General features: G+C 39.1%; 5 protein-coding genes across 9 annotated transcripts; all 5 read right to left on the bottom strand.

Annotated features, from left to right (window-relative positions):
* Positions 1 to 303: 303 nt before the first annotated feature.
* On the bottom strand, positions 304 to 2,504 carry LOC121951674 (high affinity immunoglobulin epsilon receptor subunit gamma-like). 4 transcript variants are annotated; one of them, XM_042498102.1, is made up of 5 exons: positions 2,268 to 2,504; positions 2,001 to 2,092; positions 1,282 to 1,320; positions 708 to 816; positions 304 to 576 (listed from the first exon to the last, which is right to left on the bottom strand). In XM_042498102.1, the coding sequence occupies exons 1-4, from the start codon at positions 2,320 to 2,322 to the stop codon at positions 721 to 723; spliced, it is 282 nt and encodes a 93-aa protein (XP_042354036.1). In that variant the 5' UTR covers positions 2,323 to 2,504; the 3' UTR covers positions 304 to 576; positions 708 to 720. The 4 variants fall into 4 exon arrangements, with proteins under 4 accessions (XP_042354036.1, XP_042354037.1, XP_042354034.1 ...); XM_042498103.1 differs by having other exon boundaries at positions 790 to 816; positions 2,268 to 2,501; XM_042498100.1 differs by having other exon boundaries at positions 708 to 819; positions 2,268 to 2,493.
* Positions 2,505 to 6,483: 3,979 nt separating this feature from the next.
* On the bottom strand, positions 6,484 to 26,060 carry LOC121951702 (vang-like protein 2). 2 transcript variants are annotated; one of them, XM_042498143.1, is made up of 8 exons: positions 25,977 to 26,060; positions 13,657 to 14,030; positions 12,311 to 12,434; positions 10,455 to 11,062; positions 9,132 to 9,265; positions 8,133 to 8,268; positions 7,783 to 8,026; positions 6,484 to 6,992 (listed from the first exon to the last, which is right to left on the bottom strand). In XM_042498143.1, the coding sequence occupies exons 2-8, from the start codon at positions 13,725 to 13,727 to the stop codon at positions 6,732 to 6,734; spliced, it is 1,578 nt and encodes a 525-aa protein (XP_042354077.1). In that variant the 5' UTR covers positions 13,728 to 14,030; positions 25,977 to 26,060; the 3' UTR covers positions 6,484 to 6,731. The 2 variants fall into 2 exon arrangements, with proteins under 2 accessions (XP_042354077.1, XP_042354076.1); XM_042498142.1 differs by lacking the exon at positions 25,977 to 26,060 and adding an exon at positions 25,365 to 25,518.
* Positions 26,061 to 29,756: 3,696 nt separating this feature from the next.
* ncstn (nicastrin) lies at positions 29,757 to 43,418 on the bottom strand. Its single transcript, XM_042498493.1, has 17 exons — positions 43,316 to 43,418; positions 41,417 to 41,518; positions 40,803 to 40,926; positions 40,271 to 40,392; positions 38,541 to 38,686; positions 37,398 to 37,542; positions 36,459 to 36,571; positions 35,658 to 35,810; positions 35,446 to 35,550; positions 34,317 to 34,394; positions 33,314 to 33,483; positions 33,104 to 33,206; positions 32,507 to 32,605; positions 31,511 to 31,598; positions 31,160 to 31,323; positions 30,536 to 30,748; positions 29,757 to 30,405 (listed from the first exon to the last, which is right to left on the bottom strand). The coding sequence occupies exons 1-17, from the start codon at positions 43,371 to 43,373 to the stop codon at positions 30,283 to 30,285; spliced, it is 2,106 nt and encodes a 701-aa protein (XP_042354427.1). The 5' UTR covers positions 43,374 to 43,418; the 3' UTR covers positions 29,757 to 30,282.
* Positions 43,419 to 43,808: 390 nt separating this feature from the next.
* copa (COPI coat complex subunit alpha) lies at positions 43,809 to 56,851 on the bottom strand. Its single transcript, XM_042498492.1, has 30 exons — positions 56,656 to 56,851; positions 56,150 to 56,263; positions 55,983 to 56,056; positions 55,631 to 55,711; positions 55,386 to 55,462; positions 55,020 to 55,129; positions 53,235 to 53,344; positions 52,290 to 52,389; positions 51,497 to 51,715; positions 51,054 to 51,204; positions 50,867 to 50,933; positions 50,681 to 50,756; positions 50,455 to 50,537; positions 50,093 to 50,318; positions 49,465 to 49,603; positions 48,716 to 48,878; positions 48,377 to 48,523; positions 47,961 to 48,150; positions 47,762 to 47,857; positions 47,333 to 47,421; positions 46,873 to 46,996; positions 46,607 to 46,696; positions 46,375 to 46,478; positions 46,052 to 46,195; positions 45,775 to 45,915; positions 45,481 to 45,663; positions 45,197 to 45,307; positions 44,909 to 45,070; positions 44,601 to 44,795; positions 43,809 to 44,208 (listed from the first exon to the last, which is right to left on the bottom strand). The coding sequence occupies exons 1-30, from the start codon at positions 56,693 to 56,695 to the stop codon at positions 44,149 to 44,151; spliced, it is 3,666 nt and encodes a 1,221-aa protein (XP_042354426.1). The 5' UTR covers positions 56,696 to 56,851; the 3' UTR covers positions 43,809 to 44,148.
* Positions 56,852 to 59,481: 2,630 nt separating this feature from the next.
* On the bottom strand, positions 59,482 to 66,389 carry pex19 (peroxisomal biogenesis factor 19). Its single transcript, XM_042497736.1, has 8 exons — positions 66,310 to 66,389; positions 64,653 to 64,741; positions 62,760 to 62,922; positions 62,578 to 62,663; positions 62,314 to 62,487; positions 62,064 to 62,231; positions 61,668 to 61,712; positions 59,482 to 60,982 (listed from the first exon to the last, which is right to left on the bottom strand). The coding sequence occupies exons 1-8, from the start codon at positions 66,371 to 66,373 to the stop codon at positions 60,896 to 60,898; spliced, it is 876 nt and encodes a 291-aa protein (XP_042353670.1). The 5' UTR covers positions 66,374 to 66,389; the 3' UTR covers positions 59,482 to 60,895.
* Between the last annotated feature and the right edge of the window lie 3,932 nt (positions 66,390 to 70,321).

Raw genomic sequence — 70,321 nt, 5'->3', positions numbered from 1 at the left:
TCTCAGATGTTTTTGGACTTTTGAATAGACAATGAAAGATGTGAAGTTTTCATAGGCATTTGATTATTAAAATAAATACTATCAGATGTATTGTTGATAAAAAAAGAATCATAGCTACATGGCTATTTCTTAGGATTGTACATAAAGTGAAGTAAAAGTCCTTAAATTGTTAAAAAAAAAAAAAAAAAGGGAACAAATGACCCGAAACAAAAGCTAAATTTAAACTTCTCTTTTCTTCCTATCTTGGGTAAAACCAGCTGTGGATCACCGAGTGGCGTGCAGTGAAAACACTCTGACAAAGCCTTAACTTGTAAACTGTTTTATTAATTTAGTTTTAACATTACATACATGCAAGGGTTAGAAATATAAGTAGTAATATTTACAAAAAGAACAAAAAAAGAAACGTCATGTAAAGCAAAACACACACTTTTAATATACAGTATAAAGCTTTGAGAGATTTGACACTGTGTTTTTGAGCTCAGCATCCTCTCTGCACCAAATCCTCTTCCATCAGACGATTGGCTTTTTGTCCATTCTGATGGTCTCATAGGTGTCACTGCTGTGAGAGGTCAGACCCTGCAGGACACACAGACGACAGAGTGAGAAGCAAAGATACATTTCTGCAAAACAATGTCATTTCCTGCACCGAGTCTATTTTTTCTTTTCTGACAGCCAGGTAGATGAATTTAAAAGCAAAAGTCCTTTACCATCCACTGTGCTTTAAGTGGTCACTTTTCCTTCATCTGCCTTTTTAATTGTCTTTTTAATCATTAGAGAGAGAAGTCTCACCGCATAGATGCCTCCCTCAGCGGGCTTCTTCTGTGGGACAGAAACAGTTCAAAGGAATTATCAAATGTCGCTGCGGTAACATTTCTTCATAAACACACAGAGCACTGCTGACTGTTAGATGTGTGAAATATTGAGTTCCTCCTTCTAATAAGTGTCTTTAAAGCCAAATGTGTGCAAATTATTTCCATTCTAAGCTTATAAAATCAAGAATTAAGTGTCATTTTGCATTTCTTAAGCAGGAAGTAGGATCTGACACATTTTGTTTTGTGTGACGAAACATGGGTGGAAACTTTGAGTGTGTACAGTGTATAAATAATGTAGGCTGGTGGTCAGCTCAAGCTTACAGGAAATGATAGACTGAGGTTCGCTTAAGCAGAACTATTGTTTACGAGGGCAAAAACCAAAGCATTAAAAAAAGACATGTTCCCAGCATATTTTCAAAAAATCAAAACCATTATAAGTTTAGATAGTAATATAGAACTTAAATATTACCTCAGGGGGATTGGATGGTGTTTTGTTGGCTGAACTCATCTGTGTAAAACAAACCAGAAAGCACACATGATTGAGTGATTCACAGAATATTCACTAGAAGGTGTAAATTAGACTCCAAAGTGAGAATTAACTGGTAAAAGTACTGAACTACTCAAGACGATATGGAGAGATTACATCTAAAATAAGCAGATGATTGATAAAAGATGTCAGATGCATTGTCGCAATGAGCATAAAATGGGGCTGGGCAGTATATAGATATTGCAGCAATATGGTGATACGTGGCATTTTGGATGTTGTAATATCGCAAGTGTTGTTTTCTCCCATTTTTGAAGGCTAAATACTGTAAAGTTGTGTAATTTCCAGGCTGTTCTAGCAGTTCTGTTATTTGCCTTTACTCACTTAGTCATTACATCCACAGTACTGATGATTATTTATCACATCTCATTATGAATTTAGTAAAAGCACCAATAGTCAACCCTATAATAATGTCACAATATTGCTATCATGGTATTTGAGCAAAAATATTGTGATATTTAATTTTCTCCACATTGTCCAGCTTTAGCAGTAAAGTAAAAAATATAAATAAGGACATAAGAAGACATAATAATCTATATTTTTAGAAGTTGGTGGAAGAGTTCTATGACATTCCTACACAAAATAAAGAGTGGTTTGTGTGTGTGTGTGTGCGTGTGTGTGTGTGTTGTTCCTGTTTGTCTTACCCTCAGTCTGCAGTATAAGACAGTGAGAATGACGCCGTAAAGGATGAGAACCCCATCCAGGATGTAACACACAGTCATGTCTTCAAGGGCCTCTGCACACAGAAAACATATTTACCGTTGTAATCATAATACCGTCTTCATCTTTCACCATCATCACCTCCAGTAGAACTGTGTCCTGATATCACTTCATCCGCCAACTGCTGAACCTATTTTTTTAAGAGCTACGGGAATCTTGGAAATCCCCCCATGACATTTACTAATCCTCACCGATGCAAGTGAAATTGGGCATCAGAAAGGCAGCAATAAGCAAAGCTTGTGCCATCGTACCAGCTGAGCTGCAGATGAGATGGTCTGTTTTTGATGCTTCCTTGTCAGCTGTCAGCAAGATCTCTTAAAAAAAGAAGCCCTGTGAAGTGAGCTCTTTGAGCAGCCGAGACAGGAAGTCCGGGGCTCTCTGTCCGTTTTTTTAAGCTGTTAAACCACACGCCTACCACACTGCCACCCTCTCTGACAAAAGTTCCTCTAATACTCTGAAAAACATTTAGCCTTTCTTTGGTGAAAATTACGCAAATACAGTGACGCAGTGCTTTCAACATGATTCACTGGACCAAACACATTTAAGCAGAAATAAGACTATGTGGAATTAAGTCTTAAAACCACACACACACACAAAAAATATTGATGGTCATTTTGATCACACTGTTGTGAGACTTAAAGGGACAGTTCACCCCAAAAATCAAAATTACTTTTTTTGTTTTGGTGTGAGTTGCTGAGTGTTGGATACATATATAATATATATATATATATATATATATATATATATATATACATATAAAGAAAGAAAGGAAGAAAAAGGAAAAACCCAACATCTCTTTCTAAATCATGATTCATCATGATCAAAAATGACTTACTATTACTCAAGATAACCCAAAGACCTTGTTGTTAGCAGTTACGTGTAGGAAGATTTCCCTTTACTAAACTACACCTGCCAATCATATCAACATGCAGGAGAAAGCATGCACTGACTTAAATGGGCAAGCGGCTCATGCTTGTGTCAGAGAGATGTAAACGTTAATGTGACCCTCCTCCACTAAGCTCAGGGTGTGCCACACATTCATTTTTTTTTTTTGACGGTGTGCCACGATTAAAACATCTGCTGCCATGTTTTGAGCTTCTATTTTTGGAGCTGGACTGTCCATTAGAGGTGCTGCTGGAATACAACTTCTGTTCAATAATTCATTGAACCACACTCTCGCTGCATTCACAGACCTAGAAAAACATCTGAATTTAGAAAGGGGACACAGAATGATAACAGAGGCACATACTCAAGATTGAAAAAGAAATTGCCGCACAGCTACTGTCAATTAAAGGTTCAGTTTCTATAGGAAACACTGGATCTGTGACATTAACTAGCTAAAAAGATAACTTTACCTCCATCAACCTCCCATGATCCAAATTACGCAACAAAAAGAGAAATAAGGAATAAATGGTTTAATAATGGAAAAAGGTCTAACACACTATACAAGCTACAGTTACCAAAGTGAGGAAAATACAAGACAAATCTACAAATTTTTTACAAGCCACTTGTTTTTCAAAAGTAAAAACATTCGGAAAAATTGCATCGTCATAACTTAGGCACCTTCAAAATGATAGAAAACAAGTTATTATAAAACAATTTCGAGTCCCAAATAACTCTAGCATGCAGTTTGAAAAAACAAACATCTGCACTGGATGAAATGTCATACACTAAGACCTGTTATTTGGATATTTGCTTAGAAATGTAAAGGGCTTTTTGAACTTTGAAAGAAAAAACAGTCAGTCATGTTGTGGCTCAACAAACTGAAGGTAGATACAGATCGGCTCGTCTCAACATTAGGTGAGTTTCAGCTTTACAGTAAGTTCCGGGACCTGGAGGAGGAGAAGGAGTCAGTGCGAGGACAGATGTGTCCCACATCCTCTGCACCTGGAGAGTAAGGCTGTCGGATGGAGGCGGTGTTTTGCTGTGCTTATTTCAGCTTGTGGCACAAGGCGAGGCGGTGATACGCTACTACTGCAGAGGAGCTGCAGAGAGGAGTTACAATCACACGTCTGGTTTGGAATTTTTGTTGAAATGCATTAAAAAAAAAAAAAAAAAAATCAGCTTGTAGTTTTACTAAAGCTTCCTGTTCAGCACTGAATTCCTTTTGTGTGCATTGTTAAAAGTCTATAAGATACTATTTACACCTGTTAATAACACGGATCTGAATATGGATATCTGATCACAGAACGTTGACTCAATTCTGCATTAGGATTGGATAAAATATGCAAACTGACAAGGCAGAGCTCAGGTACTGTCAACAAACAGGGTGCCTTTAAAAACAAAAACAAAACAAAAAAAACCCACAAAAACCCCCCAAATCTCATCTAAAGGTCAAATTTAGTTGTCTTTCCAAAGCTTTCAACATCTCATGGCATGACTATGACTAAGAAAGAGATTGTAGAGAATTTTTTCTGATCAACATTTCATTTTATCAATATATGCCCAACGATTATCTCTCATAATATTATTTTGTTTTGTTTTGATACATTTTACCTTGTCTACTTCATGAAATACTTTATCAACTGTTTGTCTGTGTGTATCACTTTTTGTTTTCATTTTGATAAAATATTTTGATATCAGACTTTAAAGGCCTGTCTCCTTCTCGATGAAGGTTGATTAACTGGAAAAACACCAAAGGCAATGATGGAAATAAGTCCATGAGTATTTAGATGTATCATTGTAAATTCAGATATGTTGTATTACTATAAATGCACCACATTAAATATCGTCAGAAACCCAAAACCCACGGTTTCTCAGCATGGAGATAAATCTTATCACAAGTCTTTGATGGCTTCCTTTTCTGCCTCCAAAACCCAAAACTTAGTCACATGATAACAACTAAACCATCACAACTGAGCAACTCTATCCACTGAGGCTCGAGATTTGTTCATCTAAATCACAATATGGCCAAGTGCAATATCCCAATTACTGTCGCTGCAATGTTTCATGAAGCTAAGATGTGTCGCAACATACCATTTTAAATATTAAAAGCATTGTGCTGTTGTAGAGACACTTGTTTGGGACAGCCTCCAACAAAACTCACATCAGTGAAAATCAAAATGTACCATTCACTCTAAAATTGCATCTCGTATCGCAATATCTGTCCAAATAATTGGAATATGGTGTTTTTGCATGCTGTGCAGCCCTGGCTGAGAGTTTTAGAAACAAAAAGCAAGTTGGACTTTGGGTTGAGAATACTGTTTCAAAGTCTATTTTTGCTTCAAGGAGAGCGTGATTGCCTATCGATTTTTTGTCTGGCAGCTTGAGAGCCCCGGAATTGGAGGTACTTTTAGTGACCTTTTAACTTGATGGGTCTCTTTTTTAAAAAAAATTTAAACGTAAAATTGCCACGTCCTCCAGATATGGTCATATATTGATATAGTGGTTCTTTGTCCTTCAGCATTTACACATTGCTTTAAAGGATGTTTTTTGTTTTTTATAATTCTCAATAACTATTAACCATTATGGACACATCAGTTAGTCAGACTGTTGCAGTGGGTGGTGTGCTCCTTCCGTTCATGAATATGGCCACTGTGTTTAATGCCAATTTAATCTGACACACACTTCCTGAGGTCATAAATACTCACTATCGGGAATTAGTCAGGAGCTTAAAATATAGGCCTGATGGCCAGTAAATGCATCATTTACTCCTTTTTTGTCCTGGTGGTAATGGTTTTTAAAAGAATGTATTTAAAGACAAGGAAGAGAATTTAGAAAGTATTGAAACACATTCTAGCAGACTGCTGGTTTTATGGTCTTTTCATGGGATTTGTTGACAATAAAAATTCAGAACACCACCAGGCTGATGCTTTAACATCCTTATCCAGGAAAGACATGCAGGTACAGATTCCTTGATAACAACAGGTATAAATGGGGTCTTTGTGTAGTCTTCTTTTAAAATGAATAGTTAAAAATACCAGTGTAGAATGAAACAAAACCTGCATATTTGGACAATCATGAATATACAGAGTTTGGAGTAGCTTTGGAATGTACTTCCATGTTTGTTTGTTTTTTACAGTCAGATAAAAAGACATGTTGGGCCTTAGGCCACAGAAAAGCCATGTGTTAATTCAAAGCACATAATGCTACATTCTGTATATATATATATATAAAAAAAACACCTTTTCAATATAAAACAGTCCTCGTCATCTTAAACAAAACAATTCACTGAACCAAAAGACAGTGGTACACCAGCGTTGCAGTCAGAGCTGAGCTCCGGTTTTTAAGACACAAGGAAGAGGAAGTGACAAATGTGATGTAATCTCCCTCCTCTGGTGTTTGTGTGTTGAGTAAGCACAGTAAAATAGTCCAGTGGTTACAGCGACAGAAGAGGCAAAAAGAGAAAAAGTCCCCTTACGTAAAAAGTTTATGTTTACAGCTTGTTGTAAAAGACTTTACAACACAGCAAAAGAAAAAGTCAAGGCATCATTAATTCCAGGTTTAACAATCGTTGAGCTGATCACAGTTAGATATTAGAGCATCTGTGATGATCATTAATCAGGAGGATTCTCCTTCTTTGTCACAGACAGAAAATGATTGGATGGGAGTGGACCACATGGCCTCCACATGTCCCGCCACATCAGTGATCCAGCAGGAGCCAGCATGAGGAGAGGACAGTGTGGGAATAAAGGAAAATCAACGTGGAGATGCCTTCACACCGAAGTCTCCGACTGCAGCCTCATGACAAACTTGTGGCTCTTTGGGTCGATGAACTCCTCCCCGAGCCGCAGGAAGGGGAGCGGCGTCACCGTGACCACCAGGGAAAAGTCAAGGCGGCGCAGCGAGAAGACCAGACCCTGACGTAGGGCTGAGGTCACCGGCTCCTCGCTCACTAGAGTCCACTGGCGCCCTCTGCCGTTCTGCTGCTGGTATTGCATGGTGGGACCGGGGGTGAGGTAACGCTCCAGGAAGGCCTGACGGGGAAGATGTAGGAGGTCCATTATCATGGAAAAGCTTCCTGCAGTTACATCTGAAACAGCTCGATCTGGTCTCTCTGTGATCTCAAACTGTGTTTTCTCTTCTAGCTGCTAATGTTTCGGGATGTATGACACTCGACACGTGCTTGACTAAGTTTTGGACTGTTCTTAGTTATTGTTAGACAGCTCTTGTGGTGATTTAAGGCACCATTTAGTTGTCTTTAGAATGTTTTTTTTACATGATTGTACAAGAAATGGTATTCAGATATTTTCAAAAGCATTTCTGTTTGTTTTTGCTGCACATATTATCTGTCTCATGTTAATCGTAGGGCTGCATAGAATATACTTTCTTTTTTTGAAATTAATGCCAATCTAAATGATGAACATATTGTGATAGACTGCGACTCAGGTATTTTTTTTTAATTATTTGAACGAAAGTATCAGTAGAAAACTGCACTTTAAAATGTGACTTCTTTTCTTTTATCAGTGCTTGTGGGTTTTAGTTCAATGTTCTATTTGTTCAATAAAAAAGTGCAGGAGTTAAAAAACAACAACACATCTTTAACTTTTTCTTTTCCCAAGTATTTTGTTGGGAAAATTCCCTAATTCCCTTGTATCTAACTGTGCTTCTCAAAATAAAAAGTAAAATATTAAGACATCTAAAAGATAATAAAATAATACCACGATAAGTCTTAAAACCCTGCATTTACAAAACAGTTTGCATAAATATAGAACGTAAACTTCTCAAGTTAAGGTTTTCTTAGCCACAGTGATCACGGTCTCGTACCTTAGGCGTCATGTTGTGTGTGATGCAGAACTGCAGGTGTGTGAGGATGCTCTCCATGCTGTGGAAGGCCTGCTGCCGGGTAGTTCTCAGGTATTTCTGCATGGCTCGGGCCATCGGGGCGAAGATGGCTTGAGCTGCCTCCCGAGGATCCATTACCTCCCTCGGATGTTTGGGGGATGAGGCCACTTCATCTTCGTGGAGACGTTTGATGTGTGTGAAGGCCTCTTCCACCGCCACGACCAACCTGGAGGATGAAGAAAAAGCATCATCATTAGAAATGGTCAGCTATGGGTTCTTTCCTGGCCTGTATTGCACATCAGGTGGTTTTAAGTAAGGAATATCCATCAGACCTAGCCTTGCGTTTGCGGACCCTGCGGTCCATCTCAGCCTCCTCGTAGTAGAATTCATTGTGAGAGTTGTCTCTCCTCCGGGCAGCAGCTGCTATCATGGCCCGGGACTGGCCTGTGGAGTTATTGGCGGGGTTTTCTACAAGACAACATACACGGGGGAGGGAGAGTGAGCAGATTGCCTTTCAGTAAATAAGCTGATGTTCACATTCAAGCAAGAGAACGAGTAAAATAATGTTCACGTTCCAGCTAGGTGCTGGACAAGAGATAATACAAGAGAAGAAAAAAAGTCTACACACTGGATTATGCTCCCATGAATATATAATATAATTATCACCGAGGTGATGTTTCGAGCTACATGTTCTTCATCAGACAAGTTAACAATGCAGACACACACCTTCAAATACTTACCACACCAGTTCACCTGGCAGGTCACCTTGTACCCAGTAAGCTCACAATCACAAATACATGTGTATATACACATTCACAGATAAATATAAACATCTACATATATACACATAGCCCCTGTGTACAGTACCAGAAAATCACTAGCAAAAGTTATGTGAATAGCACTAGTTTCAGAAAACCTACTATACAGTACATAGAGTCAACCAGAGCAAATTGAATGTCATGTGAAAACATTCGTTTGTCAAATTTAAATACATCTTAAGTCTGTTAGAACAACCTGTCAGGTGATCTGCCAGGGGACGTTATGTCAGTATTTGAAGGTGTGTGTCTGCATTGTGAGCTCGTCTGATGAAGAATATGTAGCTTGAAACACCACCTTGGTGGCAATTATGTTAAATATTCATGGGAGCATTGCCTCATGTGCGGACTTCTCCAGAAGAAGAAAATAACAAGTGACCTTCGGTTGCTTTAAGATTTTTTAGTAGATGTCATTGAATGTGTCATCTGGTTCTGCCCAACAGATGACAATGGAGACAAAAGCCAGAGTCATGGATTACATAACAGGAGTCAGAGCCATGATGAGGCTGTATTTACCATCCAGGGAGTAAACCTTGAAGCCGGTCATCTTCTTTGACAGGATGGACTTGGGCAGGTTGAGCAGGGCCGGGTTGTAGACAGAGAAGTCGCTGTAATAACGGTCCAACACCCAGACAGCTGCCCGCTGGATACTAAAACACAGAATGTTGATCAACAGTGTCACAATAGTACAGGTCTGACATCAGCTGCTGACTGCATGAGGACAGGATATAAACTGTATACATATATGACAACAGCATCTACACAGGGAGTGAATTCAATTATTTTTTGTTCAGATGTCATAAAGCAAAGACAAATGCTTAAACAGTGTGTTTTTATTATGCTTGCAGCTCAGTTACTTTTGTTGAATCCTTAACATGACAGCAAACAGGAGAGCGACATAATTATCCCACTGACAGCGTCAATTATTACTGAAGGAGTTCTTCAGGGTTCGATTCTCTGTCCTCTATATTTTTTTTTATTTGTTTAAAAATTCATTAATTCATATTTTTTTTGTCCATTTTAAGCAGCAGAAAGCATCACCTGACCCTTTATCAGCTGATAAAGCAATCGTGGGTAACATGCTGGAAATCGTGTGTCCTGGCCCAAGAGTCCAGTGTGATCACGGTTATTAATTAATTTATTTTACTTATCATGCACTTGGTGAAAGCAGTTTTAAAACCTAATACACACCTATATTTACAATATTACAACTTAAACTATTTATTACTGTATCAGCGCCACTGCTCCAGAAGTGAATCGACCCTTAAAGATCCAAGCTTACTGTATGTCAACTGCTTTTGCAGATTTCATTTTTTAAAATTTGGGAATTTGCACTGCTAAGACAAACAATTAATGGCCACAATTTAGGTTCAAGACTCTCATTACTTTCACATTATCTTGCTCATATTTACGTTTTAATTCAAATTGTCAGCAAGCAAATCTGAGGCCAAGTATTCCAGTATAGATTAACTATTAACACTGCACTGAGGATCAGAAAAGTTAATGGAGCCCAATCAGCTAATTGAAACGATAAGATGCAGCTAAAAGCTCAGAAAAGCTCATAAGTGATTTTGCTATATATGATTGTATCCTGTTTCTACAAACAAAAACTTCTGCCATCAGATTAGTTTTATAGATATCATAATCGCACTAAAACTCCTAACACATGGACTTCTGGTATCATACTGTGAAGACATACTTTTAAGTAGTGTAGCCTGATCCTATTTTGTCCAAAAAAACAGATATCTAACATCTTTAAATTAATTCTGCTTTCACCTATGTTCAGTAAAACAAAATTCATAACTCATAATAATAATAACTCATAACTGTCTCACTGACCTGAGGTGGCCCACGTTGTAGAACTTGCTGGCTCCATCTGTGCTCCGGACCACCTTGAGGCAAAAGGCCGGCTGCAAGTGTCGCACTTCCAGCAGCACCAGAGCCAGGTACTGTATGAAAAGCAGCGCGTCCACCAGCGAGGCAGCGTACTGCACAATCCCCCTGTAGTCCCTCTCCCTGGGCTCCAGCACCCGCACGCCGTAGAACAACCAGTATGACGCCACAAACAGGAACACCAGCACCATCAGCAGGCAACGGAAGACAAAGAAGCGCGGGAGCGTGGCACGAGGAGGGCGGAGGAACAGCGCCCAGGAGGAGATTAGCAGGACGAGTAGCTTAAAGGCCAGAGAGACGTACAGGCCTTCGCAGGGCGTGCCACAGGGCTCAAGGGCATCACGCCACAAGACCTGCGGGAGGATGAGGAAGGCTAAAGGCGTGACCAGGGCAAAGAAGCTCAGGCAGCCTCCCAGAGCTGGGCCAATGAAGCGCTTGCACTCCAGCGGAGTCGACTCCTCCAAATCTTTGGTGACGCGGGTCAGGTCCTCGTTGGAGATGCTGTGTTCTGAGGTGCCGGTGACGACCGTAGTGGTCTCGCCCCAGTTATCATCCTGTCAGACAGAGGTAAAGATAGAAAGATTCACATGTGTTTGGGGTTTATTTGAACTCTGAAGAACCTAGAATAGTGCTAAAAGCAAGAGACGAGGGTCCAAACGTTTATATTTAGAAATGAGAATGAACAAAATACTAAATTCCTGAGCTTTTCTGCAAGTTTTATTACATTAACAATTTAGCAATTCATCAAAAAACCAGTGAGATTCTACTCTGCAGAAACTTCAGATGTTTATGTGAAAGCGTGCTTAGAAGGTTAATTAAATGCAAATATAGAAGTATATAGTTCAAACATTATAATCCAACTTTTCTGAAAAGAAATCTTAGACACATATTAGATAAGTCTCTAAACTCAGTCACGAATCCAGAAAAGTCAAATCAGTATCTCATGGTTAGAAAGATGGTTTTTTTCCCGTAACATCAGGTTGTCTCCTCAGTAGAAAGACACAAATACATTTGAAACTGGTGCTACATAACCAGAGGAAAAAAGGAAAAGGGCTGTGGCATTCATTATTGTTGAAGTAGAAAACCTACAACTACCAGAATGCACTGTGCTGTAACAAACCAATAAACTCTCCAGCTAGAGGGTGACATAATGCAAACTCTTCTGTTTTACACTATGGCAGCCTGCTGGTAACAAATTATCTTGAATGACAGTTAACAGAAAGCTAAAACATGTTTCTGAATACATTTTAGCAACGCAGTAACAGAATCTTGGTTTATATTTGATCATCGCGGCTTAATTTTCCGGTTTAATCTCAGTTTTTCTCAGCCTCTATTTTTACTGTGCAGAAGCGGTATGGCGCCCACTTCCTGTTCACAAACTCTCAATATTACAGCTAAACACAGCATTAAAATATGTCTTTGAAAACATTTTTGGGAAGAAATATGCAGTGCAGTAACACAATATTGATTTCTGTTTAATCACAGCCTTGTTTTACAATTTGATCTCTGTATCCATGTGGCCATTTGTGGACCAGCACTTGAACCAGAAAGAGCGACAGCTTGGTTACATACAAATACATCTTTACTAGATAAAGAATCTAGGAGTGAGCAAACATCATCAGTCCCTTTTAATGAAAACATGTCTTTAAACGTAACATAATACGTCCTCAGTATTTTAAGACTCACACCACCAGACAGCACCTGCTCTTTCCCAACTGATGGGAGGTCATCATGTAGCGATAGATTAATTAGCTGGGCTTTTAGAATGGACAATATTTGGTAGAAAAAGCAGCGTGACTGACCCTTTCATCTCCACGGGTCGACTCTGCATCCAGCAGCGGCTCTCCAGGAGTCTGGATGGTGACCGATTTGTCTCCACGACTGCTACTGTCTCGGCTCTTAGAGCGGTGACGATCCCTCCGATCCCTGAAAGGCAAACACACGATGACACGGTGTTACTGGACATGTAGCAGTGCTTACTTTCTTTTAATCTGCCGCGGTAAATGTTTTGGTGGAGCGTGTTCGGGGTGTGCCATAGCACTTACCCAGCTTTAAAATATTTACTGAAGTTGTTTTTCTCAGATTCCCAAAACAGATTTACTCATCACTCACACCAATTTAAACAACATGGATTTTTGCTCTTTCAGATTTAGCCTGAATTTAGTTTCCAACCTGTGAAAGCCAAAGATTTCCAAAATGACAATTTCTCATGAGCTAAGAAAATGGCCCTGTTTCGGCTTGGTAGCAATGCAGTTTTCAGCAAAAAACCAACTCGTTTCTAAATTGTCAATTTCACAGGACAGTTGTTACAAACCAAGGAATACTTCATCCTTCGGTTTATCTAAAAGATTTAGAGATACATCACTTTCCTCAGAAATTTAGTGTGTTTCATTTTTTGCATTTATTTAGAAATATTGTCAGTGTGGTGGTAGCCTCCATAGTAGCCATTTCACTGAAGTGAGACCATTTCATTGAAAGCTGCAAAAAAGCTGCAACAAAATTACCTGAAAATGGGTTTAATAGCTTGTGAGAGGCATCTGAAGGCAGCACAAGAAAAATGTTGTCCAACTACCTTTTTGTAGGATTAAAGGGATTTTCCCAATTTTTTATCAATCGACAAGTAGTCAAAAATGGTAACATTAAGCATAAAATCAGTACAACAAATGGCACCTGTGCAAAAACTGTTATAATAAATTATTAGACATAACTGAGCATCATAATGTTCTTAGCCACTATGCACTAGGCGCTGAACCAACACAGTGTTTATGACTATTGATGACTAGAACAACTCGACACACGGTGCTGAGCCGCATCTCACATTAATCTTCAGACTCCCCGCCTTCAGCTGATGTACACCACTTTTATGTGGCATATACTGTTGCTCTGCTTTCTCTTCCACTTAAAATCCCTGTCGCCCTTCAAAAAGACAAAAATAGTTCTATGGTGGGTCTCACAGGGTTAACTTTCCAACAGTAAGAACACAGAGGACATCCAGCTAAAAAGGCGGCGACACCAGGAATTGATGGTAGAATAAACATTTTAGAAGTTGAAACAAACATAAAAAGTACTAAAATAACTTAAAGTGGTTGTTGGAAAACTGTCAGTCAGAGAAAGACGATGTCATCGGTGTGACCTGTGTGAAGCCCACCTGTGCTTGCGGGAGCTTCGGGAGTGTGAGGACTTGTATGAGTAGCCCGAGTACTGCGACTCGTTGTCCATGTCTCGGGTCGGTGGTGAGCGGGCTTTACGAGCCCCGACTCCTCCTCCTCCCCCCGTGCCGCGCTGCTCGCCGACTCCTCCCAGCTGGCTCTTGCGCTCGGAGATGGACTTAGTGGTGAGAGCCAGGGGCAGCTTGAGCAGGTCAACCTTACTCCTGAGGGAATCTATCTTGGAGGCCGATGAGGAGGGTGCAGGAGAAGGGAGGTGGGAGAGCGGGGGAGGCTACAAAGAGGAGGAGAAGAGGGGTGGGAGAGGATGGTGGGTAGGAGAGTCGCAGCAGGGGAGAGCTGAGGTGTCTGTAATCTGAAAGAGAGGCACAGAGAGAGTGATGGTTCAAACTTTGAGACACTGTGACTTATTTTACATCAGTAAATGCTGTGGGTCACATGGTGGTGTGTTACTGACTCATTTTGAAAGTCTCTGAGCTCATTAGTCATAACTCAGACATGTTTAGAGAATAAACATCACAAAAAATCCAGATGAGGGTTCATTTTTCTTGAGCCTTCTTTGGTGAGCTTCCTGCCTCGTGTTTCCAACAGCTATCACACCAAACCATCTAGACGGATGCACTTAAAGCTCTCTTGGGCCTATCCTGAACTTCCTTTTTCTATGGGCTTGATATAATCTACAAGATAAACATCATGTGGAAATGCTGTCTTCTTAAATGGCACACATAGCATATTTTAAAAAAAAGTTAAAAGATACACTATGCACAATGGTTTTCCTGAAAAAAATGTATAGACTCATACAGAACTGGCTTCCCACATATTAGTTTATTTGTGGCAGCCCGCCACGATTAAAACATCTCCTGCCACATATTTATTAGATATTTTTGAAACTACGGCGCTCATTAAGAGCATGATCAGAATCAATACTGTTCGGTTATTGATTGCACTGCGGAGTGCAGAGCGTACTGAGCAAAGACGGAGCAGCAGAACACCAGATCTGATCTAGAAGTTCTGCAGCAGACGCTCCTCTCATCCATCGATCTGATCAGCTCTGAAGGGATCAACAGATCATTTATCCACCAGCAACTTAATTTCTGTGGAATCCAGAACTAAACTTATTATTAAGCAAATTACAGTTTCAGGGCCAAACCAATATAGTTTGTCAATATACTGGGCTGATTTCCCACTGAACGTCCAGTCGCATATTGTCATCTACTATTGATCGTTTAGAGTTTCCTCCTTGATGTTTTCAGCTTTGTTTTTTTTTAAGTGTGTGTGTTATAAGTGTGTAGTGGTGTTTTTTTTGTTTTTGTTTGAGTTTTATGTATTAAATGTATGCCACAGTTGTCAAAAACAACATTTTTTTACAGTTTATCATTAGTCTGGCTTAAATTTGGTTTGAAACGAACGTTTTTTGTTATTGACTGATTGATTGAAGTTCTAAGAACAGAAGGTGACATCTCAGTATTTCTTGTTTTGCCCAGCCAACAACACAAAAAAACAAATATATTCAATTTACAATAATATAATAACAATTATAATTATAATCCTCACATTAGAGGAGCAGGAACAAAATGTTTTTCCAAACATGGGCTAATTGTTTCAGCTCTGGTTTACATGTTATGTGTTGTCGAGGACATAAATGTTTCCAAAGTGTATAAAATAAAACTGTGAGGTAATCACTACAATATAAGAGAGTTCGGGTATAAAAAGTATCCAATAAAGAAACAATAGCCCAGAAAATAGTCCCTCAAAGACTATCAGGATGAGCATCAGGTTTCAGGAGGGCGTATCAGTCAAACAAGGGTTATCAGTCAGTTTAATTGTACAAATATTATGTAAAATAATCCTCTGAATTAAGACTCTGTGTGTGTGGTTGCTGTCTCATGTGGGAATCGAACCTCTCACCCCCGCACACAGACAACTGTGATCAACCCTCCGAGTGACACTAACACACATTAACCCACTTTAGTTTCAGCTCTGTGTTCTTACATCACTATGTCTTCCAGGTCTCGGCCGAGGTTAATCATCACACGACTGTATCTCCTCTCACCGAGAAGCCAGCTTTAGCCGCCGTTAGCTCGGACACAATGGCAGCCATATTGGATTACTGTGTTTTCACAAAACTTGTTTGCCCTCTCCCTCCCTCTCGCCGTCTCACATTCCCTCCCACACTCCCCTCATCCCCTGGGAAACAGGGCCTCTCCGCTGCCATGGCGATGAAAGAGGGTGTTCAGCTGGAGGGGGATTGGAGGTTGACAGTTGCCATGGAAACCTGACCTTACCTTACGCCGCCCTCTGCCACTCTGTTCTCTACACTGGCGAAAAAAATCGCCAAAATAAAAGTGTTGGCATGACGGATGTTGGACTGTCATATGCTGGTTAATTGATAAAGAGCGGGTGACGCTCGCTGGCTTTGACTGGACCTCTGTGGGAAATGGAGAGGGACGTTAGCTGCCATCACTGTCTTACGAGGCCCTGGTTTAACTTAATGTGTTTTTTTCTGCTTCATCAACACCATTGTGTTAAAAATCCACTTCCCTTCAAGCCAAATACTGTGTGAATCTGTCTGAAGGATTTCTGAGTTTGTCCTCATTATACTCCTTTTTTTGTTCCTTTCATTCATATTTTGTCTAAGGAGGAAGCACTCCACATCCAGCACCAATAAACCCACTAAGTCTTCCCAGACTAGATGCTTTTGGATCCTTGCAGCCATGTGCAAAACCTCAACATGCCTATTCCAAACCACAAAACTCAAATGACTAACAGCCTCTTCCTGGTGTATATTCTCAAGCTTTTATCTTAGGTAATGGCAGAGGAATGAGCATCCTATACACAGAGTCGTGCTGTGCTTTTATGCCTATAAAGTGCAGTAAACTATTTTGTGCTGACCACATGACGTATCTCTGCAACAGGAACTCTGAATGTCATGCAAAACGAACAAATTCTTATTTTGGATTTTGTACAGTTGCATTACACTGAAAAAGGACTTAAAAAAACACCAAGATCTGTCCTTCAGATAGTCGCTGCAGATTTGTATGAAGAAGCAGATTTCAGTGAAGTAAAGTAAACAATACGCTGAGGGAGAGTACTCGCAGACAAACCACATATTTTTAGACCGGCAATAAACTAAATCTAAACAGTGTTTTTATCTAATGGCTGTGGACGTTTAGCCTTCCCAGACTAAGAAACGTTGGCCAAAATAACAATCTGAATTCATCGCTTGGCCTAAATGTTTAGCCCGCCACCTCATAAAAATAGCAATTAAACAATTACAGTAATACTGTCCATACTTTAAAAACCAGTTACACTGCAAGATGAGTCACTCCAAAACTCAGATGACAGCAGCTGATCTACTGCAGTCTCCATCATGTGAAATAAGGCAACAACAGAGTGTTATGGCGACCTGGTGGGTCACAGGCCCATTCTGAATAAACTGCAAGTGACTTGCAAATGCATTGAGTTTGTAATAAACACACTTTATTTTGAAGTGCAGTGAATTTTCCAGCACAGAGCTTGTATTTTAAAGTGCTGATTCTGTTTTTATTTTTATATATTCTGTTTTCTGTTTTTGCAATATGTTTTATTTCTTTGTGTTCTAAGCCAATGTGTTGTCTACATTTTGTTTATTAAAATAACCATGTGGTTCATTACTTAATGAGCGGACCTTGAACTAATGACAAAAGAGAAATTTGGACCCATGGATGGACCAGTCTGGAACCACTGCTGTATGACATGCTGACTTGCACATATCTGTTGGTATGTCACCAATTTTTTTTTTTTAGAAGTTTTTACAAACACAAACATGTCAAATGTCTATATCATTAGCTATAACAATCATAGCCTTCGAGGCCCATATACATGAAAAATAGCTTACAAAGAGCAATTAAAAAGGACTATGAACAGATATTTATATCCTCAGAAGTGACTGCTGAAGGTGGAAAACAAACATGTTGGGAAAACCAAATACTGTGGTGATAACTAAAGGTTATTGTGAGAGCAGCGATAAAAGAAAAGGTCAGTTGAATCAAAAGGGCTAATTTTTTATATCATGAAATATGTTGTCGTGTTACATTTTGTTCTGAGGTGGATGGACGCTTCAGGAATGTCAAAAATGTAAATGGGGAGCATGAAACTGTCAGTGTGTTTTGGTGCAATGTGCCTGTTAGATTATCTGCAACTGAAAATTTTTTTGCCCTGCACAGGTTAAAAAAAAAAAAAAAAAAAAGGTGAAGGTTACCACCAAAGCAAAGAGGATTCATTGTTTCATAGACCAAATGATTGATTGATTAATCAAAAAAAACCTTTGGCAGATTATTTTGAAAAGAATTGTTGGTTTCAGTCCTAATTATCACATGATCAAGTTATTATATTATGATTAGTAAATACAATATTTTTCAAATATAAAGTCGAAGAAGAAAAGTGCAAGTTCTGAAATTGCTTGTCACAATATAAATATATGGTACTAAATTACAACCCACTTCTGCATATACAGTGAATATGACAGCTCTGTCAATGGTATAATGTGTTGAATTATGATTATTTAGTCAAAACAATCATATCTTGTGGCTGCACTGTGTTCTTGACTTGAGGGTACTGTAGATGAAAAAATGTGGGTCTCTGCAGGCTTATGGATATTTTCTTTCTTTATGAAGGCTGAATTTCAGTGAGAAAAAAAGAGGCTTCACATCAGACCTCTTTCGGTTTTGATTCTGAAGGACTGACATCAACTTTTAGCGTTGACCTTTCAGCTGAACAGAACACGACGTCACAACAGACGTTTGACCCGTTATACATATAATGAGACACATATGGTATGAAAAGCATATGAAAACTGGTCAAGATGATCTTTTAAAGTGGAGTCTACATGAAACCTCATGTCCTTCAAAAGAGACAAAAGCCTGAATAGAGCAAAGAAACTGGTTTGCAATTCTAGCCTTGCATAAAAGATTCTGGGCTTCCAGACTGGATTTTGGGCCGGTGTCACTGGTTGTTATAGCAGCTTTTCTCGGCTTAATTTTTTAAATCAATTTGAAACATGAGGACCTGCTCATTGATCATGGTTAATAGTACTAAGTCTATGAAATCAGTTGTATAAACACTTCTTTGTCCCTGGAGTAGTTTTCTCAAGTCTGGGACAATAACCCTGATGATGTCACAGTGATGTCATTGGGGTTATCTCAACTTTGGCTTGGAGAAAAATCTCTAACAGAAAGTCTTTGTTACGAACTGGATGTATGATTTTGAGACACGTGTGTTTGACAGGCAGGGAGGTTTCTTGTGAAAAACACTCCAGTTGCATCATGTGAAATATGGGATCTAATGTCTTTGGAGCTTGACCCTGCTTTGATTTGGACTTTTTGTGGTTGATGTTGTCCCATCTCTCACAAATCTGCAAACTTCATAAAAGTGAATTACTGATGGGCCCTTTAAAGGACAGTTTTGGAAATACACTTAATCCCTTTTTTTGTTTTTGTGACTGAGATGAGAACATTGATATCACTCTCATGTCTGTATGATGAATATGTTGCTGGAGCTAGCAGAAAATTAGCTTAGCTTAGCATAAACAGGGGTAAACAGTTAGCCTGCCTTTGTACAAAAACATCTACTAGCTCGTGTAAAGTTCACAGTTAACACATTTGATCGTATTTCAATTAGTAAACAAAACAATGTAAAAATGTCAGTGTGCCGCTTTAAAGGTCTAGTATGGCCGATTTATTGGCATCCAGCAGTGAGGTTGAAACACTGCAACCAACTGAAACTTCTACCGTGTGCCAAGCGTGTAGAAAAACTACAGTGGCCAATGTCATAAAAACACGAGTAAGTCTATTTAGAGCCATTGTTTAGTTTGTCCATTCTGGGCTACAGTAAACAACATGGCGGACTCTGTGGAAGAGGACCCACCCCCTATATATATATATATATATATATATATATATATATATATATATATATATATATATATATATATATATATATATATATATATATATATATATATATATATATATATATATATATATATATATATATATATATATATATGTGGCTCATTCTAAGGGGTAATAAAAACACAATAATTCTTAGTTTCAGGATTATTAACTAATGAAAATATACATATGAATATTATATTTAAATTAATCCAAAAAATCTGCCTGAATCCTACACACTGCACATCTAAGTCGGGATATGTGTCGGACTATTACTTGGCTGGGATCAGTTGTCAGGGATACAGCAGCTGAGAAATAGTCTTGTGCATAAGCCCACTGTAAAATGGCGAGCTGTTTGCAGACTTTGGGTTTTGTTCATATTAAACAAATGCAATAAAATGTGTTAATTAGTGAGTTTTTGGTGCTGTTGGTGCGCTTTCATTACCTTCTGATAGAGCCAGGGTATCCCTTTCCTCCTATTTCCAGTGTTTATGCTAAGCTAAGCTAACAAGCTGCCAGTTTTAGCTTCATATTTATGTATTTTACTCTTGGCAAGAAAGCGAATTAACATATTTCACAAAGTGTCCTTCAATAACCTGTTAATTTTACAAGATAAAACACAGCCACTGGATTCCTTCACTTGTGCATATGTTATCTGACATTTCTTCTTTCCGGGGTTACCCTTCATCCTTTATCGCTGAGCAGCACGCTGTAAAAGACTATTTACTGTAAAACAAATACAACTGCTGTTTGAGAAGAGCCCGCCTGTCTGTCTATTGTATGACAGTATACTTGATCTACAGGGGTGTGGTCCAGCGTTGAGATGGATTAAGTTTCCTATTCATCCTAGTGTCCTATGGTCTACTTAATGAGCTTCGCCAGGACACCTCTCATCGACTTCAGACAGCAGCCTCACAGTTAAATTAACTCTTGATCTGAAATCAAGCGAGAGCTACATAACCTGTTGTTATTTATGGCTTTTGATCCACTTCATCCGTACAGGTTCATCTATATTCACCCTGCTCTGTTACTGTTCCTGGACAGCCTTTGCTTTTTTTTGACACAAAACTCATTCATTTCTCACACACCTTGCCTCAAAGTCGGACTTCTAAAAAAAGAAAGTAACCCTTGTTCGCTCCCCTCTGGGCTGAATTAAAAGAGTTGCCAACAGCAGGCCTCTTCAGTAATCTGTGTAGGTGTGTGGTCTGAGATTAAACAGTAATGATGTTGGGCTTCGTGCCTACTAGACGTGCCACATTTGGGTGTATTTTTGGGCTTGGGCTAAAGGGAGTATAAAGCAATTTAATAGTTATCATTAACTGATAAGCAAAGATAAATGTTTTCTGTGCAAGCGGAGCTGATGCTACTAAATTACAGAGCACCAAGATCCATTTGAGAAAGAGCCGTGAAACCAGCATTTACATGAGGTCACGAGTCCAAAGTCCACCACACCACCTCAGACATGTCTGACTTACCTTCAATCAGACCAGGACGACAAAAGTATTCTCGCAAAAAACAATCTCATTTAAAATGATTAGTCTTTTCAATTATATGTTCTTCAAAATGATTTTTTAAATGTCTTTACATATAATATATAGCCGTTACCAGGTATGAAATTCTGGTGCTCCTTTTAGTTAAATTTCTTCTCGTCTACTCTAAAATAAGAAAATAGTCACAACTCCCTCGTTTAAGGGGTGTAAATCACAAGTGTCATTATTGCATGACATTTAATCAATTCTTTGGACAACAATACTATATTTGCTAATATCACATAGTCTGCCACAATATGATTTGATTCAATTTAGGGGCCTACGGTCGATATGAAACGATAACAGTAAATTTGTCTCTGCTCCTCGCCATTACCTGCCTGGTACGGCGGCTACCACTGTCTGTGTGTTTAGGAAGGAAGTGTGCTTGGGAGGAAATAGTGACAAAATTTCAGAATAAAAGTGTAAGTTAAAGATGAAGATATGTATTAATGCTTTAACTTTGCATCAATGATATTGAATTATTGATAATTGAATCCATATATATATATACTGATCCAAATCGATGTACAGTTACATCCCTACCTCACAGATATGTGTATTTATATATCATGAATAGTAAGAAGTTTAGTAGAGCGGAAAAGATAAACCACCCACAAAAACCCCAATATCCGAAACTGACACTGAATGCCTCATTTGACTCTTAGTCTTGTTTATTCGAGCATTAATCAGATATTTCTTGATTTAAATGAACATTTTTGTGCCTGTATTATTAAAGTAATGTTCTTATTTGGCCACTTGTAGTCCTGACAGAATTAAGGTGATGTATTTGAAAAAAAATGCTCTCGTTTGTTTCCTCTTTTCTTTTTCTTTTTTTAAATAAACAAGGGTTTTGTGGAAAAAGGTTGTTTTTTTTTTTTAACCTAAGGAATAAAAAAAATAAAACAAAAAAAAACAACATTGTTTTGGTGTCAGTAGTAAAACTTAGAGTTTTATCTAATTTGCCGCTCTGTTCTAGATAAATAGCATATATATTTTTCTCTGCCTTAGACTGAATCTTCATTTGGTGTTTTTAATGCCAGCATTTCAAATCGAATGCCCCCTTAGCATTATGTAAACCTCTTTTAAGTGCTTTTGTTTCATAAGTATGCCACATAAATTAGCTTAACTTGCCTTGAAAAGGTGAAGATGTTGATATGAAAAGTAAAGTTCATGCTACTCAATAAATCGCTCAAACTGACTTATAAAAGCAGCAAAAATATATCAGGAATTTTACAGTAAACTAAAGTTCACGTCACACTGCGTTCAAAACGAGCAGATGTAGGATTTTACAGCATCTATTTTCCCAAAGGCAAAAAGAAATCAAGCTGTCATCAAACATTTAAAGCTGCTGGCGCAGAGACAGCAGCTGTCAGGGTGGAGGAGCAATCTGGGCCATCTCTGAAATGACCAGCTCCATTCAACAGCCATTTGAGGCCTGATATACCAACTGTGAAAATAAGCGTGCACACACCCAGGGTCCAGCAGGGGAAGAGGCTCATCACTGTACCAGGCCACACACACACACACACACACACACACACACACACACACAAACGGCTGACCACCACCCACTGCAGCCTGCGACGACATCAGTAAAAACAGCAAAAAACAAGACAACTGCTACTGTCAGCCTTCGTGCACACATGGCCAGCAAACCGGAGCAGGTGTGTGCATGCGCGTGTGTATGTGTGTGTGTGTGTGTGCGTGTGTGTACAAATCTAACAGGATATGGTTGAACCAACAGGCCCTGTCCTCTGCTCAGCGCTGTGATTCAAAGAGATCCCAGCACACAATCTGTCTTCATATCCAAACAAAGTATTGAGGAAACAGGAAGTGGCTCAATGAGCTGAGATGAGATAGATGTGGTTCAGATCCAGGACTCTGGTCCATTAGACAGAGCGGGCGTATATATTTCATAACAAATCCAGTTAGACAAACATGTTTAAGGGTCAGTTCACCCAAACCATAAACAATATTACCCCTATAGTTGTGTCTGGTCATGGAGTTTCAGTTTTATCTCTCCAGTTTTTTAGACATCTGCTGCTGAGACTGTATATGAAATATATATATTATATATAAATAATCTATAGATCTAACATACTACAGTTTTGTAATCATTGCAAACAGCTCACCGTCAGTACCACTGCTGAAAACCTGACTTAATTTACTTGGTTAGTTGAATGATGGAAACTTAAGTGGCAGCAGTTCACTGATTAATCATTTTTCATATTTGTCAGTTTCTAGCAGGGACTGGACGATATACAATTTTATTGTTATGACCATGAAAAACACTCACAATAAGTTAACTGGATAATTGTTTATATCATGTCCTGCAACACTCAAAGAGACTGCTGGGTAGAGCTGCAATAATTAACCAATTAGCTGTCTGCTATTAAATTAACCGCCAACTAATTTAATAACTGAGTAATCGGTTTGAGCAATTTTTAGAGTAAAAAAGATCAAATTTCTAATCCCGGCTCCGTAAATGTGAATATATTCTGGTTTCTGTACTCCTCTATGACAGTTAAAGGAATCTTTTTTGCTGTGGACAAAGTAAGTTGTTTAAGGGTGTCATCTTACTGACATCCTTAACATTTTATAAACTAAACAACTAATCGAGAAAATAATTAACAGTTTGGTGAAAATAATTATTGGTTGCAGCTAAACTGCAGGGCACCACACAATATAAGAGACTACAAAAACAGGATGCACACGCACCAACCTAAAAAAAAAAAAAAAATCAGATCTTAATTGAGCATTGGCCTATTTTATATATTGAAAGAAATAATGCCATTTAAAATAGTTAAAAAAACCTGACTTTTTTCCCATTGATTGTTTTTCTTCTTTTTTAATTGATTGTTTTTCATATGAAAAATAAAAGATTCGTGTCCTCTCTGTGATGCAATAAAAATATGTTTTTTTAACCAAATGTAAAGTGAAGTGACTCCAATATGTTTATGTTAGATTTTAAGCATATTTTAATGATTATCTGGATAATATAATGAATTGCAAAAAATGTGGCCATGGTAACCGTGACACTATATTAGTAATATTGCCCAAAGCCTCATTTCTAGATTGTCAAATGTGATGATCTGCTTTTCTCTGAGTCATATCATGGTAAATAAAATATTACGCCCTGGGACAAATATATGGCGCCGTCAACAGTGTTATACACAGGATGTCATTACAGGCATCAGTGACTAGAATGCCTTCTACCTTCCTGCTTCCTGCTTATAATGTACATTTGAATTCATATTTTCTGCTATTACTTAAGTCAGACATTAAATAATTGTCGTCATCTAAATAAAGTGGGTTGTCCAGGACTTAAACATTGTCTTTTGTTTGTTTGTTTGTTTGTTTCAATAAACTAGGCAAAACCAAAAGGCACACTTTGGGTAACAGATGGAATAACCCTTTAAACATAAAGACAGACATGCTGACTCAACACTGATTAATTAATGACTGAGTCATTGTTCAGGTCTTTTACTAAGCAGAAAAATCAAACATCTGTATGTTTCACCTTCTTAAATGTCAGAATTGAATCTCATTCTCTATTTTTTATAGTTGAAAACAGAATATATTTGAGGTTTAAGACAAAAACAAGCAATCTTTAGAAGTCACCTTGGACTCTGGTGGGAAGTTCTCACTAAATCTTGACATTTTATTAAATCGAGGATTAAATGCAAAATCATTTTAGTTAGTTTGGACCCTAATGAATATTTATATCCATGTATTACCTCAACATTTATAGTGGATGATGGTTTCAATGCAATGTGTGTCAACCAAACCTTTATAGTGACTAACTGTACTGTAATATTATGGTATATTTCCTGTTACAGTCCATTTACAGCGTCCCTCTGATACTTTATGGTATTTTTATGTGTTATTCTATCACTATAATATTCCCACTGAAAGCAGTTTATAGTATACTGTGGTACTTTGTATCACTCAGTATTTATAGTAGTTTATTTAACAGAAACTACTCTCATGTTCACCATGAAATAAAGAACTTATAAAAGGCAGCAGCACTACAACTGAGCAAACCAGGGCCTGTTGCTGCTGCAGCAACATCGCTGTTTCAGTTTGATTTTTTACATTAAAACGGCGCAAAAACGCACAATTTGGACACATTTTCCGGCTTGCTGTGGTAACATGGATCAAGAGTCAAACTGCATCAATAATTCAACAATATTCCACATGCACAAAAGGGCTACCAAAATGCTAACTTACTGTGAGACACCGGGAGCATTTAGGGCGAATATAAAGAGTTGTGCGACCTACAAAATGAGAAAGGAGGGTGCTGGAGTACGGCAGGACAATGGGAGACTCCCAGGCCCCACCGGGTCGCGTCCTGATGCCAAATTATCCAAATGCTCGCTCCCTTTCTTCCGCCTTTCCTTTTCCAAACGGGACGCCCTCACAAGTCAATGAATGGACGCACTCAAATTCCCAGCAGTCCTCCAGCGAGGAGAAAATTCAAAACCTTCGGCCTACAATCAAACTGGAGACGATTATTCCCTCCATGCGCATCTCTCCCTGAACCCTTTTTTTTATCTTCTAGTAACATTTATACACGCAACAATTTACCAAACACGTTTAAAATCGCTTCGCAGAGCTACGTGGCCTCGGTGAGGACAACAATAGAGCCGATGAGGGTCCTAAACTTCCCTGCGGTTTCAAAAAAAAAGGCGACCATCGCGTCCTCTCGACTATTGTTTGGGGAAACCGGAGATCTCCGGCGCCCCAAATCCTCCCCTCTCCTTCTGCCGTAAAAGCACATGCACCCGTACTCTCTAGCAGCAGCATTTCATGACATTTTCCGCACACAAAAATACTACTTACTTATTCCAGATTGTCCATTCAGGTATTTTCTCACTTTCCACTTTCTTTCCCACTCAGCCGTAGCGCGCGTGCGCCCCGCCTCCGCTGCGCTTTGGCCCCTCCTCTGTTTCCCCCTGGGGGACAGGGCCTGAGAAACACTGTGCTTCAGCCATTTATGACCGCACACAGCGACGGCTGTCTGAGAGGAGGAGAAATGGACAGTATAATGTCCCAAAGTAAGTGGTTCCCCTGGCTCACATTACAGAGGAACACTTTATGGAGCTGCAGATGAGAAAATAATCCTCCAAAACCATCATCATCATCATCATCATCATCATCATCATCATCAAATGTGTTTTTATGCACAGTCTGACCTTTAGATATAAAAACCTCTTTGCTAAGGAACTGTTCTTTATCTATCAGTGGAGGTGGGTGGCTGGAGTGTTTTTTTTTTTTATTATTTCTCTGAAGCTACAAATATTTCTCCCTGTGCCTCCCTGAGTGACTTGGGGAAAATGCACAACTTTCCCTCCACCATTAATTAGCTGTTAGATTTTAAAACGTTACCTTTGTTGTTTGAGAGTTAAAAAAGGTGAAGATGAAAAAGTTTTTATGCTTGTCATACATCCTGGTTAGTTTTGAATTTTGGACAAATTTTAAATGACATGTAGAATATAGTGATGTTAAGGAAATATCTCTGTTTTAAACCCAGATCTATTTTTTTTCTGACAGATGTAATCATCCTAAAAAAAATGTGTTCAAGAATCATTCTAAACTTAACTTATAAATCCAATGAAAATTTCTGTTTTTACAGTTTATTGAGATAATAAATGGTTATTCTGGCGTTTTTTTTTTTTTTTTTTTTTGGTAAAATAAATAGTAATTTTAAGTTATATGTCCCTACCCTAAGGCAAAATATTTTTAAAAATCTGAAGTCCCTCCCCAAGGCTTAAAAAAATATTTGACAGGCCTCCTGTTTTTGCCTCCCTCTTCTCTCTTCATAAATATCAATCAGACCCTATCCAAAGATGATACAAGTTAAAAGGTAGATTTATTAGTCATTTTTCTTTTTCTTTTTTGATGGGATTTGATGGTTTATTCCATGATGAGGCGTCAGATTCTGAAAAGGAAGACTGAACCCATGACATTATCTTAATATATTGATTAGTCACTGAGTGACCTTGAATTCATGATGAAAGCTCTTTCTAACAAGCCCTCATGCAAAAAGGGCAAACATATTGATTTATTGATTAATTGGGAACCAAATTTAATAGCAAAACTATATCAAAGCATTTGTTTACGAACTCGCATACAAATAGTGCGGTGTATCTCACTTCACTCGAAAACCTGAATATTGTAATCTTGCTTTGAAGAGAACAAAGGTAAGTTTCACTTTCTGTTCAGTTTTAAATTTTCATGTTTCAGCAAAAATGTATGTGTTTGAGAAGCACAGAGCAGACGACTGGATAAATGAGACTTTGATAATTCTGCATTAGTAGTGTGAGAGTTTGCAAACAGATGTGTTGATATATTTTTACGGTTGTTAAACACAGTCCCCTATCGATCAGTAAAGCAATATATTTGCTGTTTTCTGTGGAAGGGATTGAAAAAACATTTACAAATTCAAGGTAACATACATGACTAACTGAGATACAAATGGTCATTTTGTGAGTGAAATATTCCTTTAAGAGGTAGACATTGTCAACACTCTTTTGTTAAATTATATGTACCTTTGAACAATGTTGTAAAGGTAAAGGTAAAGGAGTTTAAAAGTCTTTTTTTCAGCTGGGTAACTCTTACTAATGTGTTCATTTAATGACTTTCAGAGTGCCTTTAAGTTTCATTAAGATATTTGGAAGACTTTTAATGTTTTTGTTGGTATGGTCATGTTTTAATATCACGTAATGACCATTTTACTACTGAAAAAAATATTAACAACAATAACTGTACATCTAAATTAGAAAATAAGCATTTTCATAATAAATACAGTGATTTTATTTGTCACTTTGTTACCCCATGTTTAGTGCTACTTCTGTCTTCTCGCTATATAAGACACCATTTGACACCAAATAAAATTTAGGGTTCACATGATAAATCTGAGCAGATACAAGATAACTGACAGGATAACAAAAACATACTGTAGTTTTTTGTGTAAAATTTAAAAAAAAAAAAAAAGATAATTTTACCCCTCTAAGCCTCTGAGACAAGAAAACACCTCTGATGAGCTGCTCCTCTCAACTTATTGACATACAACGTCTAAGGAGTCAAAAGGCCAAAAGGCCGAGAATCACTGGTGTCAAGTATCCATAGTGAGACAATTGAGCTTTCTCTGCATGCTTTGGGTGCGAAACTAAAGTGACAATAACACATGAAGTGTTTCTATGACTCCAAAAAGCACACAAATCCCAGTATTTTGTCCTCACAGCTGACACATTCACAGACACAAGCAATCAGTGCATCACCAAAGGCCAGTTTGCTTAATGTGACAACAGCAGCGCACGTAGATGCAGCAGCCAGTAGATCCTCAAATCCTGGCTACTTTTTACCTATGTTTGTCAATTTTTTGATACCATGGCCCCTTCTGCTGAAGCACGACTTTTCTACGACAGAGAAGCACTTATCAACACCAGGAGAAGTTGTATGTGGTTTGGACTGAATGCAGCAGACCACGAGAGGATCCCCACAGGTGTCATGTGTCGAGCAGAGAGTCAGACCAGAGGGGAAAAATGAAACCGAAAGCGCTGGACAAAGAGAGGGAGGAGAGCCGGCATCAGGGTGAGGCTGACCCGACTTGGACTGGGAGCTGTTCCTCTGCCAAGGCCTTCTTCTGGCTAATGTCCGCTCACAGGAGAATAAAGTGGATGAGATGCGACTGAGGCTCACTAAGCAATGGGAAATCAGAGCCTGCTCTGCGCACATCTTTACAGAGACATGGTTAACTCCTAACAACCCAGATCAAGTTATTGTATGAGATGGGCAGATCTTGTTGGGAGCCATAAGGACACAAGACTCTGATGCAAATTCAAAAAATGCATTGCAGGAATTGAATGATGCCACCAGCAGCAACATCACCTCGTCACCAGATGAAATTTTCACAGCAGCTGGTGATTTTAATCAACTTCAAAGATGTGGGCCAGGCCAGAACATCAATTATATTCAACAGTCTGGTGACAATGACAGAAAAACTGGAAAAGAAGCAATGTTTATTTCTTCATCAAGGCATCACAATTGGTCATTGATTCCAGCCATTACGTTACAACAAAATAAAACCTTCTCACGTGTTGTCACAATTTTTCAGAGGTTATCATTAAAGGAAACCTTGTGAAAAAGGTACGAACCAAAAAGAGTGCACAGCCAGAGTACCAGCGCATTTTTTAGTGTCAAAACAAAAGATTTTCTGACTACATTTTTTAAAACAATTTTTGGCAGCTGATCGATATGAAATAAAGAGCTGTCAGCAATGCCAGACTCCTTGGGAAATTCTTCTTCTCCACACAGATATCACAATATGTGAAATTGCAGTGGGTCTACAACTACATACATGTGTAGTTATATGTGTAATGGGACTGAAAAATATAAATATTTAGGATTGTTGTCAACATCCCAGGGCCTAAAACTTATCAAAATACTTAACTGCACATTTCCAGATTTTGCAAAAAGCTTAAATTTAACTACTTGTTCATTGACTCAAAAAGTGGTTTCTTCTTATTAGAACTGATTGATAAGTTAACTAGAATAATGACAGAGAAGACAGCTACAGTATTGCACATACCATTGCAATCCTCATACAACGCCCACACACACACACTAACACACACACCTGTCCGTACACACTGAATCCCCCAGTCAATTGCTCACAGTCTCTGTCACATTTTACATATTCACAATCATACTCACACACTCAAAATAATGCTCCATGTTTAGTGCCTATCCCACGACACAGTAAACAAAACATTCTTTAACAATAAAAAGGGAAAACAAAAAAACCTAAAACAAACAAAATATAAACATCTTTTCCAGTGACAGGGCCTGCTAGTGCCTGAGCAGTGTCTTCTGACCCTGATGAGTCCAGATCCATCCAGGCCAATCCAGTCCGGTCCAGTCCTCATGTCACGCCTCACCTGAGGGAGTCCATAAACATGGAGTCATCGTCGTCGTTGTCTAAAAATACCCCCCCCTCCCCAGTGTCTGTGTCTAAACCTGTCTGTGTACCTACTTGTGTTGTGTTTTAAAGAAAAGACCCTGTCCATGTCTGCTTGGGATAGAAAGTAGTAGTAGTAGTAGTTGTAGTAGTAGTGGTCGTGGGCTGGTGTTGCTGTAGTCTGGATCAGTAGGTGGCATTGGCGGGCTCCCGCCCTGAGCTGAAGAGTATGTCGGCCTTTGAACTCATGATGTACGTCAGCAGCAGGGATGTTAGCAGCACGCCGACACCCACGCCCAGCGTCAACATCTAAAGGAGTCAAAAGAACACTAAGACTTTAGAAAATTTGTACAAATGTTCATTTTGGAGGTTAAGTATTCCTTTAATATCTGCATCAGACGTGCTGTCTTTGACTCTGAGGAGTGATGGGAAAGTTTACCTCCAGTTCGTGACTCGCCACCAGGAATATGCGTCCTTTGATGGACTTCCACCGGGACTCTGTCCATGTTGAATAATCTTTGGAGGTGAACTCCCGCAGGTCGAAGGCTGGGGACAGCGCTTTGGTGAGACGAACCGTGGAGCGTACGCAGTAACCCTCCCTCTTTGTGCTGTTGAGAGGCGCCGCGCCTTGAACCCACATGTACGAGTACATCTGAGGGAGGAAGCAGAGAGTAATGGTGGTGGGGAATAAATACTATTTCTTTTAAAAACGTGTAAAAGGCAAATGCAGATGCTGCAGTCAAAATAAAATTCCTAATGTACTTTTATTCCATATTTATCCACTATATTTATATCTTCTATAAAACATTTTTAAAATTTAAAATTTCTTGTGCGAAAACTTTAAGTGAATGAATTCAGTCAATCTAAAGAATGATGATCTATTTAACTGTTGTTTAAATGATTTTTCAAGCAAAAATACCGAATATATACTGGTCTCAGTGTCTCACATCTGGTGACCTGCTGCTTCTCTCTGCTCAGAGTTACAGTAAATTGAATGTTTTTTTGATTTTGCCAACAAAACAAACAATCTTGAAGGCTGAAGGAAGACTGCTAAAGGCCTTACATGTTTGCTCTCCTTGTCGTTCTCATCCATTCTCTGGTTCTGGCAGTTTTCCTTGCTGATGTTGACGGTGATGCCGGTCAGGTTGGCCAGCAGGTGCTGGACCAGAAGGGTCGGTACGCTGGATTGCTGAGTCACACCAACGTAGAAGTTTGTGGGCTTGTCAGCTGATATACAGACGACAAATGAGCTTCAGTCTTGTGTGTGGAAATAATGTAGTTACCACAAATTCACCTCTGAACATAAGGAGGATTCAACGTGGCTGACTTTGAATTTAAATCGATTTTCTGCCACCTTTGTGTGAGTCCAGTATAAATAACAGACAAAAAAGGATCAGCTTTGATTCCAACTTACTCAGATGGCTGTTGAGGTCAGAGGGGACGAGTTGTTGGAACCAGGAGTTATTTGACCTAACAAGGAAACCGTACAGCATCCGAGTCACCTGACGGAGAGAAAACAGTTAGGCCGACAAGGAAAATCGTCAATATTTAGAATTTGGAATACGACAAACTGCAACACAAAATTTTGTTTGAATGACTTTAGCATATGCTTAATCAAAACTGAAATGTTATACATCATATACAGCAAGTTCCCTGTATTTTTTTTATATGGTCAAGTGAAAATTTAAATAAAAAAATAAATAAAAATAGCTCTCTGAGGTTTTACAAACAAAAAGTTCCTCCCATGCTGACACTTTCTTTGCACTTTTTAATTTCATCAGTGATCATTAAAATAAATTCCGATACAGATTATCAGCAAAAAGCCAGATATTGGCCCACAATAATCGGCCAGGCCGATAATCTGTCGACCCCTGGTAAATATCATTTGTTCTTTTGACATCAGACGCTGTTGTTAATGTGCTTCCTTCTTCGACAAATACAAATGAACGCCGTCTGCTGGTACAGAGAGTTATTCCTCTCACGCAGGTGCAGGATGTATGTGGCCATTGGCTGTAGTCTTTGCGATGTATTAAAGGGCAACTTTTTGGTTGAGATGCAGGCAACGTGAGGGCGAATACAAGGTCGGTCTTTGTCGCCTCTACTTATTTGATGTCGGTTTGGTGTGTCTGGGACGCAGTATGCAGGTGAGAGTTAAAACAGGGTCTTTGCTAGTTAAAACTCCTAAATACAACATATTTCTCTGACAATTTTTAGAAAAAGTAACAACAGATGTTTTAAGGCTTCTCAGATATGCAAACATTCATGCACAGCAGCTGAGTCGAGCAGATAAGAGAGGGACGAAGTGCAGAAATATTCTTCGGGTGGGAAAGGGCCAGATATATATACTGTAGGAATAGAGACCTCATAGATAAGATAGCTGGATTGCTTGAAACATGAAGTGAAATCTTACTATTTGAGGGTCTGCGTTGATGCTGCTCAGCTGGGTTTGAGCTCCTCCTGCCTGCACGTACAGAGCGCGGGCCACTGTGGTGGCCACCTCAGTCAGAGCCTGAAAGACGAATAAAGACAAATGCAAAAATCTTTATTAGCTGTTTCCCAACAACATCTGTGTGAAACTCTCAACAGTAAATTAAACAGTGGCAGAGTGAAGACAGCTTAAATACTGCCTCACAGGTTTTGACTTGTTCATTTAGAATCGACTGAAGTCAGCAAACCGTGAGAAAGTGTTCAGAAGATGACACAACTACTGGCTGCTGACGACTCCCAAACACAGAAAACAACTATTTAAAGCAGGTGTCAGAGATCAAATGAATATTAGGATTATTATAATGTAGAAAGGCTCTGCAACAACATGTTTCATCCATCTTATCAGATATCGAAGGCTTCTGGTTGATATCAGAGCAAAAAAAAGAAACCTTTTGATCATCCCTTTACTCGATATTATATTTGTCTCGTAAGAGTAAGTGCAGCTAAGCTGTGGACTGGCTTTGCAGAGCTGATTTAAGAGCACATAGACACAGTCAGTATTGGTGATTAAAAGCGATACCTTTGCAGTGTCAGTGAGATGATCTAGCTGCTCCTCCGGAGACAGATTTGGTGGGTACGATATGTTCAGGTATTCTGCATTATCGTACATACTCTCATAGAACCTGCACACACAACAGGAAAATAATTTACACAACTTGTCAACTCCTGGAGGCGGCACAGATAACATGACTGTAATTAAATGTTATTGTACGTAATGATGGTGACTCACCTGTTGGTGAAAGCAGACTGATGATCCTCGATTACAATACCGGGGAATGGGCGAACTCGCAGGAAACGTTGGAAAGACGAGGGCGGGAGCGGCTGAGAGAAACTGGGCTCGCTCACTGAGACGCTTAAATTTGTGGCAGCCAACTGCAAGTTTTCAATGAGCTTCCTCACCTGAAACAGAATATTGAAGGAAAAAAATAAATGTTACACATATAATAATACAAACAGTGTGGGCTCATTTATTTTCTATCACAGTTCTGCTTTTATATCAGAGTCTGCTTTTGAATGTTTATCCAAAAGTGAAATTCATGGTGGGTTTTACAGTTAATCATCAAGTTAGAAATCTTTGAATTCTGCCTTCCACAATCTGAAAATACCTTCTTTTTGTTCAGATTGTGGAAGGCAGAATTCAAAGATTATAATAATAATAATAATAAAATAATAAAAATAAAATAAAATAAAATAATATTAAAAAATCTTTAAAAAAAAGATGGCAATAAAACAAAATTTTTAATATAAAAAAAATGAATTAAAATAAAATCCAAACAGACTTAAAAGTTTAACAATGTTTTAAGAAATTTAAAAAGCAGTGATAAATTATTATCTATATTATTAAAATTTCACTTTTACTTGAATTTCATCTAAATTAATTTCAGCTTCATTAGCCTCTAATTTATGTTCACCAACTGTATTACTTAAATTATGATTCAAGAATAAGCCCTCTAGCTTTATTTTCATTTTTTCTACTGTTTATTCTTACAACGTGTATAGTATTCTAGTTGTAGCTGACCTCTCTCTCATCTCTTTCCCTGTGTGGGATCAATAAAGTTTATCTGATGAATCATTCAAAGTTTAAGCGCTACACCTCTTTAAAAGGTACATTTAGATACATTATGCTGCCAGTTTTAATTTTCTCCCACCAGGACCATTGCTCGTGTCTCGTGGTGATGGAGTGGTGATGTATGAGAAAAGAGGAAGCTCTTCAAATATACACGGATACAAACCTCTTCATTGACACTGCTGTTCTTCCTCGATACAGGATCAGAGTGAAGCCACAACCTGGAGTCAGCGCGAAGTCCCACCTGTGGTGAACATTATTATATTATCACTGATATACTACACACACATATGCAGAGAGGGCAGGGTCAGTTAGATTCCTCAAACTAAAAAACATAATCTAAATGCTTTGGATTTGAATACAATAATAGAATTATTTTTGCAGTACAGGAGAATCGTCTTGCTGATCTTATTTGTCCGGTTCTTATATTTTAATGCACATTCCTGGAAGTGTCTTGGCTGTGCATTTCCTCTCCCATTGTTGGGTGGCAGGTGCACTGCATGTGCACAAACTGTGGCACTTTTATAAAAAAAATTTTTGGAAATGCAAGCCTCATGAAATGAAGTAATCCCTTCAAATGATCCATATTCAAAAACAGCAATACATTAAGAATACCACCAAATTAAAATGTAATGAAATACAGTTACACTTATTTTGTATTTTAAATATGTAACACCGTTACGTGTATTCCGTTACTCCAAAGCTCTGCACATACACATTAACATAATGCACATCTTATAACATTAAGCCCAAAATATTTCTTCACTGATTTTGTTTACAGTGTAAAGGATATATGGTGCAACTATTATTTTTATCATCGACATGTCTGACATGACATACATTTTATTTAAAATGTGGTAATAATGTAAAACATGATTTTTTGTAGTTAATTAAATAGTCATGTTTGACAAGCATCCCTTTAACTGTTTAAAGTAGGGTTGCACATCAGACCTCAATACTTTCTTAAGTCAACCAAATTGTATTAAAAACGGTCAAGTACATAATGTTGACTGATTAGATTAGTAGTCTTATTTGTTTATTTTTTGTTAAGATGTATCCTAATTTGAATCACATTTTTTTCAAATATAGACATTGTTTTGCTACCTGCAAACTGGTATCCCAAACTCAGGTAAAGCATTGCTGTGTTAGTACTGAAAAAATTGCAAGCAGCACCTTGCTTTGCATTTCATTCTTTTCTTAAATGTCTCTTTGAGAATTACCTTAAAATCTGGCTGTCTGTGCAGGTTGGTGCATATAGAACACAGTGGGTTACTGCAAAAGTCTACAATACACACCTGTCCTATCTCCAGCACTGAGTGAACATTGTCCAGGTCCACCGCAAAGTTGCTGTTCTCCATATCATACACCATCCTCGAACTGCCAATGTAGTCAAAGGTTTCCTAAAGACAAACGTGTGTGAAAACACGAGCACAGTTGATAGTACGCCATTAAAATTTAGTATGTTCTTCAAGCACAACGAGCAAACAGTGACGAGGTAATGACTGACCCCTTGAAAGAAGGTATAGAAGATGGTGCGGTTGGGTGGGGCCTCCTGGGTGGCATTTCGCAGAGCGTGAGCAGCTGCCAGCAGAGTGACAAACCCAGAGACTCCACTCTCCACTCCTGGAGCAACTTCAAAGAAAAAGGACCTGCTGTCCAACTGTAGAGGAGGAGGAGAGGACATCCATCAAACAGACACCAGATCTAGATAAGCAGTTCAACTTCAATGATCTATTTATAATCACAGCATAAATCAAAACGTGACATCAAACTATGAGGAAAAGCGGCCTGTATTTATGTTTACCGGCAGCGTAATGCATTCTTTTTTAGTATCTTAGTTAAAATGCCAGAAAACAGTGAAAAAAATTAAAAGTTTATCTTTCTTATCTTGTTATGTCTGACCAACAGCCTAAAAAAACAAATACATCTAATTTACAATGAGGTAAAAAAGCAGATTTTTGCTTTTCCATCTTATCGTCACTTCATTCAGGCCTTTTTGTTCTCTTGTTCTCAACTACATAAAGCAGGGAAAATATTTACGCAAGAAGCAAAGCACAGAAACAATGCCAGTAAGAAGAACTGTAACAGTTACATCACATGGCATACATCACAAAGCTGGGTCATATGAGCTTGGACTCGGCTTTTATACTGGAAGGCTTTCAAAGTGAGTGAGATCACTGCAGATACTGGCTGAAGAAATGTCAGCGGTGTTCGTGAACTCTCGTGCTAATAACTGACAAATGCACTATGGTGAAACAATGGTATGGTCCAAAAGTTAAGAGGAAGAAAGTCTTTTCCCATAACTCACCCTGGCTGCTGCTATGACCACACTCTCCCACATCTTGTGGCCCTTGGCTGTTGTGTTGATGGGCCTGGTGGAGCCCCAAACATTATAGTCCCCCAGTGGATCACAAACCATCTCTGAAGGGAGACACAGAACAAGACCCAATGTGGATTCAGGTTAGAAATGGTCCAAAAAAACAAAAAACCCTTTCAATCACTGACTCTTATTTTTTTTATTCCTGCCAAAATTTTATTTTGATTTAAGTAAGTTTAATTAAATTTTTCTGGCACACGACATAAATTCTCCACACAAGACTCACCAACTACAACAAACAAACCAAACAACCACTCAAAATCACAACATACATACAAAAATTACAAAAATAATCACAAATTAGCTCTAAAATTATACAAAAATATAATAACAATTTATCCTATACATTTTTTAAAGCGTTAACTGAAGGGGCCAGCACTATGTCCTCTGGAAGCTCATTTCATGCTTTTACTGCATTAAGTGTGAAGAGGTTTTTTTTTCTGTTTTTAAGAGACAAGCCTTAGTGGAAGTCATTTTTAAATCATACCTACTAATGTGCATTTTTTTTAACCTCTCCTCATATGACATCTGTTTCAGACCTGGAATTAATGTAGTACCTTTTCTCTGAACTTTCTCGATTTTTTTAAATATATTTTAATTTAGAAGGACACCGGACCGATCTGCAAACTCAAGATAGGATCTCACCGAGGATTTGTAAAATGGTGAAAATATTTATTTGCGCAAATTATGAAAAGTTCTTCTTCTGTGTGTGAAATTCAAGTGAAACGTGAATCACTACACCTAAATCCTTTTCCTCCTCCAATCGCTGAACCACCAGATCTCCTACTGTAGACTTAACGGCAAACAAATAACATCTGAGGAGCCAGTAAACCTGGTGTGTGCGGATATGTATTCGTGTGGCGTACATACCTGGGCTGATGCTAAAGTTAATGTCGTTTCTCCTCATGCAGGTGGCTGTATCGGTGACGGCGGACATGTGAGAGTACAGCTGCATGGCACACAGCGGGTACTGAGGATTGCTGCCGTTCACAGCGCGGTTGTGGTCCATGTAACACTAAGAATGAAGAAAAAACATTTGTGTGTGTGTGGGTGTTTTTAAAAAAAAAAAAAAAAAAAAAAACAGACACCGAAACCACAAAAACAATATAGTCTTTTATCAAAATTAGATAGTTTGTAACCAGGACAAGTTAAAACATATATAATTGGGCCTGGTACTCTTGCTGTGGGGAACACTGGCAGGTTTGGGCACAGGAACACTCGAACTACCACGTCTGGGACTTAATTCATCACTCTGACATGTGGAGATCAAACCTGAAACTGTTGACAGAACAGTTTCCCTCGTCTATTCTGCCATCTTCTCTGAAACGCGAAGCAACTGCAACATTTTAAACCCACAGAAATAACTGTGAAAAACACTAAACACTAAATTCAGCTAGTGGACAAAGTCTTAAAAAAGTTTCAGAAACTAAACTAACTAAAAGTGACCTTCGCAGAGCAAAACAAAGAGTTAACAGGCAAGTTAAAGTCTGAACTCCACCATTATCAGTGAGCTGAAACTGAAAGCTGAGATAAAAACAGAAAGTCGCACACTGAGCTCTGCGGCTCAGCAATGTTCGCTCCACTCTGCATGCACACTTGCACTGCATCAGAGGCAGACATTCAAAACCTATGTAATATGATCTGTCTGTTTTTGTTACATACATTTATGGAAAAGCAGCGACTGATTTGTGGGTTCTGACAAATCGTCCCACCATAATGGGCCACAACATGTTAGCTTTAGAGAGAAGATAATCTTACGTGCCATTTATTACGGCTTAATTTGCATTATGCCTCATCTCAATATCAACAGCCACAGCCGGGACAAGTTCAGATCAGATTTGATTTTAACTGCACTGTTTGCAGAGGACTTCTGTTCTTAAACACCAGAGACAAATGGAGAGCAATTAGACAGCCATTTTATGACAACTGTAGAACAAAGTGATTGAACAAAAGGGCGCTAACAGAGAAGAGAAAAATAAATCAGCTTCGTTGCAAATTTCCGTGTCATGTTACCTGCCGTATGACCTGGGTGTCATTGTCGTCTTTCAGAGAGAAGATGGGGAAGTCGTACTCCTCATAGGACAGACCGTTTCCCAAAGGGTTCCACACAGTCACGTTACAGTGTGCCATGGTTGGATCGTAGCTGTCTGTATACACGCCTGAAGGGAAAACACAGTGAGGTCAGAGGGAGTAGTGCTACAGCAGGCACTCATGAAGTGTGTATTGCATGTATAGATTCCTGTAAAGTGCTGTAAATAAAATGGAAGCTAAAGACATCTATTAGCTCCCTGATTTCATCAAGTGAGCTGCATGAACAATGTCATCAGTTATTGACCTGACTGACATGCAACCACTGTACTTTTTTATATTTTATTCTTTGGCACTGAAATGTTATTTTTTCATCTGTTGATTGGTGCAAATGCAGCTTACAAAGCTGTGGTTCTGGAAGTAAACGTCTCATTCACTGTCTCAATGAACAACGTAGTTGGAACATTTTCAACGACTATGATGGACATGACACTGAACCGTCAGCACAGCTGCATCAGAAAACATCTGATCAATAGTGGTTATAAGCCAGTGTACATAAAACTCCAGAGGAGAAGGTAACTGTGAGTCCTGAAGTGCGTTTCAGCATGAAGTGTCCAATCAACAGGCTTAAAATTCTGTTCAGGCACGGCAAGAAAAACGGCAAAAAGGATAAAAGGGTAGTGTTGTGACAACTGACAACAAAATCTGCAGTTGAAATCGACTCAGTTTGGAATTCTGGGTCAATTTTTGGAATAATTCAGCAAAAATGGTGTTGAATTTTGTTCACATATTAAACAACAAAGCATTCTGAATATGCTGCAGATCTGAGGGACTTCTTCTCCATAGCAATGGAGGCAGAAGCTCATGGGTACCAAACTGACAAACAATTAACTTGAAATAATTAAAACGGACGCTCACAACTTAAAATGATTGAAAATTAAAGGTCGAGTGTGTAGGATTTAGGGATATACTGGCGGACATTGAATATAATATGCTTTTTTAAAAAAATTATTATAACCACCTGAAAATAAGAACTATGTTTTCATTACCTTAGAAAGAGTTGTTTATAGGTTGCATTGCCAACTCTCTACAGTAGCCCAGAATGGACAAACCAGACACTGACAGACTCTGGATAGTTTTTTTTTTTTGTTTTTTTTTTTACGCGAAACTGCTTTATTCAGTGTTTTTGCCAGTTTAAAGCACCAGGTCCATTGGTTTTACAGAGGAGGAGACCTCTGCAGATAATTTGTCTCCCCACAAAAACAATGAACCTTGAAGGAATTCTAATCGGGGAAAGTTTCAGCTGGCTGCAATCTGCAATTGTCCTCACTAAAATTCCCCTGGATTTTACTCACAGTTCTTTTAAAATATCTAAAGAAAAGTTTAAATGGGATTACAGAATTGAAAAAAAAAACTTCCAGAACCAGGGATTCCTCTCACTTTGCAGCTCTATTTACATCCTTTTTTATTGAACACTGTATAACAAAGAACCTCTATAACCTTTTGCCCTGTATGTCTGAGGTTATTCTTGCAGTTAAGAAGTAACTTTGGTCACACTACAATGTTGCAGAAACTGTTTATAGCACATAAAAACTGAACTCACTACAGCTTGTAATTTCATGTGCCGTGCCTTCTGAGGATCATAAAACTACAATTCATTTCTGTAACTGGTGTAAATCTGAGTGACAAGTCTCGGCAAGCTGGCCCTCGCCCACCTGTGTTCTCGTTGGGGCAGGTGGTGTGTGGAGAGAAGCCCTCGAGCGGGTTCGTGTTTGGCGCCACGACAGCGACGCCAGCCACCCTGCCGGAGCCGTTCTTCAACTTCATCATGATGGACCTGACGGGCAGACAGACGGCACGGGGCAGTGGAAACGATACGGGTACAAATACAGGTCAGACATGGGTTTGAAATGTGGTTCAGGTTTCTTTCCTCAGGGTTAGACAGGAAGAATTCCTCAAATTAAATGTGCTGTGCACCTCTGTTGCTAGCAGCTTGAGACTGATTGGGTGTTACTGCCATGTCCTCATGTTCTAACTTCTTCCCCATCTGCTACTCTAAATAGAAAAAATGTGACATAACTGAAAGAAATGCTAATTACTGAACTACTTACACTTATTTTCACTATTATTGAACCTTTATACACTTTTATTTTCGAAAAGGTAAGACCCTGGCTTAACCCTGGCCCTTACTCTCATGAGGAACTACTGTGGATACTCCTTCTGTGCAGTGAGACATGTTGAGATTACCTGGTAAAGAGCAGTGACTCCAGGATAACCACATAAGGAGGATTGGGTCCAGTACGCAGGACCCAGTCCAAGTTTTCCTCTGACTCGAGCACGTGGAGCACGCCAACATTACCTGACAAATGGGCTGAAATCCGAAAGAAGAAATTAAACATTGGCATCTATAATATGAGGTACAACAGGCGTATTAGATAGCGATGGCCTTAAAGCTAATCTATCACTGAGGGTCCACCAGACCTCTTCTTCTTTACTAGAGCTAGAGCTAGTAACTAGAACTAGAGCTTTTGCAATATGACAGCAATACATTTCAATCTAACAGATATCATTCAATCAAAATGTCTGGTTTATCTGTCACTGATGTGCTTTTGTCTTATTCTAAAAATTCAGCTCTGATGCTAAAAGCCACAAAATTGATTTGTAGGTTTCAAAACTCAAACCGCCTGAAGCAACCACACAAACACTGAAAATACTGTTTTTAGTAGACTGTGTAGTAAGCACTGCAAAAGTGAAAGTTAGACACTTTAAGGCCACAAGGACCCACGTTCTACAGTTAGGAAGTGAAAACTGCACAAGTATTTTTAGTGCTTAGCATCATTTTAATCTGTTGCTTTACTCACACTGGCAGCCTATTTGATGTGTTGCATTGAGCAGTCGCACACACGGCACAGTGTTATTGAGATGCACATAGATCTTCTTTTCCACTGAATTACAGCTGACACCTGCAAGGGAGAAAGCTCTTTAACAGCAGCACAGGGGGAGCAATAAACAGCAGGCATAGCTTTTACCACAACAGGTAAAAGCCGTCTGTCTTCTTTTTTTCTGTCTTACACAAAACAGAAAACAGAATTTTGACACAAATGAATTGGTTTGAACTGTTTACAGAACCAGCAATGAAAGTCACAGCCTTTAACTCTCACTAACAAAAGTACATTCCTTATTTTGGATTTGAGACCAATTTTTTTTAATATAAACACACTTGCATAACGGCAGCTGACGTTTGGTCGTCTCTGAAGAGCACATCACAGGTTCAAAATGCTAGCATTTAAATTAAAAATATTTTTGTTCAGACACTGAACAAAAATTTCAACGCAACACTTTTATTTTTGCTCCCATTTTTCACAGGTTTAAGTTAAAGAGCCAAGACTTTTTAAATGCACTTAATTGATATGAATAGATACGTTTCCCTGAATTTGGCAGTACATCCAACCAGACCGCAGACCACATGTAACAGTACCAGCTCAGGACTTCCACTTCCAGTACCTTCACCTGAGACCAGCAACCCTAACAGCTGATGCATAACTGATTTGCAAAACCAAAGAATTTTGGCAAAAACTGTCAGAAACCATCTCACAAAGGATCATCTGCATGCTCATCATCCTCATCGTCTTCACTTGACGAGCAGTTTGTCATCGTAATCAATGTGTGAGACCAGTTACAAAGTTTTGCATTAAAGTTCGATATATTCCATTTATATTTTTATATATTTCATTTTTATTGTCAATGCATATCGGTCTCATTAACTACTAAAAATCAGTATCAGTATCAGCCCTGAACAAACAATATCGATCGACCCCTAATCTTGATGTACCACACCTGTCAGGTAGATTATTTTGGAAAAGCAGAAGTGCTCCCTAACACAAATTTTAACAAAATTAATACCAAAATTTGAGAGAAAAATATCTATTGAGTGCATGAAATAGGTCTTGGATCTTTAACTTCAACCTGTGAAAAAAGGAGCAAAAACAAGTGTTGCAATTCCGTTTTTGTTCAGTTTACTTACTTTGTATACTGTGAGCCGGAGCTCCTTGCTTACAATAACTTCCTCCAACAAGCAAACATTTAGTGTTTTGCAAAACAAGTTGAGATTTCCCGCTTTGTTCACCTGTTGGTTCACAAAGTTACACCACAGCAGAAGCTTTAAACGTACAGTTAAACCCCCATTTTAATCAAAATACAGCACTATTGTGGTGAATCACCTGTGTGCGGAATTTACCGGGACGCCACAGAAAGTGATTTCATTTGTGCTTCACTTACATTGTGTGATCGTGACAATCAAATCAAAGTTAGAAAAAGCAAAAGATTATTGTGTAATTTGGCATGACATTCTAGCATTTAATCCCCCCGGGCTGCGGGCGGCCGCGGCGGGGGAATCACGAGCAGTCACGCTGATGCTGGGTTGTTCATATGAAGACCAACTCTGTGACTGTCTCAGAGAAAATCCGTAAAAAAAATACGTATAAAAAGAGGCCTAGACTCATATCTAAATTCTCAGTTGATGGAGATGGCACCCCAGAATTGTGGCAACGCTGAAACCAATTGTAAAGCTCGTATTAAAATACCCGGCAATGGAGATTAAAGCCCAACGGGGCAGCTTTTGCTAACGCTGACTAAGCTAGCAGTCGGCTAGCTCCGAGCACAAAGAAGTACAACCAGCTAACCGTCTGATAAAGAAACACACTCCGCTTATTCACAAACAGGTGGGCGTTCAAATTAGGTGTTGTTAGAATACAACTTACCGATGAAAAGCCAACAAACAAGCAAATTAACGACCCATTTGTTCGACAGCAGATCCATCTTCCTGGTTTGAAAAGCAGAACACACCAGTAGGTGTTGACATGGATAACGTCCGGGTTCCGCTGTTTGGTTCCGCTCCGCCAAAAGGACACGGACTCATTCAAAATGGCAGCTCTGGATCACTGCAATCAGGTTTTCCTTATTTTTTAAAAATAATCATTAAAAAAAACTTACATTCGTGAAAACAAAAAATGAAAACGAATTTATCTTTTTTTCCAACACTTACTGCCATGTTGTGATTAGAAGGAACAAACATGCCAAGTGAGGAGTGATTCAACTCTTTACTTACATTATGACTCAGCCTCCTAGTGCACTTTGGATATTGTTGAAATAATTTTATACCAAGCCTTAGAAATACAATAAAACCACTACACCTCTGTAACATTAGCCACAAAGCTGAGCCCATATACCACATCAAAAACACACCACACCCACTGCATTTCCACTGAAAGTGGCATTTTTATTTTCATATTCCCATAGATACACAGAGCATTGCTGCTCACTTTAATTTGTCTCATACAAGTCAGAAAAACATAACAGTTAGTTTTACAACTCGAATAAAGCCACAGCACAGAGATGAGAGTAGCAGAAGTTACAATAGGTTTTTGCAGGATAGGTGATGCATGAAATAAGACAGTTAAAAGGATTGGAGAGGTTTAAAATCACCGTGAGCAAACATATATATCTCTGCTTTAATTTTCCATGTCATAACTGTATTATTTCTACAGAGTAAGTGTGGATGTATTTGTCTTTTTCTTCTCCTTGTCTCGTCTTCTTAACGGAACTGAAGTGGACTGACACGCAGACCGATCACATCCTTACCGATCTCTGTCACCTAGAAAATAAGGCGAAATAAAAGGTTAGAGGTTACAAGAGGTAAACAATGAATGAGATAATCACTCACTTATCTCTTTCTAGTTACAGGAGAGACACAGACGACTTCACGGATCTTTCTGATGGAGCACAACAGGTGAACACTTATTTCTGTATTGTTTTTCAGGAAGTACTTTTATGTTTTACCATTTTCTTCATTATTTACTTTATAGACACCAATATGCAGGTAAATTAGTCTCAATATCTGATTTTTTTCCTCTGATCCACAAATAAAATGATTGACAAATGTGTATGTGAGATTAAATTATGGTGTTCCTAAATGTGTCTCTTATTCAGAGATAAAACCCAACTTAAATATATGTCAGTATTCAACTGGAGTCGTATGTGGCCTACCTGTGTGACCCTGCAGATCTGGCCTTTGTAAGTGGGGCAATAGCAGGCTCCAGACAGTGGGCACTTCTCAACAGGACGTCCACGGTACAGTGGGACAAAGGAGGCAGCGCACAAGTCAAATGGATTATGGGGGTCGTAGTTCAACTGGTGGGCATCTGTGAGGGTCTTCTCACAGGCTGCCAAAATCTTGCGGGTCTGAACGATGGGGAGAGATTTAACAAGATGGTAAGAAATGAGAAAACAGTATAGTGCTGTCCAGATTTAAAACTGAAAACACTAAATGAAGCTGGTGATGTCACACAACCGACCTGCTGTGCAACATCTGGCTTTGGCCCCAGCTCGAGCAGGCGTCGTGCGAAGCCGGCGGCTGTCTTGAAGTTGCGCAGTTTGAAGAAGAGGTTCAGAGCTGTGCGCAACACCAGCACCATGTGGACTGGCTGGAGATTACAGTGGGTGAAGTAAGCAGCCATCTGTAAGAAAAACACACACAAGGAAAGTTAGGCTTAGGAGTGTAATAGAAGTATAAATAACAATCAATTTGTAGACACATTTTAGTCAGTCTATAACAACAGAAGCCCAGAAAGCCAGATATTTACCTCACACAGCCTCTTCTGCTGGTCCAACGTGTCTTTAGGCAACTTCTTCCTCTCTGTCTCCATGGTCAGACCCACTATGTACTCTCTGCAAATTGTGATCAGCTGCTGAGCCTGAAAAACACACAGATTCCTCACACATTTAATACAAATTTCTTAACATATTTAGGTATATAAGCCAAATAAGCAGCCTGCAGCCCAACATGGGTTTGCAAGAAAAAAGGCAATAATTCATGCTGTATTTGGAGCTTGAAGTGACTGAAATTCACAGCAGCTTTGGTGCTCACCTCTGCAATCTCCTGCTTGTTATCGACCACCAGCAGGGGTACAGACAGCAGGATGATTCTGAAGCGCTCGACAGCTTCCTCAAACCGCCCGGAGGTAGTCAGCTGATAGCACTGCTGCAGGCGGGCAATGAGGTCGGAGAGGCGCAGGCCCACAGCAGGCAGTCCTTGCTTTGCACCACAATCCTAATAGAAAAAAATATTTTCATAATTGTAAATTTCCATTCACTTAAAACTATGATTTGAAACAAGAACGCAGGAACAGAACATGCTGTGATTTTTAGTAAGCAGCTGTACCTTCCAGTTTCTCTGGGGATGGCCACGCAGGCAGGGCAGGGAGGGCAGCCCCAGGTAACAGGTGCGGCCTCTGGAGAGCGTCTGCATGAACAGCGCCTTGTAGGGCTCGAAGCTTACAACTCCTACCTGGTCGTGGAGCAACTGTGGTACAAAAAGGAGAACTGTAAATGCTAGTATAATGCAAAAATTAGATTCAGACATTAAAACACCGTCATCCAATCAGTGCTTAAAAACAGCAAACAAAAAAGAGGAAGTCAATATCAGATTGTGTGCATACTCTCATAGCAGTTTCGAAAGAGCCAGCCAAGATGTGGTCCACTGGCAGCTGCGAGTTGTTGCACCACATCTGTGTGGGACTCATGCCCTTGGTCGGAGGGACAAAGAAGCCGTCTTCTGCTCCTCCACCTGCAGCCGGCACGTCCTGATGGTTGGGAGGCAGACATTGCAATAAGAAAAACTGAAACATTCACCATCGTTATATTGTAGCAGAGCACAAGAATAACTCAGTATGTGTAACTATACTAGTGAGAGGATTTGGAAGATCAGTGGCCTGTTTCATTCTTAGTGATATTTGGTATGTAATGATGTAGCGCCTCTCACCAGCTCTGGAGGAAGGTCCAGGTCTTCCTCCACCTCCCAGCCTCCTCCCTCCTCTTTCACTCCACCTTCTTCCCCAAATCCTTCCTGGGCATCCATGAAGCCATCTGACGGACAGCAAAAGTTGGGGGAACATAAATATGATTTAATACAAAGGTGCAGTACTGATGATGTCACTTAATCTGCTCACTGAAGGGTCACGTTTAAAATTTTCTCCAATTTACACTGAATGTACCTTCATCCAGCTGAAGCTCAGCATCGTCTCCCCAGCCCTCGCCTCCTGGGGCGTCCATGTCCAGGTCGGCAGCCATCTGACCTGCCTTCCCTACAATAGAAACACACTGTTCTCACTCTGCCAGCTGCCACCGCTTTCCACAACTTATACAAGTCATTTTACTTTACTTTCAACCCATACCAGTATGTATATATATATATATATTGTATGCATTGTGATTACATACATGTTACGTTCATGTGCATGTGTCAGGACTGAAGACTCACCCTTTGCTGCAATGGCTCCCTCAAAGAAGCCCTTTGACACAGTCAGCAGAGGCCAGTTAGTGTCCAGAGGGTTGATGGGTGGAGAGGGCTGCAGCAGCTGTGCATTGGGATCAACCTCTGGCACCTACAAGACACAAAAATAAAAATGCATGATACAGACAGAGAATCCTATAAAAAGTTACTAAAAAATATTCAGGAAAACTAATCTCTGATGCAACATTCCCTATCTGCTCAAAATTCAACCAAATTTGCCTAAACTTCCTGGACTGAATTCATTATTTGGGTAAATTGTACAGTTTATCAGTTGTTCTGCACTGTATTGCCATGCATTGGATATAATGTCAAATATCAATATATTATGTCTCTTATTTAGGGGTCGTCCGTTTACTTAATGATAAGACAAGGGTCCACTGGTCTATGTTGTGTGTATATAGGTACACAGACTGTTTTCACAACACACCGTCTCCTTTTCTGGGTCAAAGGTCTCCTTGAGCGCCTCAGCCTCTTCATCCAGCCCATGAGTGGCTGCAGTCAGGTAAGCCAGAGACTCTGGAATCACGCACACAAACAGTTACACACACTGGCTTCTTGTTCCACTGTTAACAGTTAAAACAACAAAACGATTTTGGGTTAGCACATTGATGGCATGGTGGAAATTAAGATGCTTTCATCTGAATATTTTTAGTTAGGCGTTTCATTCCAATTCAAACTAATCGCATAACCAAAAAAGAGACTGTGAGTAATTTTAGTTGGATCTCATTTATCACATTGCACATGTGTTTGTATGAAGGTAACAGGTTGATTAAGTCTCAAATTCACCTGCAAAAGAATATTGGACAGAGCAAAACAGAGAAAACATGAATGAATATGTTGTGAAGGTGACACTCACTCTGTCCACAGTTCTTCAGGATGCGGACCCTCTCACTGACGTCTCCCAGGTAGAGAGCTGCCTGGTAGTGACCACTCATGTCCTTCCTGATCTCAGCTACAAACAAAAAGTGCAAAAATATTAGATACAAGTTCACTGACAATTTCAATTTCCAATTCACCACAACTTTCGCACAGTTAAAAATTCCTTCATCTCTCACCTATCTTCATCATCTTGCGCAGCTTGGCCAGGTTGCCAGTGATGAGGTAGAGGAAGGTGAGTTTGTCAAAGTTCTTGGTCCTCTGGTAGCACATCTCCACGACCTGGTGGTGTCCCTGCAGCAGTGCTGCTTCACCCAGACGCTCCCAGCAGCTGCGCTCATCCAGGGCTTTGGCTGCCTCCAGAGCCACCTGGAAGTATGGAGAAAGAGAAATGTTTTTTTAAAGGTGTATTTGAACCTGAGTCAAAACTGGACCAGACAGCAGAGGAAGAATCCAAACTAGAGCTTGATGAGCTGAGATTGAAATAGATCAAATTTTGGCTTATCAGAAAATGTGCACATACATAATTCAGGAACAGTAAATGTTGTCAATTAGAAACAAGGTCCTGTCTATCATTTGTCCAGTAGCAGCTTACCTCGATGTTTCCACACTCCAGAGCCAGACTGAAGCGTGTCTTCTCGTCTTTGACAAAGTGAAGCGCGACCTCGGGGTAGCCCTTCTTTTGCAGGTAGGCAATGATGGACTGGCCCACAAGCTTGGCATTACGCACCATGTGGAGCACCTGGAGGGACAATGATAAAAGGAATGATTTTAAAAACCTTAACTAAATGGGAGCTAAATAATTTCCAGTACAATATTTAACAGGTCAAAAGTGTCCTATATAGTTGCAAATTTAAGTACAGTATTACAAACAATCTGGTAAAATATAATCCAATAATTAAGTCAAACAAAACCGTGATCTCCACAGACCCACCTCATCATATTTGCGGTTGACCAGGGCCAGTTTGAAGCGGTACTCTGTGGGGTCGATGGTGAGGACGCGCGGCCTGCACTCCCTGTCCAGGCAGTAAACACTGTTTCCTCTCACACGCGTCACATAGATGGGCAGGTCCAGGGTCCTGATGATGCCGTGATCTCTACAGGGGAACACAACAAAAGCACGATGTTAGATGTTTTCAGAAAATACCCCATCACCAATTGATGTGGGCGGCATTCTGCTCTTCTAACCGTAAAAACCTTTAATGTTACAGGTTTCTTTTTTGGGAAGACAGAGAAAACTTAATTTTTCATATGTCATATCATAAATGAATGAATTTAAATATGAGGTAGATGAAATGATATCAACCAGTAGCACATATTCTGGACTGCTGGTTGCTTTGCACTATAAAAAGCGGTTTCATCTTTAAGATCAGGTCACTGATGACACTGAGCGGAAAAATGTGTGCCCACCACCCATCTGGCACACTTTGTCTTCATTCATCTACATTTTCAGTAACTATTCTGTCTATTCCTCCCATGCCAACTCAGCTCAACTCAAGTTCTTCATATGTATCCATATATCTAATTTGCTGATAAAGCGAGACTAACAGGTGAGTGTTAGGATTTGTCACTGCAGCCTGCTCAAAGTGGAGGCAGTTTACTTGCCTGATAACAGACCTGATAACAGATCTGTGTCAACTTAAGTAAAAGATTAACACTGCTCTTTTTAAAAGCAGGACATACCCAGAGGTGAGGGCGTATTTGATGTGGTTGGAGGTGGTGTAGATGAAGACTCCACTCTCGTCCCAGGCTCCGCTCTTCACCCTGATGTTCTCATGAATGTTGCACAGACTCTCCAGCTTACGGTTGCAGATCATGATGGCTGAGGGACAAAAAAAGAGAGCAAAGATTTAGATTCAGGATAAGAGCAGACTGACATTAGTGATCTTGTCTGAAACAAAAAAATATTTGTTAATGTCAAATTAGTCAGCTGCCCTAAAGCTTTTCATAAAATGCTTAACGGTGCTTTTACCGCATCCTCTTCTTTGCAAAAGTTTAAGCACAATTTGATGCAGAATAACGACATGAAACCCATCTGGAGTTAAAAAATATGTCTGTTTTGCTGTACTGTGGTAAAGTGAACTCGGTTATCATTTGAAAATTACGTCAACAGCCTCACCATATGCATGGGTGAAATGAAATTTGTGCCTGCGTATGGTTATGCTTATACAATGAGCTCATGTCTCTGTGATGTTTCAGAGCTTCAGCCCTGGCAGAACAGACAAGTATAGAGGACAGCATAAGATAAAGATATTGTGACTGTGTTAAGTTTCCTTGTCTGTGCCTGCTGATATCCATCTTATCTACCCACCGTGTTTAGCCAGCAGGGCCACGTGGCTGGTGTCAGCACTCCACACCACGTACTTGACCTTGGCAATCTTGACAGTAGCCAGAGAGCGTTTTTGCTGCACGTCGAAAAGCGTGACGCCATCGGCATCGCGCAGCAGCAGCGAGCCTGTGCCAGCGTAGAAGATTTCCTCGCAGCTCGGCACCTGAACTTTTTTCACGATTTCATTCTTCAGGTTCTTAATCAGCAGCTACAAAAAAAGAGGGAAATGTTAATAGACGAGCTGATTTCAACAAATCCTGTCACAAATTTCAATTTACTTGCCAGAATTCCCTAACTTTTAAAGATGAACTTTTTATACTTTCTAGACCTGCAAATGGACTTACAGAGTGCATACGATCCAGGACGGCAAATCTGTTTCTGGCCACCCAGACTGCAGTCAGACCAGAGGACCTCTTCCCTTCCGGTGCTGAGAAAAAAAGATTTTGTGTTATTTTTGTCACTGTGTAAAGAACATTTAAGGGATCCATGTAGTTGGCATCCATTACAACAACTTACAGCGTTACAAAGTAAAAGAAATAAAAGCAAAGTGCGAAGAAGGCGATTCTTTACCATCAGGGTTCTGAGAGTCACTTTCTTTGGGAATAGAGTACAGGTCATAGGTACTGTTCTCCAGGTTGGTCGCCCTCTGCAGGAGGAAGAGCATTACATAAAACATATGGAAACCTTTGAACTTCAGTGACTGAGCATACAATGAGGGATAATGTGTGTTTGTTTTTTCAAATGACAGATACTTACAGTGCAGAGCAGTACAGCGTTCTCAGCAGGGTTGTACGACATGCTGAATACTGGGAACTTGGATCCACTAGGATAAGATGATAAATAAAAATGCACAGTTTTAAAATAGTACCCACATACTTCAATAAAAGGCTTAATTAGTCAGAAAGACAGTGGGGTGAATTCACAACCACTAAAAATGACCTACCTGCGAAGCTGCATGACAGCGGTGTCCTTGCTGCTGTTGAAGTCGAGCTGGCGGAGGAAACGGTCCTTGACATAGTACAGCATGTTGCCATGCACGGCGTATGCCGGGCGCTCACGCTCTAGCTTGAACACAATCATGCCGCTGTCATGACCTGAAGGACACAGACAATCTTTCATTCCAGCTGTCACATACGCAACAGTTACACACCAGAGATTTATATGGACAGGTCCCTCTGCTGCAGGAGGCGGGTGCCATTTTTTACTGAAATGGCAATAAAACATAGAAATATATCTACATGTAGCCCAGTAACCAAAGTGTCAGGATGATTTGCAAACTTTCATACTTTGACACTAAAATCATAAACTAGATATTTTGACGCAGGAAACAAGACTCCCTTTGACTTTGTTAAATGGGTACAGATCTTGATCAGTATCACCACCTACCAGCAGCAAACAGGTTGAGGTTTGGGTGAGCCCCTAGCACCCAGAAGCGATCGTGGTCACGGCGAAAGGTCTGCACACCAGTCCTTTTGGACATATCCCACACCCGGATGCTCTTGTCCTCAGAGTTGGACAGGATGAGCTCCTGGCGCGGGTGGAAGACAGCACATGACACGTTGTTGTAGTGACCGCGGCATGTGTCCAGTTCCCAGGCCTTTGATTCTAGACCGTGGGAGAAAGAGACAAGGGGAAAAGAGAGACAAAAGAAATGTTAACACTGGGTATGAGTGGGGAAATCAAACTGCTAAAACAGCAGTTGACAAAAAAGATATCTAAATTTTAAAACACCATATTTAAAATAAAAATTTATACTGCAAAGTAGAAACGGGAATGATACAAAAACTGAAATATTTAAAGCATTGATACAAGTTCTAGTAAATGCAGTGAGAAAGTGTACAAGTGGAAATAACTACTGAAATAATTAACCGTTGATGCAAGTCTGTCAGTGCATATTACACTTCATCATGTATGTAATTCTATTACGCAGGAGTAATTACTTTATAGTTGCTATAAAGCACCAAGTCAAGTACTTGGCAGCATTATTATAATGATGCTGTGATGAAGTGGAGAATGGATTTAAACATTATGTGTTGTTGTTAGCGATGTACCATCCTGGGTAATTGATTATCATTTAAACTGACACTGTTTTTATTTTTAATGCACGTAACAAACAAATGTGAAAAAAAAGGCAGCAGACTGTTGATGAACATTAACTAGTGACTTCTGCATCACATACCATTCATTCTCCAAATCTTGACCTGCCTGTCGTCAGCTCCAGACACAATGAGAGGCATGGTGGGATGGAAGGCAGCCCAGTTGACCCCACGGTCATGACCCTGGACACACATATATAAAGTAATGTGACACAAATCCAAACATGCATCTATTAGTTGTGCTAGCACTGAGGGCGAGGACTGCACTCTTTCTGAAAACTCTAACACTACCTGTACTCTCTGGAGAAAAATGGAACTTTATGTCAAAGGACACCAAAATAAAACGAAAACATTCTCAGGTACACATTTTTAGCTCATGAAATCATTGTCCCTTTTCACGTCCACTACACCTCCATCAAAGATGACTGTGTGACTGTGCCTGTTTGTGTCCCAATTTTCCATGGCTGTCACTGGATGACACGCCGCAGTTATTGATGTCACAACCCAAACCCGTTGTGTACTTTTATTTCCTTGGGATGGACATTTCTTGACCTTAAGGAGTAATAATTCGAAAACAGACAGGAGACTGTAATGTAATTTAGTGAACTGCCTACATTTGTTATATTAGGCTTAAAAACAAATTTATTTGGTATTTTCCATAAACAGGACTGACACTTTGACGTCAGTGACGATTTGAAAAATCTCTTTACAATGCTAAGCTTGTTTCTCTGTGGTTTTTCAGAGGAAACATTTGAAGTTGTTTTTACACTAATATAGCATCATTTTACCACCATTGGTGTTATTGGAGGAATGCTTTTAGTGTTGTGGCTATAGGCAAAAGGGCATCACACACCTTTCAACATCAATTACATCCTCCCTGAACACCAATGGATACAAATAGAAGCATTTTAAAAGAGGTTTCCAGTGTAAAGATGAAGAATTTTCTGTTGCTCACCTCTCAAATTTTAAGGTTGATTTCCCTAAACAACATATCAGACTGAATCCTACAAGGGAAACCTTCTGCTCACCTCAAGGACGTGCTTGACAACAGCATCCGAGGCACCGAACAAGTCAACGCCAGAGATGCCTCGCACTTCCGTCTCCACGGCGCCTGGAGACAGGTTCTTCTTCCTCAGACCTGGAACCAACATTCAGGGTATCGCGTGCAAGGAAGGAGCCATATTCATGTTATAAATGGCACAACCATAAAACACAGTAGGAACAGACATAAAAAACAAGATAGAAATTATTAAAATAATGAAATATGAAGCAATATCACAGGAGAGGTGAGGCTATAGAGAAAAAAAATGATATGGACTGTTGGACTACTGAACACACACGCAGGGTCGAAACACACCAATGCAACCTCTGCTCTCTCATTCCCCGCCAACTTGAGTCTGGAAACAATCATGGCTGTAAGGGTAATGTTGATTGGGTTAATGAATCACTGGCAAAGAAAATCACAATTACTCATGATTTGATTGGACAGCAGTGATGGATGCTGATTACCTCCCAGACTCAAATGAGAACAGGAAAGAAAAATGATTGAGAAAACAGCTTGCATTCATGATTCCTGCCCAGTTAAAACAATGTGGTGAACAGACAGTTCAACAGAACAGAGAGATGACACAGGGGGAAAGAAATGGCACTAGGAACCCATGTGCAGGTATGGATGTTGCCAGGGAGAGCATGGGATACAGGGAGCGTGTGGACTTGGCTGATAGGGATGGGGTGGGTGGTTGCTTGTCGTTGTAAAGACTTGCTCTGATGGGGTGTTGGATGTCGAGAATATGAGTTTTTTGCATGCTAAGAAGATCATGCATGTTTCTGCATAGACGTTTAAGTCACATGCAGAGTTAACAGGGGCTGACAGTTATGGGTTAGGAATGAAGTTTGTAACAATTTGGCAACTTTTGCCAAGACAAATACAAAAGCTGCTTAATATTTCATGTTATATTTTGAGAAGAAGCCGTGCAAATGTCATGCCAGGAGGAGTATAAAATCATTTCAAAATTACTGAGCAAGTTTATAAAAGCTTTCACAGTAGTTAGTAATGATGGTTGGTTTTCTTGATGCATTTTATACCATTGCAAAAAAAGAGGTAAAATGAAAGCATGGGGAAGAAGTATGGACTTCCTATAATAAAAGTATGAGTGCAAAGTGGGCCTTCCTTTCATGTTAAATGGATGCCGTGCGTGTAACTGGTGAGTCAAGCGTAAAAGTTCTACGGCCTGTTACGATGTAAAAGCTCGTAAAAGCTGTATGTATAAATGCAATCATGCTCAATGCTAGAAGAGGTAAAAGCAAATAAATCCCAAGGACAGGAGACAGTTCACAGAGATACATATTATACATGTTCACATGTAAGAAAGTGATAGTAGATGCGAGTAAATTAATGGTTTGGTTAGTAGGAAGACAAGAAACAGGAGGCAAGAAATGCCGTCAACAAAACAGATTTTTGAGTGCATGCAGAGGCACAGAAACACCTCCCTTTTCCTATTTTTGATCACATCTGATCTGTGAACTCTTTCTTTTGTTCAGAACACTTATTTATAGTGCAGCATTTCATTTATAAATACTACATTATAAATTTGTTCCGGCAATACAGCTTGTTCCCTGTCACATTGTCCTGAAAGGAGAGGTGTTTCTGCAAACAGCCCATACAGATTTGTCCTCTACAAATAGGAGAAGAAGAGCAGGACTTGACATTCATCCTGTTCCTGCTTCTTCCTCATCCTTCATACCACTCTACCATCCCACCCCTTCCTCAACACAGCCCGCTGTCCTCTGCTCAGCCGTCCCCAAGCCCTCACCGGAAATATCCCACACTCGCACGGTCTGGTCCAGACTGGCCGACACCACCAGGTCCTCAGCTGGGTGGAACTGGGCGCACATCACATAGTGATTATGGCCTGTCAGCACACTGCAGATGAGGAGGACAAAAAAAGTATATATTCAGAATCAGAACACAGGTCATGTTGATATTTTCAGGGTAATAACAATCATTATGTTTTCCCTAAAATTTTGATAAACAGTGGTTTAATAGGTTGCAAGACCTGATTTTTGCAAGACATAAAATCAAGCTTAAGACCTGATGATACATTGTTTTGTATAATTAAAAAGTAACTTCTTAAATTATGTTTCTCAGTTAAAAAAAAAAAAAATTCACTGTGTTTTACCAGACACAAGTCCTGGACTGCCAGTTCCAGATGCGTATGGTTTGGTCATCTGAGGCACTCAGAATCCAGGGATACTCCTACAGAAAGGGAAATGGTTAAATTCGTCTTAATTCATAAATTTCAGATTTACTTTTTTTGCATGGAGCACAAAATACATACAGAGTCTTTTTTCATTTCATCCCTTGACATCGGTGATGAAATAGTATTCAGAAGCAGATGCATTTTAAAATGTCAGAACAACTCACATGATGAAAGAAGGTGGTTCTGATGTAATCGAGGTGTCCAAGGAGTGTGAAAAGGCAGCGTCTCAGCTTGTAGTTCCACACCTGGTCAAAAAAGGGATATTTACCAAGCATGTACATTACAAGCTGAAAGAATTGATATAATCTAATAATTACACGGAATATTAATATATAAAATTGGAGTTAAAAACTCTTAAGTAGATCATTTGCTGAGATAAGGCACCACAAGAAGTGGCCTAGCAAATATATAAAAAAAAAAACATTTTTGGTGCAGAACTTAGAAAAATGTTATTATTTGTACAAACCTCTAATGACAATTCTACATGGCTACATCCAAGTGCAAAAGCTGTCTCACCTTAATTTTGTAGTCATCTCCTCCAGACACAAACAGAGGCTGCTGCTTGTGGAAATCAATCCCTCTGACAGGGCCTGTGAGTAAAACAATATTAATTACATAACATATCTAGCAAGAACACAGTGTTTAAAATGAAATTATACTAATATACCACATCTCTGCCTTACCATCATGCTCGTCAAATTTATCAATCAGTGTGCACATCCGATAGTCCCACAGCTGGATGACTCCGTTGTGCAAACTTGCAAGAACCCATGGCCTCTTAGGATGGAAACTCAGGCCTGGAATATAAAAGAGCTGGTTAACTTTTTCATAATATCAGTTGGAAATAAGCCATTGGACCTCAGCTTGCTAACTGTCATATATCAGCAAGGACACTAATGTCACGTTGTCAGATTTAGCTAAATACTGTAATGTTAGCCTTGTCAGTTACGCTAGCTGGATAGCAAAAGAAACGTACAGGCAGAGTCCGTTCAACATCGCTACATTTGAATAAAAGACGTGACATAAATTATGTTAAATTGGACGTCGTGATACATAAACACATAAAAAAAACCAAATAATTCGTTTCCGGACATAACTTTAAAATAATAAGTAACTGAGCCGGATAACGTCAGCTAGCCTAAGTTAGCTCCTATGCTAACTGCTGTAACCGCAGCTGGCAAACTCTTACCTTTGACACGGGCCGACTTCGTTTCAAATTTTGTTAACATGGTCACTTAACAATAACACAGGCTGTGATGTTAATGCTGTATTAAAATATGATCCCAAAGAACAATAAAACAACTCAAATTATCCAGACAGGTGAACTCAGGCGGCCTGATCGGCTTCGCCCATTTAGCTGATTCTCCTATTTTCCTGACACGTAGCCCGTTCTGTCTTCCGGTTTTGAACAATAAAGTTGTGAAGCGAAAATTTGACGCAGAAAGCTCCACGGCGGCGACGCATAGAAATACAACACATAGAGCAAAACTGGCAGGCGAAATATTTCCATAATTGATCTAAATAGTCTAATTCTACACAGTATGCCTGAATGACCCATTTACACGTAATAGATCCACGATTTACACCCAACTGACAAGACATCATATTAGACTTTGCAGCAGCCAAAAAAGACCCAAAACTAACTTAAGAAAAACAAAACAATAAAAGTCTACTTAGGTTAATTAAATCTAAAATGTGGACCAAAGTTCCTTGTACAAAAGATCAAAATGGCAATGTTCAGGGGATACAAAATTATCACAAAATATAATACAAAGACATTACATGAAAGCAAAAAACAACTTCTCTGAAATTTTGTCAATAAATAGCAATAATCATATGGCTGTTTATAACTGGTCAAAAGAGGCTCAACTACAGTAGAGAAGCAATAGTAAAACAAAAGTACATAATTCCTGTCCAGTTATGACCAAACTGTGTGTAGTTTCAACGCTAGTTAAATGGTCTACCAGCAGGCTACTGTGAGGTGTAATTAAATAATGAGTTTAATCATATGTAGTTAGTACGCTGTCCCTCATGGGCTATGTTATCCTATCGGCAGTCAGGATGGGATCTGAGCTATTACTTTTTTTCATTCAAAGAAAAAAAAAGTGTAGTGTACTTTGCTTTGTAGGACTTGGTTAGATTTTCACACTTTGGATACTTTGAGTCACTGCGGGTGTTAACTGTTTTTTTTCTGGCCATTCATGACAGACAGTGTTTTTAGATTTTAAATTGCTTTAAATTTCAAAATATAGGCTTTCAGTTGGAATAATGGGTCATTTCAAATACTGACGTGTTGAATGGGTGTATCAGGAACTTTTAGCAGTTATATGCTAATTGGTAAAATGGGTTGTGAAATAAATCACTTTTTTTTTCTTAAGCCACAAAACACGAGCCATCAGACTGTTTTATCATTTTGTGGTTTTATTATCGTCACTCCTTCATGGAGGCTGAGGGAGATAAGCTGCAATACCATTTTCAACCACAGTGCAGTGTCAATAGGCTGCAGGTGAGGGAAATAGAGGCCCCTGTGTGAGTAAATCCACTTCAGTGGGACAAAGTTTCTTGAACCACTCCTGAACAAATGTTGCTCACTATATGGAGCACTGTCATATTTACATTCAGTGATACTGATCAGTGACATGCTGGAGAGCTAATAGACATTTCAACCATTTGAAGAAATAAATCATTAGAAACTGAAATGTATTTATTTTGAACAAGAGCAAAGACATATATTTCCTGAGTTTTTTTCCAATAAAAAAAGAAACATACTGCTCTGCTCTGGATTAGATGAGCCCCACAGTTGCGAGGTTGTACTCAGATCCCTGTGTTAAAAAAGTTTAAAAAAAAAAAACTAAAAAAAAAAATAGATAAAGAAATTTATACAAACTCTCTCTAAATGGTAGGTTGTGTGTTGTGTGTTAGGTAGTAATTTCAGGAAAGTTTACATCAAGTATCAAAAGTACTAATTATGCAACAGTGACTGCTGTAAGAAGGACACCATTTTAACTTTGTTCAAATGCATACATACATATAAACCTTATCACCTTGTGACATTTATCATACATATTGCTACCCTCCACATATAAATAATGTATAATTATATTTGGATTTATACTGGTTTACGTTTTTATTCTATTACATGTACTTAGTTCAAACATACATTCGTGCTATCGTTCTCAGGTCTGGTACCCACATACACTGCAGCTGTTTGATGTTACTGTCTTGACGTTTTTGTGTTTTGTTTGACATATTGCCAGTTTTGTGTTCTGGTCACACAGACACCTTAACAGAAATAGAAACTGCATCCTCCTAATATCTATAGAGATGCATACTATTTAAAAGGAACCCTGTGTAGGATTTAGTGCCGATTTCAACCAGCTGAAACTTCTCCTGTGTGGCAAGCATGATCTCCCAGTTACAATTCCTTCATTGTTTATTGTTTAGGAGGTTTTTATTTATTTTTTTTTAAATTATCCACAGAGGTTGCTTCCTCTCCAAAACAAATGGGCCAAGTGATTAAAACCAGTAGAAATGCTGAATAAATCAGTTTCACGTTGAAAGTCAGTGTCTTTCCAGTGCTGTTTGGCTTGTTGCAGAGGGGCAACTAACCACAGTGTCTACTGTAGAAACATGGCGGTGCAACATATCAGACTATATGGACAAGGACCCACTCCCTATGTAGTTATAAACAGCTCATTCTAAGGTAAGAGAAACACAGCAATTCTCATTTGTAGGTTATTATAAAAGAAAGAAAACAGACTTATTGTATTATATACCATTTCTGCCAATATAGCCCCCTAAATCCTTTAAACTGGACCTATCATTTACTCCTTATAAATAAATACATAAAATTGCATAAAATGGAAATACTCACGAAAAAGTATCTCAAAATTGCACAGAATTAATAGACTTTCATGCTATCACTCGCTCCTGCTAACATGGAAGCAATGATGACAAATAATCCACAAAATAATTTGCAATATATTGTTATTTTATTTCATATATTTACAAAACAAAACAAAATAGTGTCAAATAACAGGTTGCATTTTTTTTTTAACGGTTCTCTGGGCGTATTTGCATTGGCCCTGAGAGTTGAATAGATCACACACCCCCCCACCCCCTTCATGGACCTCCACAGCGGAGCCTCCCCTCTGCTGTGTTCGATGTAAAGCTGATCTCTTTTAGGTGCATGGCTGACTGAATCCTTTCACAGTACTCCTTTATTATAGAGTGATTGATGTGCTGATGGTCAGGTGATTTCTAGACCTCTCTCTACGGTCACAGCGGTAAAAATTTGTCCGCTGGCAAAAGAATCAGGTGAAAAGTAGCTGCTGGAGTAAACAAACCCTCCTAGCACAGCCGACATGTCATCAGGCTGTTGATGTTTTACCCATCAGTGCATCTGTATGAATTATCGATGTGTTTCTCTCGTTGTGTGACCTTCTCTGGAAAGAACATGAGATACTTTTGATGGCAGGTGGAGAATTTCACAGCAGGGACCCCATACCAAAGAAAACATTACTCTGCACATTAAAAACACTGGGAATCACAAGGGGAGCACTTTGCACAGTAACTCTACACTATAATCATCAATGTAACCACGGCAAAGGCATATTTGGAGGGAAATTATCACCTCAATCACTTCAAATCAATAACTGGGAATGGAGGATAACACTAAGAGGGGACTGGGGTTTTGTTGAATTAGTTGGCTGAGTTACAGTTGGTGCTGGAAACCTCTCACTCCTCTCTAGTCCATTTAATTATTTAAATAATTAACAAATATACACCACTTTTTTCCTTACGTTAGTAAGTAATTAACTCGTTAAGTTAGATCCTCTACAGCCTGTACAGCGACAGAGTCTTGATTTAAGAAGTACCAAATAATTATTGCAAACCTGGTGTAAACATGAGATGATATTGCAAAATTCACACCAATTTAAAACTAAAGTCTGTGGAGCTTTAGCTGAATGATAGCTAAAATAATAACTTAAATTCGTTTCGCAAAGGCACTGTTTATACCCGTGAGGTGTTTTTGATAGATTTTACCATGAGGCTAAACAGTATAGTAAAAACAACATGAACTGCAGTGGTATTTTCTTTTCAAAGGAATACCGTTAAAACTAAACCGTGAAGGAACTGCAGCAACCGCTGGCAAACTAATGCGGAGATGTTAAAATGTTCTAAGTCGTGCGTTCAGTGATTTTAGACAGAGGAGGGTGTGTTTGGTGCGTCGTTCCTGTTGGTTTTGGTGCCTCCTCCTGTTGTTTCTGCATCCACACACCTTCTACGTGAGATAGAACGGTGTTGACGGTCTGGTCTCACTCCTGCCTGACCTTCACTCCACACTCCCTCACTCCTCGCCTGTTGCTGACGCACACAGAGTTGACCCTCTGGCTCCAGTGCTTCTGATGGAAGGCACTGCCACCTCATCACATGATGGAGCACTGGTCTGCCGCCCCAGCCCCGGGGCCTCCTGGGAGATTGAGGGAGTCCATGTCAAAGTTGAACCCTGGTGGCTGGAGGAGAGAAAGAAAGAGGAAGACCACTGTAATGTCTGAGCTCTGGTTGGGTGAAGCCATTTATAATATTGATAATTTTCCATATTATTTATACAGTGGTGCTGCAGCCATCCCTGCAATACAGAAAATCGGGCTGGGATGATATGCTTATCTCCAGATTAAGGCTGGAACAAACTTTCGACACTGAACGTCTGCAGACAGCAGCAGTCATGCGGTTCTTCCATAGTAGATCTGAAAGCGGACCCATGATGAAACTGTGAGTTGGCCTTTTCATACCTTTTTTCCACCTCCACACAGGGAAAAGCACTAAAGTCTGGGCCCTATGCATAAGCAGTTTCTGTGGGCCCCTGATCTTCCTCCCTTGATAAACGTCTCTCTCACACATCTTTTGAATTTTTTTCTCACAAAGCCATTTAGCTTTCTTTCCCTTTTGATCTTTTACTTTCTGCAACCCAAATTCCCTTTTGGGTTTGGCTCTGGCTGCATTTTGTGCAGGGCCAGACGAAACCATTTTGTACCTTTAAAGGGTGAGAGGGGCCTCTGGGAGCTTCCACTATTTTAAAAGTTTCAGTCTTTCAACCAAATCTTTCAGCCAGTTTACTTAAGTTATGGCTCAAATTACTTTGGGTAATATACACACAACACACTGGATTTTGTGGACAGAGAGCAGTGCAAAACTTACCGCATCACCTGCTAGCTCTTTGGGTGGTTGGCCCAGGTCCTGCAGCTGTAAGTGAAAGCATTATAATCTTTAATGAGTTTCATTTGTAACAAGCCAAAATCCACTCACATTAAATTAAACAATACAACTGTTTTTTTAAGATCTATGTCAGGCACTGGCAACATGCTCTTGCAGTTGTAAGTATTTAATGTATGGTATCTACAGCATGTCAGCACTGAATCAGTCACAGTAAGGGTTAAATGCTGATTTACAATCTAAATTTGTAAAAAAAAAAAAAAAGTTTGAGGCAAAAGACATTGTAACAAAACCTAAAAAACAGATTGTTTCTGATTTTTTTCTCCCAGAGTCATTCACAATATTTCAACAACCAAAAACTCAAATGCAGAGTGTGTCAACCTTTTGCATCAGGTCCATGATGCTCTCGAACGTGCCGTCTTTATCTTCTTGCCCCTCTCCCTCCTCAAAGTGCTTACATATGTCTCCCATGATTTTGGCCTGCTGCTCATAGCGCTGGTAGTCCTCAGGACTAAGGTTTGGCTTGTTGGCATCCAACCATTCTGGGTACTGAGGGGGTGAGTGACATTTATGAGTGACGCTTTGTAGTGAAACTAGAGCCTGTGGTGATGGCTGGTAAAGCAGTACACACCTTGGCAGTGATCTCTTTGAGAGATGGATAAAGCACTTCCTTAGAGAGAAGATTCTGCATGATGGACTGCATGATAGGCAGGATGTTTCCGTCATCGCCGCCTACTTCCCCACTCTCATCCAATCCTAGGCCTTCTAGAGCCTTGACGAGGTCATCTCCGGCTAGTCCTGAAGTCTGTAAGCAAATACAGACAGTTTATAAACTCCTTTATGTTCTCATCACTCAAACAGTTTGATAATAATTGATCCATTCTGATTCACCCACCTGCAGGTTGTCTGCATTTTTGGCCAGGCCACGAAGGGTTTCTTTAAGACAGGAAGTGAATTCTTGTTGGGAGGCGGTGTCAGTGCCTATACAGAATACACACACACATCATTAAGGCTACAGGAACAAAATATTAAGTAAAAGAACATCAAAACCCCAATTAAGGAAATTACAGCCCTTACCAACTTTGCCTGCAGCCTCTGACAGCTTATGAAAGTGCTGCAGAAGTTCTGGCTCTTCGTGAGCCAGCTCGCTCATTGCCTTCTCCCACTCCTCCTTGGCTTGGGTAGCCATGTCCCCCTCAAAGAGAGTCTCAAAGAGTTTGCAGTCTTCAAGCAGAGGTGGCTGCACAGGCAAACAGAAAACATGTAACCTCATTCTGAGACACCTAAGGGAACAGGGTTCCCACACATTTTCATGGACAAAATTTCTGAACTTTTCCGTGACTTTTGAAGGACCCAAAATAACATTTTTTTTCTTGCCCAACTTCCCCAGGGATTTTCAAACATCAAACTTGATTTAAACATAATTTCGGCTAGCATATATATATAAGGGGGAGACAGAACATGGGAAGAAGTCGAAGATAAGTATGCGGTAGTAAACAAAATGTCAGGCATCGACACATATTTAAGCTATGTTACGGCAGCTACAGAAAATAAATAAAATAAATCATCATGTTACATTATGTGAAAGGTTATCCATGAAAGATTTCTGTAACATACTTGTAACATTAAAAAAAAGTTCTGACTTTTCTAAAACGTTCAATGATTTTTACGAAATCCATAACCTCTCTAGGCCAGGGAAAATGAATGGTGATATTTCATGACTTTTTAAAGTTTGCCATGACCGTGGGAACCCTGGAGCAAAGACTGTGAATGCTAACTTGTATTTAGCCGTTTTTAGTGGCTGTGTTTAACTTTTTTAGTTTTTTCATACTAAATAACCTCTTTGCCATTACAGGCAACTTAAAGGGTATTGTCTGCAGACATCAGTCAATTTTGGTTTATGGCCACAGTTACTGCCCCAAAAACATTAGTTAGACACGAGAAAGCATTTTTTGGTGGGCGGTAAACTTTTTGGCATGGGGTCTAAACTTTACAAGCTATGCAAGTTACACAACCAACAACCAGCTGATTGAAACATACGACAGCAGCAAAAGTAAACAAGTGATAAAACTAAGAAAACAGAGAAAGAGGAACTGACCAAGTGAGCGACCAATAACAAACAAACACAAATATTTGTCTCTAGTTGGAGACAGTGACTTAAAATAATCAGAAAAAAAAATCTATCAAGAGAGATTTTTATTTTACAGTATATTTTTGCTTATTTTTGTTTATTATCTGTGCTGCTGGATGGACAATCAAAAAATAAATAAGTGACTTGAGACTGCAATATCCAAACTTTTCCCTTGATGGTTCTTGTTAGGAAAGTGAACAATGAAAAGCAGAGTTAGTTTCTCCAATTCCTTTAACCTTTGGTTGAAAATGACCTCATTTTAAAATAAAATTAAAGGTCTGGTGTTTAGGATTTAGAGGTATCTTGTGGTGAGGTTGCAGAAACAAAACCATTCCCGTGAGCCAACTATGTAAGAGAACTATGGAGGCTGACGCGAAAATATGAACGGCCCTATCTTGAGCCAGTGTTTAGTTTGTCCGTTGTGGGCTACTGTAGAACAACATGGCGTACTCCGTGGAAGAAGATCCTCTCCTAATGTAGATATGAATGGCTGATTCAAGATAGCGAAAACAAAACAATTCTCAATGTCAGGTGATTATACACGAATGACAACATGGTCATGATTATTAAATACCATTTCTGCCAAGAGATGCCCCTAAATCCTAAACATTGGATGTTTAAATGACAGTGATCTAAAAGCAATCTATGCTGCAGCTACTTGAGCCAAGTTTATAAAAAAATGATTCACAAGCAGCAATCAGGTGGTAAGTACAATTCAGTAAGGAGAGAACAGCCAACACAGAGAAGTGGAGGCTGTGATTAGGTAGTCGGTGCACATGTAACACAACAAGATGCAACTCTTGAAACAGCATGATTATGACACAAATAATAAAACAGACCTTCTCTGCACCACCTTTGGCTGAGGAGGAAGCAGCAGCAGGTTCAGGGGCTGGAGGGTCTGGAGTCTTGTCAAAATCATCCAATGCACCTGAAAGAAAAGGATGGCATTAGAACCATGCCGGTAGACTTTTTTAAGGATTTTAAAGGAGAATTCAGCACAAATGTTACAATTGAGCCATTACCTACTTATTCTTATAATCACTTTCAGCCCCAGCTGCAGAAAAGGCATCACACTTTCATCAAATGTCTCAAAACATTTTATGAAGCTAATTTAAAACCATTCTACTGTGTCAAAAGGATTTATATCTTGTATTTTCCTCACCAGCAATGCCACTTAATGTGATCTTTAGAGTAATCCAATGTATGGTTCAAGCTTATTTAGAAATATAAACATGTTGCTTATCCTTAATAGTGTGATTTAAGATGGAAGTATGGCTCAGAATTTAACACTTTGACTAATAATAAAATGGGAAAATTACTGATGAGATTGGGACTTTTCACAAAGCAAACAAACAATGTTTATTTAGTACACCTAACTAACACTAATAATACAACAATTCTGCAATAACTCCTACTCATTTGTGCTGCTATGAGAACTGCACTTGTAGGGTAACAGTGGTATATCGGTTTCAAGTAATATCGAAGGAAACGTGCAACTGATAAGAGAATCTCACCTTTATTTTAGTTATTTTAAAAAGAGAGAATGTTTACACATATCTCCATTATAAAAGGTTTCAAGTTTCAATAATAGTAATAAAACATTTGTTGTCTGTTTTCATTACTTTAGGGTCACTGTAAATTACAATAACAATAGTTCTGTGACACCGTGATACTGTGAAACCGCGATATTTTCCGAGATTTTGTCATATGGAAATCTCATACTTACTACTGAGAGAAGAGCTGAATACTGTGATATACAAGTATTCAGCTCTTCTCTCTGATTTATGTTTTAGACCTCTCGTTATAAAGCAATACAAAAACAAATTTCTACAATTTTAACAAAAAAAACCCCGTAACATTACGACCTTCAGTACGATCAGTTTTATACCCATTTTTACGGGTTTATGTAGAAGTTTAATACATGCATTCTTTTCGCTGGATGTACTTAATAAAGGGGCAACTGAACATTTGTCTAATGCAGAAACATGTTTACAGTAATTTAACACTGTTAACAATTCAACACACGAGTACAAAAGCGCGGGTGATGGGAGGGTGACTGCAGAGAAACGTCTATCACTGACAGTTCAGCTGCCATGTTATACGATCAGATTGTTATCATCAGAAATGTACCTGCCTTTCTATTCAAATAAATCCACGGTATACACGTTATATGTGGTAGATCTAGATCACAGCGATCTAAGCTAGCTAGCACTGGCAACATCAAGTGCTCTATGACATAAAGTTAGCCGCATGCAATGACAACTTTTATTTGATTGATTGTTTTGGGGTTAATCTATCGCCGGCTGCTCCGATAAGCTACTTTGTCCATATCAGGGACGTTAACGGGTGGTCCCACCAAGCGCGCGAGCTAACCGTTGACACAGAGAAGGATGGAGCTGTCCCAGAGACAAAAAAAAAGACATTTTAACACCAGAGTAAACAGTACATATATGAGTAAAGAGGGAGCCGCTGTAAAGACTAAATGTCACCACTTACTGTCCAACAATTCGTCCAATTCTGCATCGTGTCCGGCGGACTGCTGGCCTGCTCCCGACGCCATGATGCTACCTTCTCCAAACACCCACACTGGTCTCCGAAAATTGACGTTTCTCATGGAAAAATGTCGCGGAACTGTTACGTCATGCCTACGAGCCTGGGTGACTGGATTTTTAAGTTTAGCGCCACCTGGTGGTGATGAAAAAAACACAGGACAAAAAAAACAAAACATTTTGACACCTCGGATTTTGGTTTAAAGTTCAATCTTGTTGTTTTTTTTTTTTTTTTTTTTTTAAAATTTTTCTTCTTTCATGTATGCTCAGTCACGTCCAATCTTTGGCAAATCTTCATAATCAGAACCCATTTTATTATTTTATTGACCATGTGGATTTTCATATAAAGGGAATTGACTTTGGAATATAAGTGCAAAACATTGACCACATTTTTATAGAAAATACTATTAACAATAAAAGCAAGTATAGCAAATACCAAGACACATCAACCTAACCGACATTAAAATGAATAAATAAATAAATAAAAATACAGGCCCTTCAACATACCTGCATTAAAATGACATATGCTCAATATTGTAAATATTGTACAAGGAATGTTCAAAAAATACTTTTAGGTGAAAAAAAAGTTGGTCTCTGCAGTGTAAAAATAACTGATCTAATTCTTTCCCTTACGTTGTCAACATGTGACGATATCTCTGCCTGTCTCGTCAGAAACTTTACAGGCGGTTGTGTCTGATGCTGGAGACAGCATTGTGTTGTTTAGACTAGATGAAGAGGCAGAGTTTTGGCGAGTGTAACTGAATTTGAAAGTTCTTGAAATAAAACTCCACTGCCACCACTGTTGTGCTGGGTTTTTTTTCCCCTGGTAACAGTATTTTAAATAAATGCATTTATTGTATGGCAACAGAAGAGTTATGAGTGTAAAATAGAGACTGACCTGAAAACACAGTTTAATTTAATTTAAATTTAATAATAAATAAATAAATTTAATAAATTTAATTTTAGTTAAATCTCAAAATCAGAAATATTATTTTACAAGAAATCAAGTTGCAATAAATGATCCTTGTTTTGCTCCCAGATATGAGTTATTGATGTAGACAGCTTTACTTCCCCATTCATCGATTATTTTAGATCAGGGTGATAATAGGTTAAAAATGATAGTCATCTATGCAATAGGCAGGTTTTCAATATATTACTATTGTTGATCTTATGGATGAAATGTCAGTATGTTATGTAGTTTTGTATTTGTTTTGTTTTTTTATTGAAGTGTTGAAGTGTTGAAAAGTGCAGCTACTGTTGTTGTTACAGTTGCTAATGGGGATCTAAACAAACAGACAAAAAAAACCCCAAAAACCCTGATCTGATATCAGACGTAGGTTTAAGAACTTTTTTTTATATATATAGATAAACATCAGCCAATCAATAAAAGTGGGTATTGTAGTAAGTGTTTTGTAGAAGTGGAATGTAACTAAGTACGCCATTTTTACTCAAAGTCTGTACCAAAATAAAAATGTTAGGCACAATACTTCCAGTAGCCTATTTCCATTTCATGCCACCTTATATTTCTACTCCACTGCAACTCAGAGGGATATTTCATACAAAACATAGCCTATATATAAATACTATAGTAGCCTATACTATAGTTATATATCACTGCAATGGCAATAGTAGCCTAATTTTAGAGAGGCGTTTTTTCTGCATTGATTTATTAAATGCTTAAAGTAATTCCCTAATTATAGTTACATATTTGTATTTCCTTCAGCCTGTTATTATGTTAACCAAAGATTTCGCTGTCCCAAGTCCTATTTTTAATGCAGTCTGGTTTATAAAGAGCAGTTTTCTGAATCCAAGATGAACTATGTTCATGAACTACTACATTGTCTTGTTATTGTCAAACATAGCATTAAGTTTAAGTTTTTGTGTCAGTAATAACATCAGGCTGGTGATAAATAGAATAAAATAGAACAGAATAAAACCTATTCTTTTTACACACAAACACACAGTGTGCTTGTCTCATGACATTATTGTCCTCCTACAGGTATTAACGGTGGAATGAAATGTGAGCAATTTAGGTAAATTGAAGCAATCTTGTAAGAATGTGCATGTGAGAGCACACTTCCTTCTCGCTGTCTCTCGGATCATTTTTTTTTTTTTTTTTACACGGATCCGAAACGCGTCGATTTACAACACTCAGTAAAAACAAACCGGTTGTCCGGGGTTACAGCTGCCGTTGCTAGGCAGCGCATACAAATAACCCCAGAGTCTGATGAGGCAGACTTCAGCATTGACAAATATTTAGTATTGTCTGGACCGTGTCGATAGTAACGCTGAGTGAGAGGCTTTAACATGAACATGACGAAATGTTTCTAGTAATAATACTTGTTGGGGGGTTTCCAGAAATAAATCCGCTAACTTTCAGTTTAAACGTGTTGGTTAAAGTGAATTTAACATTAAAGGGGAACTAAGTGAATTTAAAGTTTAAAAGTAAAAATTTAAAAGTTTATACATGTTAAAGACAATACAAAAAATGTTTGTAAACAGCAATAACTCTCTCCCAAATCCAAAAACTGGAGTGCTAAAAGTGAGATTTTTAGATGCTACAGCCTATAAAGTCTGGAGCTGCTCTATTGACAATAAATGGTATCAATAACAATAACACTACAATAGAATAAAGCTCATTTGATTTTAAAAAAGAAAGAAAGAAAGAAAAACATTCTGTGGATCCAAAAAATTAGGCTCCCATTCATTTTCTATGGGGCATGGATGTATCAAGAGACCTAGGCTGCCTTCAGCCCCGATAAAATGTAGCAAAATATTTATTTAAACAGAAACAGTGGTGTCTTGGACACCTTGTTGCATTGTGCTGGCAGACTGCCTTTTTAATACTGCTGGCTTTATCATTTTAATTTAAAGGGGCTTTATTGGCATGGGAAAACTTGCGTCCACATTGCCAAAGCAAGTGTGAAATAAAAGCCAAAAATCTATGTACAATAAGTAAAGAATTTGGTTTTTATACATGTTGCTGTTTACTGAATACACCTCTGGCACATCCAGCAATGGCAGAAAACATACATCAAAGTCTGTTTCACACTGTTGCACATCGTTTTGAGGTAATATTGTTATATCCGGACACCATAGCAAAACAGTGCAAAATGTTGTGAGATTATTTATTCTGTTTCTTTTTTATTGGACAAAAAATGCAGGACATGTTGTTTTTTTACCTTGACATGTTTCGACTGACAACTGCAGTCTTCTTCAGAAGTGAACTTGCTTTTGAACTCGCTTGATCTAAAATGTTTTGAAACTGAATGTGCCCCAGGAAGGCGGAACCCCGTTCAGAGATGCTCAGTGGCACATGTAGCTAAAAATGCCCAGTTTCTGTAGTATGAAAGTACCCACATCTTTCACATGGGGCCCATAGAGCAGGCACGCGGCAGACTTATGGCCACCGAGCGTGACCGAGTGCATCCAAGTCGCCAATATTTGCTGGCTGAGCAGCTGACTTCTGGTTACACGTTCCATTAACTTGAATGGGGATAAAATTACTAAATCTTATGGCTCTTTTAGACTTTCTGCACTAGTCTATACACTGTTTTAAACATGCCTCTTTCCCAATGTAAGTAAATAGAAAAAAAGTTTTTTGGGCCCAATGCCATCAAGTGACAGACCCTGTTTGCAGTACCACTGTTTGGAGGCTATGAAAATTATCTTCAAAGCTTGGTGCTCTTCACAGGGGGCTGCTATGGAGCAGCTCCAGACCTCATAGGTCTAATTTCACAAGTTTGAGACTTACTTTTCTGGTTTCTGGCTTTGAGAGAGAGTGGCTCCTGTTAACAATTGTTAATTGAACTTAGGCAATGCAATAACATATTTAGGTGGTGTTCCCCCTTTAAGTTTTGCAACAATTCTTAACTTTGCTTATGTCTCTTCATATTTTAGGGATTTAATTCTGGCTTGCCTCAGATTTGCATTAATTATAACAGAATTTACTAAATGTT

This window comes from Plectropomus leopardus, chromosome 12 (assembly GCF_008729295.1).
Source record: "Plectropomus leopardus isolate mb chromosome 12, YSFRI_Pleo_2.0, whole genome shotgun sequence".
Lineage (NCBI taxonomy): Eukaryota > Metazoa > Chordata > Actinopteri > Perciformes > Serranidae > Plectropomus > Plectropomus leopardus.
Note: the sequence above shows the minus strand (reverse complement) of the source record. Positions and strands in the feature narration are given on the sequence as shown.

Excerpts from the sequence above, each read along its gene's own strand:
- LOC121951674 (XM_042498100.1), bottom strand. The coding sequence starts at position 2,322 with ATGGCACAAGCTTTGCTTATTGCTGCCTTTCTGATGCCCAATTTCACT. Across the intron at positions 1,321-2,000 it reads TCTTATACTGCAGACTGAGG|ATGAGTTCAGCCAACAAAAC; the intron begins GTAAGACAAACA and ends TGTTTTACACAG. Across the intron at positions 820-1,281 it reads CACCATCCAATCCCCCTGAG|AAGAAGCCCGCTGAGGGAGG; the intron begins GTAATATTTAAG and ends TCTGTCCCACAG.
- LOC121951702 (XM_042498143.1), bottom strand. The coding sequence starts at position 13,727 with ATGGACAACGAGTCGCAGTACTCGGGCTACTCATACAAGTCCTCACAC. Across the intron at positions 9,266-10,454 it reads TACAACGTGGGCCACCTCAG|TATCCAGCGGGCAGCTGTCT; the intron begins GTCAGTGAGACA and ends TCTGTGTTTTAG. Across the intron at positions 8,269-9,131 it reads CAAGGTTTACTCCCTGGATG|AAAACCCCGCCAATAACTCC; the intron begins GTAAATACAGCC and ends GTTGTCTTGTAG.
- ncstn (XM_042498493.1), bottom strand. The coding sequence starts at position 43,373 with ATGGATCTGCTGTCGAACAAATGGGTCGTTAATTTGCTTGTTTGTTGG. Across the intron at positions 37,543-38,540 it reads ACACCCAGGTCATACGGCAG|TGTTACATGGACCACAACCG; the intron begins GTAACATGACAC and ends CTTCATTCTTAG. Across the intron at positions 30,406-30,535 it reads TGGCGAGTCACGAACTGGAG|ATGTTGACGCTGGGCGTGGG; the intron begins GTAAACTTTCCC and ends TGACTCCTTTAG.
- copa (XM_042498492.1), bottom strand. The coding sequence starts at position 56,695 with ATGTTAACAAAATTTGAAACGAAGTCGGCCCGTGTCAAAG. Across the intron at positions 50,319-50,454 it reads TCCTGGATCGTATGCACTCT|CTGCTGATTAAGAACCTGAA; the intron begins GTAAGTCCATTT and ends CTTTTTTTGTAG. Across the intron at positions 46,479-46,606 it reads TGAGCTTCAGCTGGATGAAG|ATGGCTTCATGGATGCCCAG; the intron begins GTACATTCAGTG and ends GCTGTCCGTCAG.
- pex19 (XM_042497736.1), bottom strand. The coding sequence starts at position 66,373 with ATGGCGTCGGGAGCAGGCCAGCAGTCCGCCGGACACGATGCAGAATTG. Across the intron at positions 62,923-64,652 it reads CCAAAGGTGGTGCAGAGAAG|CCACCTCTGCTTGAAGACTG; the intron begins GTCTGTTTTATT and ends TTGCCTGTGCAG. Across the intron at positions 62,664-62,759 it reads AGAGGCTGCAGGCAAAGTTG|GCACTGACACCGCCTCCCAA; the intron begins GTAAGGGCTGTA and ends TATTCTGTATAG.